The sequence below is a fragment of the Ornithorhynchus anatinus genome, chromosome X5, assembly GCF_004115215.2.
Source record: "Ornithorhynchus anatinus isolate Pmale09 chromosome X5, mOrnAna1.pri.v4, whole genome shotgun sequence".
Classification (NCBI taxonomy): Eukaryota; Metazoa; Chordata; class Mammalia; order Monotremata; family Ornithorhynchidae; genus Ornithorhynchus; species Ornithorhynchus anatinus.
The window spans coordinates 826,571-892,219 of NC_041753.1; the positions used below are offsets into that span (position 1 = coordinate 826,571).

The 65,649-nt window shown below is 64.6% G+C and overlaps 5 protein-coding genes across 9 annotated transcripts in view; 2 read left to right on the forward strand and 3 right to left on the reverse strand.

Moving 5' to 3' along the window:
* Positions 1 to 8,535: 8,535 nt before the first annotated feature.
* On the reverse strand, positions 8,536 to 12,954 carry KRTCAP2 (keratinocyte associated protein 2). Of its 2 annotated transcripts, XM_029054758.2 has the most exons (5): positions 12,848 to 12,954; positions 11,569 to 11,723; positions 10,160 to 10,223; positions 8,860 to 8,926; positions 8,536 to 8,761 (listed from the first exon to the last, which is right to left on the reverse strand). In XM_029054758.2, the coding sequence occupies exons 1-5, from the start codon at positions 12,849 to 12,851 to the stop codon at positions 8,641 to 8,643; spliced, it is 411 nt and encodes a 136-aa protein (XP_028910591.1). In that variant the 5' UTR covers positions 12,852 to 12,954; the 3' UTR covers positions 8,536 to 8,640. The 2 variants fall into 2 exon arrangements, with proteins under 2 accessions (XP_028910591.1, XP_039766878.1); XM_039910944.1 differs by lacking the exon at positions 11,569 to 11,723 and having other exon boundaries at positions 10,160 to 10,321; positions 12,848 to 12,950.
* Positions 12,955 to 16,623: 3,669 nt separating this feature from the next.
* TRIM46 (tripartite motif containing 46) lies at positions 16,624 to 30,972 on the forward strand. Of its 2 annotated transcripts, none has more exons than XM_029054730.2 (10): positions 16,624 to 16,755; positions 18,690 to 18,963; positions 19,782 to 20,152; positions 22,275 to 22,418; positions 22,516 to 22,611; positions 22,927 to 23,180; positions 23,287 to 23,408; positions 26,956 to 27,258; positions 28,628 to 28,922; positions 30,461 to 30,972. In XM_029054730.2, the coding sequence occupies exons 1-10, from the start codon at positions 16,693 to 16,695 to the stop codon at positions 30,879 to 30,881; spliced, it is 2,343 nt and encodes a 780-aa protein (XP_028910563.1). In that variant the 5' UTR covers positions 16,624 to 16,692; the 3' UTR covers positions 30,882 to 30,972. The 2 variants fall into 2 exon arrangements, with proteins under 2 accessions (XP_028910563.1, XP_028910564.1); XM_029054731.1 differs by lacking the exon at positions 16,624 to 16,755 and adding an exon at positions 17,240 to 17,286.
* A 1,345-nt stretch (positions 30,973 to 32,317) lies between these two features.
* MUC1 (mucin 1, cell surface associated) lies at positions 32,318 to 35,231 on the reverse strand (the record flags this gene model as incomplete). Its single annotated transcript, XM_029055465.2, has 6 exons — positions 32,318 to 32,477; positions 32,943 to 33,089; positions 33,270 to 33,391; positions 33,531 to 33,661; positions 34,077 to 34,132; positions 34,248 to 35,231. Coding segments are annotated over 6 exons (1,506 nt in total), but the record flags the coding sequence as incomplete, so codon positions are not given.
* Positions 35,232 to 42,763: 7,532 nt separating this feature from the next.
* Positions 42,764 to 56,097, reverse strand: THBS3 (thrombospondin 3). The gene is made up of 23 exons (XM_029056087.2): positions 55,964 to 56,097; positions 53,744 to 53,950; positions 52,863 to 53,119; positions 52,278 to 52,380; positions 50,379 to 50,405; positions 49,942 to 50,024; positions 49,813 to 49,864; positions 49,566 to 49,714; positions 48,953 to 49,093; positions 48,798 to 48,875; positions 48,547 to 48,699; positions 47,738 to 47,848; positions 47,544 to 47,651; positions 46,713 to 46,872; positions 46,476 to 46,594; positions 45,175 to 45,227; positions 44,802 to 44,995; positions 44,437 to 44,615; positions 44,255 to 44,303; positions 43,937 to 44,133; positions 43,663 to 43,835; positions 43,122 to 43,261; positions 42,764 to 43,020 (listed from the first exon to the last, which is right to left on the reverse strand). Exons 1-23 carry the CDS (start codon positions 56,088 to 56,090, stop codon positions 42,962 to 42,964), a joined length of 2,919 nt encoding a protein of 972 aa, XP_028911920.1. The 5' UTR covers positions 56,091 to 56,097; the 3' UTR covers positions 42,764 to 42,961.
* A 1,652-nt stretch (positions 56,098 to 57,749) lies between these two features.
* The window catches only part of MTX1 (metaxin 1), an 8,744-nt gene continuing 844 nt past the window's right edge, over positions 57,750 to 65,649 (forward strand). The window contains exons 1-7 of one of the 3 annotated variants that reach the window (XM_029056009.2): positions 57,750 to 58,216; positions 60,444 to 60,513; positions 60,606 to 60,685; positions 60,827 to 60,919; positions 62,765 to 62,839; positions 63,600 to 63,676; positions 64,175 to 64,329. In XM_029056009.2, the coding sequence (XP_028911842.1) occupies positions 58,136 to 58,216; positions 60,444 to 60,513; positions 60,606 to 60,685; positions 60,827 to 60,919; positions 62,765 to 62,839; positions 63,600 to 63,676; positions 64,175 to 64,329 (631 nt within the window). In that variant the 5' untranslated portion in view covers positions 57,750 to 58,135. Of the gene's footprint in view, positions 58,217 to 60,443; positions 60,514 to 60,605; positions 60,686 to 60,826; positions 60,920 to 62,656; positions 62,840 to 63,599; positions 63,677 to 64,174; positions 64,330 to 65,649 lie in introns of all 3 variants that reach the window. The other 2 variants (XM_029056008.2, XM_029056011.2) reach the window with 2 other exon arrangements.

Genomic DNA, 65,649 nt, shown 5'->3' on the forward strand with positions numbered 1-65,649 from the left:
TCTGCACACAGTAAGCGCTCAATTCATTCATTCAATCGCATTTATTGAGCGCTTATTGAGTGCAGAGCACTGGACTAAGCGCTTGGAAAGTACAATTTGGCAACGGATATAAATACGATCGAATGAATGAATGAATTCTCGAATCGAATAAATACGAGAAGCAGCGTGGCTCAGTGGAAAGAGCCTGGGCTTTGGAGCCAGAGCTCATGAGTTTGAATCCCGGCTCTGCCACTTGTCAGCTGTGTGACTGTGGGCAAGTCACTTAACTTCTCTGTGCCTCAGTTGCCTCCTCTGTAAAATGGGGATTAAGACTGTGAGCCCCACGTGGGACATCCTGATTCCCCTGTGTCTACCCCAGCACTTAGAACACTGCTCGGCACATAGTAAGCGCTTAACAAATACCAACATTATTATTATTATTATTATTATTATGAGTGAACAAGCTGACAGTCTAGAGGGAGAGACAGACGTGAATAGAGATCAATAAATGAGGGATACGGACAAAAGGTTCAGTGGAAAGAGCCCCGACTTGGGAGTCAGAGGTCATGGGTTCTAATCTCGCCTCTGCCACTTGTCTGCTGTGTGATTTTTGGGCACATCACCTTATTTCTTTGTGCTTCAGTTCCCTCATCTGTAAAATGGGGATTAAGACTGTGAGCGTCACGTGGGACAACCTCATTACTCTGTATCTAGCCCAGTGCTTAGAACAGTGTTCAGCACATAGTAAGTGCTTAACAAATACCAACATTATTATTATTATCATTATTAAGACTGTGAGCCCCACATGGGTCAACGTGATAACCTCGTATCCCCCTCCCCCCCAGCGCTTAGAACAGTGCTTGGCACCTAGTAAGGGCTTCCCAAATGCCATCATCATCATCATCATTATTTTTATTATTATAAGTGCAGCGTGGTACAGGGGAAAGAGCCCGGGGTTGGGAGTCAGAGGTCGTGGGTTCTAATCCCCAGCTCCTCCACTTAGGTGACTTTGGGCAAGTCATTTCACTTCCCCGGGCCTCAGTGACCTCATCTGTAAAATGGGGATGAAGACTGGGAGCCCCACGGGGGACAACCTGATGACCTTGTATCTACCTCAGCGCTTAGAGCAGTGCTTGGCCTATAGTAAACACTTAACAAATGCCATCATTATTATTATTATTATTATTATTAAGTGGTGTGGGGCTGAGAGGGGGGATGAAGGAAGGGAGCCAGTCAGGGCGACGCAGAGGGGAGTGGGAGAAGAGGATCCCGGACACGTCCCCCGCCCTTTTCCCAGGCCCGTCGGGTCCGGCCCCCTCCGCTTCCCCCGCCTCTGGTCTTCGCACCCGCCGCCTTATTTCCTCCCCAGCTCCAGGGAACCGAGGGCCCGGGCGGTGGGAACAGGACAGGCCGCTCGCTTCTCACCGGGGACTGTCGAGGGCCGGAAAGAGCCGGGGCCGGTGCCAGGGGCCGGCGCCACCTCCCAGACCAGCTCTCCTCTCTCCACGCCCCTGGTTTCTGGGGGCTTTGTTTTGAGGTTGTTGTTGTTCTGGTGTTTGTCGAGCGCTTACGATGCGCCAGGGACTGTTTTCAGCGCCGGGGCAGATGCGGAGTCATCAGGTTGGACACGGTCCCTGTCCCACTTGGGGCTCACACTCTTCATCCCCATTTTACAGATGAGGAAACTGAGGCGCAGAGAAGTGACTTACCCAAGGTCCCACAGCAGACAGGTGGCAGGGTCGGGATTAAAAGCCAAGTCCTTCTAAATAATAAGAATAGTTGTGATGTTTAAGTGGTTACTCTGTGCCAGGCCCTGTTCTAAGCGCCGGGGTAAACATAGGATAATCGGGTGGGACGCAGTCCCTGTCCCCCGTGGGGCTCACGGCCTTAATCCCCATTTTGCAGACGAGGAAACTGAGGCACAGAGGAGAGAAGTGACTTACCCAAGGTCCCACAGCAGTCAGGTGGCAGGGTCGGGATTAAAAGCCAAGTCCTTCTAAGTAATAAGAATAGTTGTGATGTTCGTTTAAGCGGTTACTCTGTGCCGGGCCCTGTTCTAAGCGCCGGGGTAGATATAGGATAATCGGGTTGGACGCAGTCCCTGTCCCACATCCATTCATTCAATCGTATTTATTGAGCGCTTACTGCGTGCAAAGCGCTGTACTGAGCACTTGAGAGAGTACAATACAACAATAAACAGACTCATTCCCTGCCCACAGCGAGCTTACAGTCTTTCATGCGGCTCAGTCTTCATCCCCATTGTGCAGCTGAGGTCGCTGAGGCCCAGAGAAGTGAAGCGACTTGTCCGAGGTCACCCAGCAGACGCGTGGCAGAGCCGGGATTAGAACCAGGCCCTTCTGACCCCCAGGTCCGGCCTCTCTCCATTAGGTCATTCATTCAATAGTATTTATTGAGCGCTTACTCTGTGCAGAGCACCGCTCTGGGAATGTACAGGTCGCATTGGAGGTCACGCTGAGACCCCCGTCCTCGACGGTGCCCGACCCTCACCCCCCTTCGTCACCATCCCCGACCCCAAGGCCGGGCAGAGGGAGGAGGGTACGACCCAGCTCCCACCCCCCACCGCCGGTCACTTTATTTACTCCGGTTTCCGGTGGCGGAGGCGTCCGAGCGGGCTGTGAGCGGGAAGGAGAGGAAACAGCTGGTTTCCCATCCGGCCATTGTGGAGGTCGTCTCTCGGGGGAGGAGGGGGCGTCCCCGGGCTCCCCGCCGCCACGCTGGAGCAGTAGGCCAGGGGTGACCGGGCCTCCCGCGCCGCCCCGCCGCTGACCCGGCTCTCCCCGCCTCCCTGTAATGACCCCTCTCGGGGCGGTAATGAGGGGGTTGGGGTCCGGGGGCGGTCAGCGGCCTGGCGACAGTCGCGCTGCCCCTGGGCGGGCGGGGAGCGAGAGCTTGGCGCCGACGGCCTCGGAGCCCGGGGGCCCGCGTGCCCGGCCGGCTCCCCCGCCCCCGCCCGCGAGCCCCGCGGCCTTGGCGTGGCCTAGAGCCCGGGCCTGGGAGTCAGAAGGTTACAGATTCTAATCCCAGCTCGTCCCTGTGATCCTGGGCAAGTCATTTTACTTCTCTGGGCCTCAGTTGCCTCACCTGGAAAATGGGGATGAAGGCCGTGGGCCCCAGGGCGGACAGGGCCTTGTGTCCAACCCCATTTGCTTGTGCTCCTCCCCCAGAGCCTAGCAAATAGTAAGCGCTTAACAAATGCCACAATTATCATTACTCTCCCAGGTGCTTAGTAATAATAATAATAATAATAATGTTGGTATTTGTTAAGCGCTTACTATGTGCCGAGCACTGTTCTAAGCGCTGGGGTAGATACAGGGTCATCAGGTTGTCCCACGTGAGGCTCACAGTTAATCCCCATTTTACAGATGAGGTCACTGAGGCACAGAGAAGTTAAGTGACTTGCTCACAGTCACACAGCTGACAAGTGGCAGAGCCGGGATTCGAACTCATGACCTCTGACTCCCAAGCCCGGGCTCTTTCCACTGAGCCACGCTGCTTCTCTCAGTACTCTGCACACGGTAAGTGCTCAATAAAGAGGTCATGGTTTCGACTCCCGGCTCGGCCCCTTGTCAGCTGTGTGACTGTGGGCAAGTCACTTCACTTCTCTGTGCCTCAGTTCCCTCATCTGTAAAACGGGGATGAAGACTGTGAGCCTCACGTGGGACAACCTCATTCCTCTGGATCTACCCCAGCGCTTAGAACAGTGCTCTGCACGTAGTAAGCGCTTAACAAATACCAGCATTATTAATAAATGAGTGAATGACTGAATGAATAGATGGCATGGTCACCAAGTCCACGCCCCCCTGCCCCCCCCCAGGACCCCCGGAGGTCTCTGTGGGCAGGGAATGTGTCCGTTTATTGTTGTGTTGTGCTCTCCCAAGTGCTCAGTACGGTACTCTGCACGTAGTCAGTCCTCAAATGATTAAATGAATAATAATAATAATGATTGTATCTGTTAAGCACTTACTATGTGCCAAGCACTGGTCTAAGCACTAGGGTAGATACGTGGTAATCGGGTTGTCCCCTCTGGGGCTCCCAGTCTTCATTTTCCAGATGAGGTCACTGGGGACAGAGAAGTGAAGTGACTTGCCCAAAGTCACATAGCTGACCAGTGGCGGATCTGGGATTAGAACCCACAACCTCTGACCCCCAAGCCCGGGCTCTTTCCACCAAGCCACGCTGCTTCTCCAGCCACGTGTCCTCCCCCAAGGGCTTAGCACAGTGCTCTGCGCCCGGAAAGCGCTCAATAAATAGGATTGGATGAATGAATGGGACGGACACTGGGTCCCTGCCCTCCCCGGGACCCTTGGAGGTGTTTGCGGGCAGGGAATGCGACTGTTTATTGTTGTTCTGTCCTCGCCCAAGCGCTTAGTACAGTGCTCTGCACACAGGAAGCGCTCAGTAAATAGGACTGATTGAATGAAAGGGGCTGTGCGGGTGGCGCCCCCTGGTGGCGCCCAGCGCAAGCGCAGGAGGGCCCCACAGCTCCGCACCGCCCCCTGCCGGCCGCATCCGACTCCTGCAGGCTCCCATCCCCCTGATGCCCCTGGCGGGGGAGAGGAGGGGGTTTATTTATTATTATAATAATAATAATAATAACAATAATAATGATAATGTTGGTATTTGTTAAGCGCTTCCTATGTGCAGAGCACTGTTCTAAGCGCTGGGTAGATCCAGGGTCATCAGGTTGTCCCACATGAGGCTCACAGTCCTCATCCCCATTTTACAAATAAGGTAACTGAGGCACAGAGAAGTGAAGTGACTTGCCCAAAGTCACACAGCTGATAAATGGCAGAGCCGGGATTCGAACCCATGACCTCTGACTCCCAAGCCCGGGCTCTTTCCACTGAGCCCCGCCGCCTCTCTTAATGACGACGATGATGGCATTTAAGCGCTTACTATGTGCCAAGCGCTGTACTAAGCTGCTAACCATCATGGTGTTTGTTAAGCGCTTACTATGTGCCAAGCCCTGCTCTAAGCGCTGGGGTAGGTACAGGGTCATCGGGTGGTCCCCCGTGGGGCTCCCAATCTCCATCCCCATTTGACAGATGAGGAAACTGAGGCCCCGAGAAGGGAAGTGACTTCCCCAAGGTCACCCAGCAGACCAGGGACGGAGCAGGGAATAGAACCCACAACCTCTGACTGCCAAGCCCGGGCTCTTGCCGCTAGGCCCTGCGCGTTTTTATGTCTTTCAGTCAGTCGATCGAATAATAATAATAATGAATATGGTACTTGTGAAGCGCTAACTGTGTGCCAAGCGCTGTTCTAAGCGCTGGGGCAGATCCAGGTTAATCAGGTTGGACACGTCCCCTGTCCCACACTGGGCTCACACTCTCAATCCCCATTTTTTTTTTTTACAGATGAGGCAACTGAGGCACAGATAATCAAAGTGTCTTGCCCAAGGTCACACAGCAGACACCCGGCGGAGGCAGGATTTGAACCCACGACCTTCTGACTCCCAGGCCCGTGGATGTATTTCTTCATTCAGTCGTATTGATTGAGCACTTACTGTGTGCAAAACACTGGACTCAGCGATCGGGAGAGGACAACCCAATAATAAAGAGACACATTCCCTGCTTGCGTGCAGAACACTGTACTAAGCGCTTGGGAGAGGACGGCAGGATAATAAACAGACACGTTCCCGGCCCGGAACGAACTTCAAGTCTAGAGAAGCAGCGTGGTTGAGTGGAAAGAGCCCGGGCTTGGGAGTCAGAGGTCCTGGGTTCTAATCCCGCTCCGCCCCGTGTCAGCTGTGTGACCTTGGGCAAGTCACTTAACTTCTCTGTCCCTCGGTTCCCTCACCTGTAAATGGGGATGAAGACTGTGAGCCCCACGTGGGACAATCTGATCACCTTGTATCCACCCCAGCGCTTAGAACAGTGCTTGGCACGGAGTAAGCGTTTAACAAATACCAACATTATTATTATTACTATTATTAGAGGGATTTGTATCTGTTGAACCCGAACTGCTCTGTACTAGATGCAAGATAATGAGGTTGGACACGGTCCGTGTCCCCCAAGGGGCTCACACTCGTAATCCATCAAAACTGTGGGCAGGAAATCGCTCTTATATTGTTATATTATACTCTCCCAAGCGCTTATCAGTCAATCAGTCGTATTTATTGAGCGCTTACTGTGTGCAGAGCACTGTAATAACCTTAGTCCACACCCACCCTATTCCAACCGCTCACTCCCTCGTCTGAGTCCCCACTTGTTCTTCCTCCTGGGTAATTCGCTGATATTTACTGAGCGCTTGCCATGTGCTGAGCGCTGTACTAAGCGCTTGGGAGAGGAGATACAACAATAACCCGACACGCTCCCTGCCCACGAGGCGCTGGCAGTCTAATGTCTTTCCGAGATTCCTCCTCCACCCGTCTGGATGTACGCTGAGCGCAGGGACTGCGTCTCCGAGCCATACTGTGTTCCCCCAGGGGTTCAGTCCAGGCCCTGAGTTCTAATCCTGCCTCCGCCGCTTGTCCGCTGGGGGATCTTGGGCAAATCATTTGACTTCTCTGTGCCTCAGTTCCCTCATCTGTAAAATGGGGATTAAGAGCGTGAGCCCTGTGTGGGACAGGGACCGTGTCCAATCTGATAAGCTTGGATCTACCCCAGCGCTTAGTACAGTGCCTGGCACATCCACTATCCATCAGTGGTATTTAATGACGATAATGTTGATATCTGTTAAGCGCTTACTATGTGCCGAGCACTGTTCTAAGCGCTGGGGTAGATAGAGGGGAATCAGGTTGTCCCACGTGAGGCTCACAGTTAATCCCCATTTTACAGATGAGGTCACTGAGGCACAGAGAAGTGAAGTGATTTACTGAGTGCTTACTGTGTGCAGAGCACTGTGCTGGAGAGGCGGCGTGGCTCAGTGGAAAGAGCCCGGGCTTGGGCGTCAGAGGACGTGGTTTCTAATCCCGGCTCCGCCGCCGGTCAGCTGTGTGACCTTGGGCAAGTCACTTCACTTCCTCTGTGCCTCAGTTCCCTCATCTGTCAAATGGGGATGAAGACCGGGAGCCCCACGCGGGACAACCTGATTATCCTGTACCTACCCCGGCGCTGCTAAGTGCAGCGCGTGGCACGGAGTAAGCGCTTCATGAGTACCAGAACTACGATTGATTCCCGTGGGGGACCGCGTCTGACCCGACTAGGCCGTATCCACGCCCAGCGCTCAGTACAGTGCTTGGCACCGAGAGAGCACTTTGCAGATCCCTCACCTCACCGCTCCCCTCCTCCAGCCCGGCCCGCACGCGTCGCTCCCCTAATGCCAACCCTCTCAGCGGGCCTCCGTCTCCTCTATGTCGCCGCCGGCCCCTCGCCCACGTCCCGCCTCTGGCCTGGACGCCCGCCCTCCCCGCTTCAAAGCCTTACCGGAGGCCCACCACCTCCAGGAGGCCTTCCCTGACTGCGCCCTCCTCTCCTCTTCTCCCGCTCCCTTCGGCGTCGCCCTGACTCGCTCCCTTTCCTCGTCCCTCCTCCCCGCCCCGCTCCCCTTATGATAATAATAACGTTGGTATTCGTTAAGCGCTTACTATGTGCAGAGCACTGTCCTCAGCGCTGGGGGAGATACAGGGTCATCAGGTGGTCCCACGTGAGGCTCACAATTAATCTCCATTTTCCAGATGAGGTCACCGAGGCCCAGAGAAGTGAAGCGACTCGCCCACGGTCACCCAGCTGACAAGGGGCAGAGCCGGGATTCGAACCCAGGACCTCTGACTGCCAAGCCCGGGCTCTTGCCACTGAGCCACGCTGCTATAGCCCTCCTTTATTTATTTCTACAACGGTTTCCCTCCCTCTAGACTCTCACCTCGTTGTGAGCGGGGAACGTGTCTGCTCACTGTTGTACTAACCTCTCCCAAGCGCTCAGTCCAGTGCTCGGCACACGAGAAGCGCTCACTAAATACGAGGGAATGAATGAATGAACGACGTGGGACAGGCACTCTGTCCAATCCGATTAGCATCTAGCTAACCACGGCGCTCAGTACAGTGCCTGGCACATATAGAGTGCTTAACAGCGAAGCAGCGTCTCTCAGAGAAACCGTGTGGCTCAGCGGAAAGAGCCCGGGTTGGGGAGTCAGAGGTCATGGGTTCGAATCCCCACTCCGTGGGCAGGTCACTTCCCTTCTCGGTGCCTCAGTTCCCTCATCTGTAAAATGGGAATGAGGACTGTGAGCCTCACGTGGGACCACCTGATGACCCTGTATCTCCCCAGGGCTCAGAACAGTGCTCTGCGCAGAGTAAGCGCTTAACAGATACCAACGTTATTATTATTATTAAAATGGGGATTAACTGTGAGCCTCACGTAGGACAACCCGATTCCCCCGTTATCTCCCCCAGCGCTCAGAACAGTGCTCTGCACATACTAAGCGCTTAACAGATACCAACATTATTATTATTAAAATGGGGATTAAATGTGACCCTCACGTAGGACAACCCGATTCCCCCGTTATCTCCCCCAGCGCTCAGAACAGCGCTCTGCACAGAGTAAGCGCTTAACAAATACCGACATCATTCTCAACAAAGGCCACTGACAAACACGTTCGTTCGTTCGATCGTATTTACTGAGCGCCCACTGGGTGCAACGAGGCGTCGGCAGACGGGGTCACGAAGGCGGTCGGGCTTTATCTGGGGGCCGGCCGGGTGGTCAGTTCCGCTTCTTGCCCTTGCCCGTGGCCTTGACGGGGGCCGGCGGGGGCGCGGACACCTGGTAGAGCGTCGAGGAGATCTTGTTGATGTAGTAGAGGCTGACCATGGAGAAGATGAAGCTGCAGACGGGGAGGGGGGCGAAGGGGAGAAACGTGGGGCGTCCGGACGCCCGGCTCCCCCCCAGCCCCGGCCCGTCCCCCAGGGTCCCGGGACTCACCAGGTGGTGACGCAGACACGGTGGATGAGGCCCGAAGCGAAGAGAGCCAGCAGGAGGCAGGTGACGACTGACGGGGTGAGCGGGGGTGGACCGGCCGGCGGGCGGAGGGACGGGAAGTCCGGAATCACCCAGGTTGGGGGGGAGAAATCATGATCACGGTCTTCGCTGGGCACTGTACTAAGCGCCGGGGCAAAAGGGGTCGGACACGGTCCCCGTCCCGCGGGACAGGCTTCACCCCCCACCCCCCACCCCCGATTATAGATGAGGTCACCGAAGCCGGGGGCAACCAAGTGACCTATCCAAGGTCACACGGCGGAGCCGGGATGAGAACCCGGGTCCTTCGGACTCCCGGGTCCGGGCTCTAGGCCACGCTAAGAGGGTCGTTTCTTGGGGGGCCGGGGGGGGTCAGAAGGCGTTCTTGTCTGTCTCCCCGGAATTAGACAGTGAGCCCGTCAAAGGGCAGAGACTGTAATAATAATAATGCTGGTATTCGTTAAGCGCTTACTCTGTGCCGAGCACTGTTCTAAGCGCTGGGGGAGACACGGGAATCAGGTTGTCCCACGTGGGGCTCAGGGTCTTAACCCCCGTTTTACAGATGAGGTCACTGAGGCACCGAGAAGTGAAGTGACTCGCCCAAAGTCACACAGCTGACGAGTGGCCGAGCCCGGGCTCCTTCCACTGAGCCACGCCGCTTCTCTGCTGCCGCCCCCCGTCCCCCCGCCCGGCGACCCCGGACTGTCTCTATCTGTGGCCGATTCGTCCATTCCACGCGCTTAGTACAGTGCTCTGCACATAGTGAGCGCTCACTAAATACTATTGAACGAATGAACGGGGGGGGGCTCCCTGGAGGTGGCGGGGCCGGATTCGGGTCAGAGGGCCTGGCATCCTCATCCCGCGTGGCTCAGTGGAAAGAGCACGGGCTTTGGAGTCAGGGCCCATGAGTTCGAATCCCAGCTCTGCCACTTGTCGGCTGTGTGACCGTGGGCGAGTCACTTCACTTCTCCGTGCCTCAGTTCCCTCATCTGTAAAATGGGGATTAAGACTGTGAGCCCCACGTGGGACCGCCTGATTCCCCTCTGTCCACCCCAGCGCTTAGAACGGTGCTCGGCACATAGTAAGCGCTTAACAAATACCAACATTATTATTATCCCGGCTCGGCCGCTCTCCTGCTGGGCGGTGGGTCAATGGTATTTATTGAGCGCTCGCTGCGGGCCCCCGGGCCATTTGCTCGACCTCTCTGGTTTCCCAAGGGGCCCCCGTCCCCCCGCCCGGCGACCCCGGACCCTTGACGGTTACTCACTCTCAGGAAATATCTTGGCCTGGAAGCCTTTGCCGAAAACCAGATTCTCCAGGTTGTTGAAGGCCTGGGGACGGGGGTTAAAGAAGCCAGCGGCCGGCCCTGGGCACCCCCTCGTCTCTACCCGTTGCCGAATCGTCCGTTCCGAGCGCTTAGCCCAGTGCTCTGCACACAGTAAGCGCTCAGTAAATACTATTGAACGCTCTGCCCCCTCCGACCTGTGCCACCCCACCCGTCCCACGTCCCCTCTAGTCTTCTGCACAGAGACCCTTGGGGCCCACATCCTCCAGGAAGCCTTCCTTTCGCCCATTCGACTATATTTACTGAGCGCTTACTATGTGCAGAGCACTGTACTGAGCCCTTGGGAGAGGACATTATTAAGAATAATAATAATAATGGCATTTGTTAAGCGCTTACTATGTGTGAAGCACCGTTTTAAGCGCTGGGGAGGATACAGGGTGATCAGGGTGTCCCACGTGGGGCTCCCAGTCTTCATCCCCATTTACAGATGAGGAAACTGAGGCACAGAGAAGCGAAGCGACCCGCCCACACGCGTAATAATGGCATCGGTCAAGCGCTTACCCTGTGCCAAGCCCTGTCCTAAGCGCTGGGATAGCTACAAGGTAGTCAGGTGGTCCCACGTGGGGCTCAGAGTCTTAATCCCCATTTTCCAGATGAGGGAACCGAGGCACCGTACTAAGCAGTTAGGAAAGGAAAGAGTGACAATCCCTGCGCACAACGAGCTGGCAGTCCCGTTCCACTCCCCTAGGCCTTCCTGCCCGAACGAGGAATCGCCCCCATCGCCCCCGGGGCCCGTCTCCCATCACTCCTTTATTCCCAGCGCGGCCCCCCCCCGCCCCCCCCGGACCCGGGAGTCCGAGGTCGCGGGTTCCGATCCCGCCTCCGCCACTCGTCCGCTGTGTGACCCCGGACAAGTCACTTCCCTGTGCCACCTGTAAAGTGGGGATTGAGACCGTGAGCCCCACGGGGGACGACCTGATGACCCCGGATCTACCCCAGTGCTCGGCACATAGTAAGCGCTCAACCAACGCCATCAACACCGACTGGACTTATTGAGCGCGGCGTGGCTCAGCGGAGAGAGCGCGGGCTTGGGAGGCGGAGGTCACGGGTTCTAATCCCGGCTCCGCCGCTAGTCAGCTGTGTGACCTCGGGCGAGTCACTTGCTTCTCTGTGCCTCAGTTACCTCCTCTGTCAAATGGGGATTAAAAAAACCGTGCGCCCCACGTGGGACGACCTGATCACCTTGTATCCCCCCCCCCCAGCGCTTAGAACAGTGCTTTGCACGGAGTAAGCGCTTCACAAATATCACAATTTTTATCCCGAGTCCCTCCGGGTCCAGGACTCCCGGGTCGCCCCCCACCCAGCCTTCCCCCGGGGCCGTGGCAGGATACGGTGAGGGAGAAGACGAAGAGGCCGGAGCCCAGCAGGCCTCCCTGGACGGTCAGCCACTCGGTGGAGCCCAGGTGGCGGCTAAACACCTGCATCCCGGCGAACAGCAGCAGGGACAGGAGCAAGGACAGCGCCAGGGAGGTGCCTGTGCTCACCGCTGCGGAGAGGGGCGGGAAACAACACCATCGTCATCATCACGGTACGCGTCAGGCGCCTACTACGCGTCGAGCGCTCTTCTCGGGGCCGGGGTCGACCTCGGGACCTCCTAATCCCGGCTGGGCCGCCTGTCTGCGCGGTCACCCTGGGCAGGTCACTTGGGTCCCCTGGGCCTCAAGACCGTGAGCTCGCCGTGGAGGGGGGGGTGTGACTTGCTGACTGGCCTCTCCCCAGCGCTCAGTACGTAGTAAGCGCTCACTAAATACGACTCAATGAACCTCGGTTGTAAAACGAGGGTTGAGACCGGGAGCCCCAGCTGGGACTGGGTCCAACCCCACTTGCTGGTAAGAAGAATAATAATTATGGGGTGCGTTGAGCCCGCGCTATGTGCCAGGGACTGTGCTAAGCGCTAGGGGGGAAACAAGCAAGTCGGATGGGACGCAGTCCCTGTCCCCCCGTGGGGCTCCCGGTCTCCGTCCTCGCTTTCCAGATGAGGCCACTGAGGCCCGGAGAAGTCGAGTGCTTTGCCCAAGGTCCCGCAGTGGACGAGGCGGGATTAGAACCCGTGACCTTCTGACTCCCGGGCCCCGCCCACTACCATCGCAGCGCTTAGTACAGTGCCTGGCACCTAGTAAGCGCTTAACAGACACCAGCATTATTGGAGGGGGGGAGGATGTCTCTTCCCTCCCAGGCCCCCCCCCCCCCACGCCTCCCCAACCCAATCCAGCTCCCCCCCACCCCACATAACCCCTCTTGTGGTTCCCTCATTCATTTAATCGTATTTACTGAGCGCTCCTAGGTGCAGAGCACTGGACTGAGCGCTTGGAATGGACAATCCGGGCAACAGGAAGTCCCCCCTTGCCAGCATCCCCTCCCCCCATCTGAAGATTTCCCCCTTCCATCCCTCCCAGGACCCCCTCCCCCCCCCAAGACTCCCCTCCCCCCCCAAGACTCCCCTCCCCCCAGCCCCCCAATCCAACCCAGTGCCCCCCTCCCCCACCACCCCGTGTCCCCAGGCCTGGGACACGTCAGCTCTGCAGGGGCGCCCCTCCCTCCCCCCCCCCGGGCCCGGTGCCCCCCTCCCCCCGCCCCTCCCCCCGCCGCGCGCCCCTCCCCCGCCCTGACCCATGGCGCTCCGGCTCCGACAGCGACAGCGACAACGACAGCGACAGCGAGCTGAGCGCCCCGCCACCAAGAGGCGGGAACACCCTTCTGCGCAGGCGCAAGGGCAGCTACCGGGCCCCCGCAGCGACCCCTGCCGGCGGAGAGGAGGCGGCGCAGTCGGACGCCCCGCCCCTTGTTCTCGGGGCTCCGCAGCGACCCCTGACGGCGGAGAGGAAGAGGCGCAGTCGGACGCCCCGCCCCTTGTTCTCGGGGCTCCGCAGCGACCCCCGACGGCGGAGAGGAAGAGGCGCAGTCGGACGCCCCGCCCCTTACTCTCGAGGCTCCGCAGCGACCCCCGCCGGCGGAGAGGAGGCGGCGCAGTCGGACGCTCCGCCCCTTGTTCTCGAGGCTCCGCAGCGACCCCCGCCGGCGGAGAGGAGGCGGCGCAGCCGGACGTCTCGAGGCTCCGCAGCGACCCCCGCCGGCGGAGAGGAAGAGGCGCAGTCGGACGCTCCGCCCCTGTTCTCGAAGCTCCACAGCGACTCCTGCCGGCAGAGAGGAGGCGGCGCAGCCGGACCCTCCGCCCCTCGTTCTCGAGGCTCCGCAGCGACCCCCGCCGGCGGAGAGGAGGAGGCGACGCAGCCGGACCCTCGAGGCTCCGCAGCGGCCCCTGTCGGCGAATAGGTGGCAACGCAGCCGGACCCTCCGCCCTTTGCTCTCGAGGCTCCGCAGCGACCCCCGCCGGCGGAGAGGAGGCGGCGCAGTCTGACGCTCCGCCCCCACCGGCTCCCGCTTCCCCACAGCGGCCCCTGCCGGCGGAGAGGAGGAGGCGCAGCGGGGCGCTCGGCCCGGGCCCCAGAGGAATCATCACCATCATCATCATCATCATCACGGCATTTCTTAAGCGCTTAATAATAATAATGTTGGTATTTGTTAAGCTCTTACTATGTGCAGAGCACTGTTCTAAGCGCTGGGGGAGATACAGGGTCATCAGTTTGTCCCACTTGGGGCTCACAGTTAATCCCCATTTGACAGATGAGGTAACTGAGGCCCAGAGAAGTGACTTGCCCACAGTCACACAGCTGACAAGTGGTAGAGCCGGGATCCGAACCCATGACCTCTGACTCCCAAGCCGGGCTCTTTCCACTGAGCCACGCTGCTTCTCAGCAGCCTTTTATTGCCATTGTTCTCGTCTGTCCGTCTCCCCCGATTAGACCGTAAGCCCGGCAAACAGCAGGGACTGTCTCTTACCTGTGGCCGACTTGTTCATTCCAAGCGCTTAGTACAGTGCTCTGCACATAGTAAGCGCTCAATAAATACTATTGAATGAATGAATGAATGAATGAATATGTGCCAGGCACTGTACTAAGCGATGGCAGTGGATACAAAAAGCAGCGTGGCTTAGTGGAAAGAGCCCGGGCTTGGGAGTCAGAGGGCGTGGTTTCTAATCTCGCCTAGTCCACTTCTCTGTACCTCAGTTCCCTCATCCGGAAAATGGGGATTAAGACTGTGAGGCCCACGTGGGACGACCTGATGACCCTGTATCTACCTCAGCGCTTAGAACGGTGCTGGGCACATAGTAAGTGCTTAACAAATACCATCATTATTATTATTACTATTACAAGCAAATCGGGTTGGGCACGGTTCCTGTTGCACGTGGGGCTCAATCCCCATTTTACAGATGATGGAATTGAGGTCCAGAGAAGTGACTTGCCTAAGGTCACACAGCAGACAAGTGGCAGAGGCGGCATTAGAACCCAAGACCTTCTGACTCCCAGGCCCGGGCTCTAACCACTACGCTATTCTGCTTCCCATCGTAGAGCCCCCTATGCCCACTGCCCACCCTGTTCTAATAATGTCGGTATTTGTTAAGCGCTTACTATGTGCAGAGCACTGTTCTAAGCGCTGGGGTAGATACAGGGTCATCACGTTGTCCCCCGTGAGGCTCACAGTTAATCCCCCTTTTACAGATGAGGTCACTGAGGCACAGAGTAGTGAAGTGACTCGCCCACACTCACACAGCTGACAAGTGGCAGAGCCGGGAGTCGAACTCATGACCTCTGACACCAAAACCCAGGCTCTTCTCCACCTGCCTTCGCCCCCAGAAAGACTCCTGCCCCCCTGGCATTCTAGCAGTGTGGCCTAGTGGAAAGAGCCCACGCCTGGAAGTCGGAGGACGTGGGTTCTAATCCCGGATCTCCCGCATGTCTGCTGTGTGGCCTTGGGTAAGTCACATCACTTCTCTGTGTCTCCGTTATCTCATCTGTAAAATGGAGATGAAGACTGTGAGCCCCATGTGGGACAGGGATTGGGTCCAACCTCCTTACCTTGTGTCTTCCCCAGTGCTTAGAACAGTGCTTGGCACACAATAAGCCCTTAACAAATACCACAATTATTATCATTATTATTATTATTCTTCTTCTCTGATGCCAGAATACCTCCTTCCCCAAGGACCCTCTCCGGTCCCCCCTACCAGACCCTCACCTCGCCCTCATTCATTCATTCATTCATTCATTCAATCGTATTTATTGAGCGCTTACTGAGTGCAGAGCACTGGACTAAGCGTTTGGGAGAGGACAATAGAACAATAAACAACAGTCACATTCCCTGCCCACAGTGAGCTTACAGTCTAGAGGGAGAGACAGTCATCAATATAAATAAATCAGAGGTATTTACCTAAATGCTGTGGGGTTGTCAATCAATCAATCAATCAATCAATCACTCTTCTTCCCCCTGCCCCGGGGACCCAACCTCCGGGCCCCATCTTTGGCATCCAGATCATTCATTCCTTCAATCGTGCTTACTGAGCGATTACTGCGTGTGGAGCACTGTACTAAGCGCTTGGGGGAGGTCAATGAAACGATAAACAGCAAGAGGGTAGTGGCTAGAGCCCCGGCCCGGGAGGCGGAAGGTCACGGGTTCCAATCCCAGCTCCGCCCCTTGTCTGCTGGGTGACACTTGGGCAAGTCACTTCACTTCTAGAGAAGCAGCGTGGCTCAGCGGAACGAGGCCGGGCTTGGGAGTCAGAGGTCATGGGATCGAATCCCGGCTCCGCCACTTGTCAGCTGGGTGACTGTGGGCGAGTCGCTTCACTTCTCTGGGCCTCCGTGACCTCATCCGTCGAACGTCGACCGTGAGCCTCACCTGGGACAACCCGATGACCCTGTATCTCCCCCGGCGCTAAGAACGGTGCTCCGCACAGAGTGGGCGCTTAGCGAGTACCAACATTTAATTTGATATTTTTCCTCTGGGCCTCAGTTCCCTCATCTGGAAAATGGGGATGGCGACCGTGAGCCCCACGGGGGACGGGGACCGCGTCCCACCCGATTTGCCTGGATCCACCCCAGCGCTCAGAACAGGGCCCGGCACCTAGTAAGCGTTTGACAGACACCGCGATCATCCGGCTGATTATCCCGGCTCTGCCCCGTGCCGGCCGGGTGACCTTGGGCAAGTCACTCCATTTCTCGGGGGCCTCAGTGTCCTCATCTGGCAAAGGGGGGGGATGGAGAGCGGGAGCCCCACGGGGGGACGGGGACCGCGACCCACCCCATGGGCTCGGGTGCACCCCGGCGCTTAGTAGGGCGCCTGGCACGTAGTGAGCGCCCGCCGAGCCTCATCATCATCATCATCATCATCCGCGCCCTGGCCACAGGGAGCTGACCGTGGAGGGGAGTCACAGAGGGTCCCAGCCCCCCTCCCTTACCCACGGGAGACCACGTTGGCGGGGGGGGGGGGTCCCCCGGAGCATGCGCAGTGCTCCTCCCCGCCCTCCCCGCCCCCCACGCCACGCTCACACCTGCTCCCGCAGCGGGCGAGGCCGGCGGGGCGGACCGGCCGCCCCCCGCCCCCGGGGGTGCGGGGGAGCCATGGCCGAGGGCGAGGACCTGCAGACCTTCACCGCCATCATGGACGCCCTGGTCCGCATCAGCGTGAGTGGCGGGGCCGGCGGGGAGGGGCCGGGACCGCGGTAGAAAGAGAGCCGGGGGCGGCGGAGGAGGGGGCGACGGAACGGCCGGAGGGGAGGAGGGGAGCCCGGCGCCCGGTGCGCTCCTTCGCCCCCCCGTCGGCGCTCAGCGAAGGCGAGCGGAGGAATGGAATGGAGGGATGCGTGAGGCCGGAGGATGCGGGCCGGGAAAACGCAAAGGAGCGGGGGTCCGGGGCAGCGGTCTGGGGAGGGGGGACGCGGGGGCGGGGGGCGGGGGGAGGGGGGAGGGGGTCCCCCGGCTCACGCCCCGGTCCGTCCCCCCCACCCCCGCCGGTCCCCCGTCTTCGCTCCGTCCATCCTGCCGGTCCTCGGTTGCCATGGCAACCCCGGGCCCGGCGCTCCCGGGGATGGGGAGGGATGGGGAGGGATGGGGCGGGATCGGACCTGCCCCCCTCCCTCGTCCCTCCCCCCTCCCCCCGGCCCCTCCTCCTCCTCCTCCGGGTGGGCCGCCATGGCCGCGCGGAGAGGGAGCAAGGTGAGGTGGGAGCGGGGGGGATGGTGGGGGGGGGGGCGGGGGGACCGGCCCGAGACCACCCCCAGCCCCAGCCCCGCCGGGATGGGGGGGGGCGCTTCCGGTGGGGAGGGGGCGGGGGGGGCGGGGCCCTCGTCCCCTCCCACGCGGGCCGGGCCCGACGGGGGAGCGCTTTGTGGGGGGCGGGGGCGGGGGCGGGGAGGGGAGGGAGCCCTATAAGGGGCCGGAGCGGTGGAGGAGGGCGAGGGTCAGCGTCGGCGGCCAGGGGCCGGCAGAGGGAGAAGGAGCCGTACAGGGGGACGGACGGACGGAGGGGCGATGGGGACGAAGAGGAGGGCAGGAACAAGGGCCGGAGAGGGGGGAGCGCTTATAGGGGAGGGGACGGAGAGAAGGAGGACAGGTATGGGGGGTGGAGGAGAGAGGAAGAGCCGTATGGAGGGATGCAGGGAAGGAGGAACCGTATGGGGGGATGGAAGGAAGGAAGAGCAGTATAGGGGAGATGCAGAGAAGGAGGAGCGGTATGGGGGGATGGAGGGAAGGAGAAGCGGTATAGCGGAGATGGAGAGAAGGAGGAGCGGTTTTAAGGGGGATGGAGAGAAGGAGGAGGGAGAGAGAGGGAAGGGAGAGCGGTATGGGGGGGACGGAGGGAAGGAGGAGCGGTAATAATGGGGATGGAGAGAAGGAGGAGCGGTTATAAGGGCGACGGAGAGCAGGAGGAGGGAGATGGAAGGAAGGGAGGGCGGTATCGGGGGGGGACGGAGGGAAGGGAGAGCGGTTATAAGGGGGATGGAGAGAAGGAGGAGGGAGAGAGAGGGAAGGGAGGGCGGTATCGGGGGAGACGGAGGGAAGGAGGAGCGGTTAAAAGGGGGATGGAGAGCAGGAGGAGGGAGATGGAAGGAAGGGAGGGCGGTATCGGGGGGGGGGGGACGGAGGGAAGGGAGAGCGGTATAGGGGGAGATGGAGGGGAGGAGCGGTTATGGGGGGTGGGGAGAAGGAGGAGGGGGATGGAGGGAAGGAAGAGCAGCGTGGGGGGGGGGGGGGGAGGGAAGGAGGAGCGGTACAGGAGGGGGATGGAGAGCCGCAGTGTGATGGGGGCGGGGATGGAGCCGGAGCGGCAGGGGGAAGACGGAGAGCCGAAGACGTTGCGGTAGAGGGCCGCGGAGAGCCGCAGCGGAGGCGGTGGAGTCGGGGGCCGGAGAAGGAGCCGTACGGGGGGGCGGGGGCGGGGGCGGCCACGGTGTTCCCGGAGCTCGGTGCCGGGGGAGGGAGGGGAGGAGCTCTCTTGCTCTCTCCCGAGCGCTCGGTACGGTGCTGCGCCCCAGGAGTGCGACGGAACGAGTGAGGGGAAGCCGCTAGGTCCGCCCAGTGCGAGAGGAGATCGGTGACCCGGTGTCCCCCCTCCCCAGACCAGCGTGAAGAACATGGAGCGGGAGCTTCGGTGCCCGCTGTGCCAGGAGCTGTACCGGCACCCGCTGGTCCTGCCCTGCGCCCACCACGTGTGCCAGGCGTGCGCCAGCGAGGTCCTCGGGCAGCACGGGGCCGGGCTGGCGACCCCCGCCCCCGCCGGAGACCCCAGCTCGGAGCCCACCTCGCCCGCCTCCACCCCGGCCAGCCGCAGCCCGCGGCTCGCCCGCCGGACGCCGCCCAAACCCGAGCGCCTCGACCGGCTCCTCAAGTCAGGTGGGTGGGCCCGGGTGGGCGTCGAGGCCCGCGGGGAGGGCGCCCGTCTGACGGTCGGGGTACCGGGCCCCAGCCAAGCCGGGCGCCCCCTCGTCTCCTTGCCGCCCGGTGACCTCGTCGTCGTGGGCAGGGAGCGGACCCGTCGAGGGTCCCAGCGAGCTCGCCCCGGCGCCCGGTCCGGCGCTGCCCGCGCGGTAGACGCCGCGGCGGAGCGGATGGAGCGCGGGCCCGGGAGGCAGACGGTCGTGGGTTCTAATCCCCGCTCCGCCGCTTGTCTGCCGGGTGGCCCCGGGCCCGGTCGCTTCGCTTCCCTGGGCCTCGGTTCCCTCATCTGTAAAGTGGGCGCGCGGGACAGGGACCGCGCCCGACCCGCTCTGCTTGAATCCACCCCGGTGCCTGGCCCGTAGTCGGCGCTCGGCCGAAACCCCGGTCCTTATTATTCTCTGGGCCTCGGTTCCCTCGTCTGTAAAATGGCGATCGAGACCGTGAGCCCCACGTGGGACGGGGACCGGGTCCGACCCGATTTGCTTCTGTCCGCCTCCGGCGCTCAGTGCGGCGCCTGGCACGGGGTGGGCACTTAAATGCCACCGTTGTCAATCCCCGGGCCTCAGTTCCCTCATCTGTAAAGTGGGGATGAGGCCGGCGAGCCCCATGCGGGACGGCGACCGTGCTCAATCCGCTTTGCTTGACTTGGGCCCGGGGCGCTCGATACAGTGCCCGGCACGCGGCCCCACACTTCTTCTTCTTATTGCCATCACCCGATGGACTGACCGGCCCCTGGTCTTCCCCCACTTCCCTCCCCGCGCTGTGCACCCCAGGTTTCGGCACGTATCCCGGCCGCAAACGTGGAGGGGCCTTACCCCCGCCGCCGCCGCCCCCGCCCGCGACCTTCCCGTGCCCGGCGTGCCAGCGGGACGTGGACCTGGGTGAGCGCGGCCTGGCCGGGCTGTTCCGCAACCTGACCCTGGAGCGGGTGGCCGAGCGCTACCGACAGGGCGCGGGCGCGGCCGGGGCGGGCGGAGCCGTCGTCCCCTGCCAACTGTGCCGCCCGCCCGCCCCCGACGCCACCAAGGGCTGCGCCGAGTGCCAAGCCAGCTTCTGCAACGAGTGCTTCAAGCTGTGCCACCCGTGGGGCACCCAGAAGGCCCAGCACGAGCCCACGCCGCCCGCCCTCAGCTTCCGGCCCAAGGTAAGACACTGGGGCGGAGAGACACTGAGAGACGGGGTGGAAAGCGGGGAGAGACGGGGAGGGACAGAGTTACAGAGAGACAAGGTGGAAAGAGAGAGACAGACACGATGGGAAGCAGAAGGTGAGAGGAGAGACAGGATGGAAGGCAGGGAGAGAGGGACAGAGAGACAAGATGGAAAGAGGAGAGACAGAGAGATGGGATGGAAGACAGAGAGAGAGAGAGAGACAGAGAGATATGGAAAGCAAGGATTGACAGAGAGACAAGACGGAAAGAGGAGAGACAGAGAGGCGGGTTGGAAAGCAGGGTGGGAGACAGAGAGACAGAGAGGGACAGAGTTACAGAGAGACAAGATGGAAAGAGAGAGACAGGGAGACATGATGGAAAGCAGAGGGTGAGAGGAGAGATGGAGAGACAGGATGGAAGGCAGGGAGAGAGAGACAGACAGAGAGATATGATGGAAAGCAGAGAGGGAGAGACAGAGAGATGGGACGGAAGTCAGGGAGAGAGACAGAGATATGATGGAAAGCAGGGAGAGACAGAGAGACAAGATGGAAAGAGGAGAGACAGGATGGAAAGCGGGGGAGAGAGGAGAGGGAGACAGGGTGGAAAGCACGGAGAGAGAGAAGGAGACAGAGTTACAGAGAGACAGGATGGAAAGCGGGGGGGAGAGACAGGATGGAAAGCGGGGGGGAGAGACAGAGAGGCAGGATGGAAGGCTGGGGGAGAGAAGAGAGACAGGGAGAAAGGATGGAAAGCAGGGAGAGAGAGAGAGACAGGGTGGAAAGCACAGGGAGGGAAAGAGACAGAGCCACAGAGAGACAGGATGGTAAGCAGGGGGAGAGAGGAGAGACAGGATGGAAGTCGGGGGAAAAGAGAGACGCGGAGCGACAGAGACAGGATGAAAAAGAGATACGGGGTGGAAAGCGGGGGGAGAGAGGAGAGGCAAAGAGAGATACAGAGACAGGATGGAGAGACAGAGACAGGATGGAAAGCAGGAGGAGAGAAGAGAGTCAGAGAGACAGGATGGAAGGCCGGGGTGGAGGAGAGAGAGAGAGAGAGTGTGTGTGTTTGTGTGTTTGTGTGTGTTTTTGTGAGTAGGGGCAGGGGCGGAGGAAGCAGCACGGCCTAACGGCTGGATCCCGGGCCGGGAGTCAGGAGGGTGTAGATTCTCATTCCAGCTCCGCCACTTCGTTCGTTAGATCGTATTTAACTGATCACTCGCGGTGTGCAAAGCACTGTACTAAGTGCTTACTTGTCTGCGTGTGACCTTAGGCAGGTCACTTCTCTGAGCCTCAGTGACCTCATCTGTAAAAGGGGGATGAAGACTGTGAGCCCAGTGTGGGATGGGGATTCTGTCCCACTCCATTAGCTTGTAGCCACCCCAGCGCTTAGTACAGTGCTTGTCACGTAGTAAGGGCTCAGCGGATACCGTAGCTGTTATCCGTATTCTCTGGGCCTCGGTTCCCTCATCTGTAGAATGGGGATTAAGACTGTGAGCCCCACGTGGGACGGGGACTGTGTCCCACACGATTAGCTTGTGGCAGAGAGGCAGCGTGGCCTGGTGGATAGAGCACTGGACTGGGAATCAGAAGGACCTGGGTTCTAATCCCAGCTCTGCCCCTTGGCTGCCGTGTGACCCTAGGCAAGTTACTTGACTTCTCTGTGCCTCAGTGACCTCATCTGTAAAATACAGCTGTCCCCATATGGGACAGGGCCTGTGGCCAACTCGATTTGCTTGTATCCACCCCAGCGCTTAGTACAGAGCCTGGCCCATCGTAAGCGCTTAACAGTTACCACAGTTGTCATTATAATCCCAGCGCTTAGTACAGAGCCTGGCCCATCGTAAGCGCTTAACAATTACCACAGTTGTCATTATAATCCCAGCGCTTAGTACAGAGCCTGGCCCATAGCAAGCGCTTAACCCATACCGCAATTATTATTATTATTATTATTATCACCCCAGCGCTTAGAACAGTGTTTGATGCATAGTAAGGGCCTACAGATATTATTATTATCATTATTATTGGGACCATCTGCCCCCCAACACCCCAGGTGGGGAGGGTGGGGGCGGGAAAAGGGAGGGCAGGACATGATCACCACCCCTCCGCCCCGGGTCCGCAGGGGTTGATGTGTCCGGAGCACGGAGAGGAAGTCTCCCACTACTGTAAGACGTGCCAGCGCCTCGTGTGCCAATCCTGCCGCGTCCGACGCGCCCACAGCGGGCACAAGATCACCCCCGTGCTCGGTGCTTATCAGGCTCTCAAGGTAAGGGAGTGAGCCGGTCCTTCCTGGGGCCCCGGGCCCCTGCTCCGGCCCCCTGTCCCTCCCGCCGTGCCCACGCCCTCTGTCCTTCCCGCCCCAGGACAAACTGGCAAAGAGCCTCTCCTATATCCTGAGTCACCAGGATACCGTCCAGTCCCAGATCTGCCAGCTGGAAGAGACGGTGAAGCACACTGAGGTGGGGGAAGGGGGCGGGGGCGTCCAGAAACAAGCCAGGGCTGCACGGGGGTGGCGGGGCCCGGGGCTGGGGGTGGAACGGGTTTCCTGGCGCAGGTGGGAGGGCGACTTCTAGATCCGGGAGGACTAGCGCCGTGCCCCCCTCCACCCGTGTGAAGTTGCTGTCGATGCCCCCCAACCCCTGGGTGGTGGAGGGGCGGTGCCCGTGCCAGGCCCAGAAGGGGCTCGGGGGCCTGGAGGAGGGGGAGGCTGATCCTGGAGACTGGGTGACCCTTCCCCTGCCACAGTCACACACGAGCACCCACGTCTCCGGCAGGCGAGCGGGCAGCAGGCGAAGGAAGAGGTGGGGCAGTTGCTGAAGGGCCTGGACGCGGCGCTGGAGGAGAGGCGAGCCAGCCTGCTCCAGGCGGTGGAAGACTGCCAGAGGGACCGCCTGGCCCGGCTGGGTGCCCAGATCCAGGAGCACCGCAGCCTGCTGGAGAACTCGGGCATGGTGGGCTACGCGCAAGAAGTGCTCAAGGAGACCGACCAGCCCTGCTTCGTGCAGGCCGCCAAGCAGCTGCACGGCAGGTGGGCGCACCGGGGAGGGCCGGGGGTCGGCCGGGGGTCGGCCGGGGGTCGGCCGGGGTCAGCCGGGTGACGGCCCCCTCCCTCCTTCCCTCCCTCGCCCGGCCAGGCTGGCCCGCGCCACCGACGCCCTGCAGACGTTCCGCCCGGCCGCCAGCCCTTCCTTCCGCCACTACCAGCTGGACGTCGCCCGCGAGATGAAGCTGCTCACGGACCTCACCTTCCTGCAAGGTACCCGGGCCCCCGACCCCCGCCCGCCCCCCAGCCCCCCGCGGCCCCGGCCCCCCCCAGCCCCGGGCCCCTCCCCAGGGCCCCCTCCCGCAGCTCAGCGCGGGGCCGTGCCCCCCCTGTGCCCTCCCCGTGCCCCCCACCCGCCCCTCTCAGAGGTGCCTTCTCTTTGTTTATAGGCCGTGGCCGCCGCCGCCGCCGCGGATCGGCTTCGGAGTGCCCCAGGCAAGTCCGCCCCCGCCCCCTGCCTCTGCCCCTCTCCCCCCCGCCCCTCTTCCCTCTGCCCCCTCTCTTTGCCCGCTTGGCCTTTCGATCTTCACCCTCTCAGCCTCTGCTCTCTGCCACCCTCGTCTTGGGCTCTCTCCCCCCACCCCGAGCTTCCTCCCTCCCGCTTTCGGAAAACGGTCAGCGGGCAGCCTCTTGTCTGCCGTGTGACCTCGGCCGATTCACTTCCCTCTCCCGGGGCCTCAGCGACCCCATCTGTAAAAGGGGGGTGAAGACCGTGAGCCCCACGTGGGGCCCGGCCTGGGTCGAACAGCCCGATTAGCGCAACTCCTCCGAGGGGCCTTCCCCGACTAAGCCCTCATCTCCTCTTCTCTCGCCCCCCTTCTGCGTCGCCCTGGCGCTTGGAGTTGCGCCCTTTATTCATTCAATAGTATTTATTGAGCGCTTACTATGTGCGGAGCACTGTACTAAGCGCTTAGCGCCGTATTACTCCCGCCCACCCCGCGTCGGCCCCACAGCGCTTATGTCCAGATCGCCGGTGTATTTATTTCTATTCAATGTCCGTCTTCCCCTCTCGACTGTAAACTCACTGTGGGCAGGGAATGCGTCTACCGGCTCTGTTAGAGTCAGTACAGGCTTAGTACGGTCGATTAGCTTGGATCTACACCAGCGCTTAGTACAGCGCCTGGCACGGGGCAAGCGCTTAACCGACACCATAAAGAAGCATCAGTCAATCTAGAGAATATCCTGGGCCGCCTGCCGTCCTTAGCCTTAGCTTAGCTAAGTTGATCCGCAAAAGCCCTGCCCTCAAGGAGATTTTACTTTCTGGCAGGGGAGACCAACCCTGAAATAAACTAAGGGAGCAGGGAGAAGGAAGGTGGATACCTAGGTGAACGAGCGCATAAGTAATAATAACGATGGTGTTTGTTAAGCGCACACTATGTGCCGGGCACCTTTCTAAGCGCCGGGGTGGACACAGGTTCATCAGGGTGGACACAGTCCCTGTCCCCCGTGGGGCTCACAGTCTTCGTCCCCCTTTTACGGATGAGGGTAACGGAGGCGCGGAGGAGTGAAGGGACTTGCCCGAGGTCACACATCAGACAGGTAGCGGAGTCGGGATTAGAACCCGTGTCCTCTGACTCCCAAGCCGTAGGTCTCGCCACTGGGCCAGAGGGTGTGTTAGAGACGTATATAAGCGCGGTGGGAGACGGCGGGGTGGCACAAAGCCCAAGCCGTTGGAATGCTTTAAAATCAGTCGATCCGTGGCATTATCGAGGGCTCCCTTTGTGCCGAGCACCGTACTGAGCGCCGGAAAACAAGAGATGGTAGACGTATTGGCCGCCCACCACCGGCTCTTAGTCAAGAAGGGGGACAGAGAGAGGAAAATAACTTGCGGATCCGTCTGTAACTGCTGAGGGGCTGAGCAAGAAGGGTAGGGGAAATTTCAGGTGGGTTCACACATTCATTCGATCGTATTTATTGAGCGCTCACTGGGTGCAAAGCACTGTGCCGAGCGCTGGGGAGAGGCCAATACGACAACAAACGGACACATCCCCTGCCCGCGGCGAGCTCACAGCTAGAGGGTTAGTCGGAGCAGGCCTTTGGGAGGAGATGTGATTTTAGAAAGGCTTTGACGAGGGGCAGAAGGGCGGTCTGGCGGATATTCATCCATTTAGGGTTGTTCACTCATTCGATCGTATTTATCGAGCGCTTACTGGGTGCAGAGCGCTGTACTGAGCGCTTGGGAGGGGACGAGACACAGACACATTCCCTGCCCACGACAAGCTTATGGGGCGGGGGGGAGTTTCGGGCCAGAGGGGGGACGTGGGCAAAGGGTGGGTGGCGAGATGGCGAGATAGGTGACCAGTAGGTAGGTTTGGAGCGGTCAGCCAGTGGCCAAGGGTTTCCGCTTGAGGCAGAGGGGAAGAGGCAACCGTCTTTGAGGAGCGAGGACAGCAGAGTATGGACTGCGGGGGGAGAGGCCGGAGGCAGGGAGGTCAGCGAGGAGGCCGATGCGGTCGTTACTGGAATACGAGGCGCATCTGCGTGGAGTGTGGGGGCTGGGGGGTGGGGGTCCTGCCTGCAGCTAGAGGAGGGGGCCAATCCTCAAGGTTTTGTGGACTAAACCCCGAGAGCGTTTGGGGCCCGGGAGTCGGGAGGACCTGAGTTCTAATCCCGGCTCCGCCACTTGTCCGCCGGGTGTCCCTGAGCAAGTCACTTCCCTTCTCTGGGACTCGGTTCCCTCATCCGTGAAACGGGGATTAAGATCGGGAAGCCCCATGTGGGCCATGGACTGTGTCCACCCTGATTAGCTTCCTTCTCCCCCCAGCGTTTAGTAAGGTGCCCGGCATTTAGTAAGCGCTTAAGAGGCGCCATTTTTTTTTAAAAAAAAAGGGGGGAGACGGTTTGGAAAGGAAAGATTCATTCAGTCGATCGTATTCGTTGACTGCTCTCTGTGTGCCAAGCACTGTGCTGAGCAAATGGGAGAGGACACTGTAACGGTAAACTGACACAGTCCCTGCCCGAGGGGTTTGGCTCCAGCGCTTAGTACAGTGCCCAGTGCCAGGCACGGAGTAAGCGCTTAGCAAATACCGCAGTCGCTCGTTATTACTTAGACGTTCCAAGCTTCTGATGTCTGCCTCCTGCTTTAATCAGTCGATTAGAGAAGCAGCCTGGCGAAGCGGCCAGACCGCAGGCCCGGAAGCCAGAAGGTCAAGAAGTTCTAATCCCGGCTCTGCCCCTTTTCCGCCGTGTGACCTTGGGCGAGTCACTTCACTTCTCTGGGCCTCAGGCGCCGCCTCGGCGAAACGGGGACCAAGACCGTGAGCCCCGTGTGGGACAGGGACTGCGTCCAGTCCGATTTTCTTGTAGCCACCCCGGGGCTTAGAACGGGGCCTGGCCCGTAGTAAGCGCTTAAGAAAATGCCATCGGGGTGGTTGTGATTATTATTAAGTAGTTTTGGAGGGCTACTTGGTGGCGGCGCACCCTACTAAGCGCTGAGGAGGGGGCACCTTCCCCGCCCCGAGGTAGCTTCCGTTCCTCGTGTCCAGTCTGCTCGGGCTTCTCCGTCTCTGCTTGTCGCGACGCTTCTTCTTTTCCCCGCCCTTTGGCTCTCTCGGCTTCTCTCCTTGGCCCTCTCTCACGTTTCTCTCCTTCTCCCTCCGTCCTGCCCCTCCGCCCCTCCGCCCCCTGGACCTTAGCCCTCTTCCCCCCCGGCCCCGCACCCGCACTCACCTCCCGCCCCCTCCCCCCCGCTCCCACCCCGGCGTCCGGCCCCCGGCGTCCGGCGGGTGCCCTGACCCTCGGCCTCCGTCTCCCCCGGCAGTGCCCGAGGCCCCGGTCATCGACACCCAGCGCACGTTCGCCTACGACCAGATCTTCCTGTGCTGGCGCCTGCCCCCACACTCCCCGCCCGCCTGGCACTTCACGGTGGAGTTCCGTCGCACGGACGCCCCCGGGCCCCCGGGCGCCCCGCGCTGGCAGCGACGCGAGGACGTGAGGGGCACCAGCGCCGTCCTGGAGAACGCCGACACGGGCGCCGTCTACGTCCTGCGCGTCCGCGGCTGCAACCGGGCCGGCCTGGGCGAGTACAGCGAGGATGTCTACTTGCACACGCCGCCCGCCCCGGGTCAGTGCTCCCCCCCCCGCCTCCCGGCCGGTGTCCCCCGTGACTCCCGATCGGGGTCCCCCATACCACCCGGTCGGTGCTCCCCATCCCTCCTGGACGGTGCCCCCCCGTGATTTCCGATCAGTGCCCCCCATTCCTCCTCGTCAGTGCCCCCCACGACTCCTGATCATCGCCCACCGTGCTTCCCGGTCAGTGCTCCCCAGGCCCCCCGGCCAGTGCCACTTCTGCCTCCAAGTCAGCACTGTGCGTGCCTCCCGTGGAGTGTCCCTCACGCCTCCTGGCCAGGGTCCCAAGCCCTCCCGCCCGGTGGCCCCCACACTTCCCGCTCTGGGCCGGGCACTCCCCCTCCCCGCAGCTCCCAGTGAATACCACTGGGCTTCCCGTCCTGTACCCCGTCGTCCCGCTCTGACCCCAGGTGACTCCCCACCCCGTGTCCGCTCCGAGCTCGCCCCCCGCCCCTCCTCTACCATTCGTCCAATCCTATCTATTGAGCGCTTCCTGTGTGCAGGGCATTCATTCATTCACCCGTATTTATTGAGCGCTTACCGTGTGCAGAGCGCTGTCCTAAGCGCGTGGGAGAGGACAACGATAATCATGATGGTATTTGTTAAGCGCTTACTCTGTGCCAGGCACTGTACTGCCGGGGGCGGGGGGGGATCCGAGCAAAGCGGGTCGGCCCCAGTCCCTGTCCCACAAGGGGCTCACGGTCTCGATCCCCATTTTATAGATGAGGTCACTGAGGCCCAGAGAAGTGAAGTGACTTGCCCAAGGTCACACAGCAGACGAGTGGCGGAGCCGGGATTAGAAATCATGACCTGCGGACTCCCGGGCTCTATCCACTAGGCCACACTGCTTCCTATATAGAATAAGAGAATGATGATAGTAGACAGTAGACTAATACTGAATACTGAAGCAGCGTGGCGCAGTGGAAAGAGCACGGGCTTTGGAGTCAGGGCTCATGAGTTCGAATCCCAGCTCTGCCACTTGTCAGCTGTGTGACTGTGGGCAAGTCACTTCACTTCTCTGTGCCTCAGTTCCCTCATCTGTAAAATGGGGATTAAGACTGTGAGCCCCGCGTGGGACAACCTGATTCCCCTGTGTTTACCCCAGCGCTTAGAACGGTGCTCTGCACATAGTAAGCGCTTAACAAATACCAACATTATTATTATTATTAATATAACGTAGTCCCTGCCCACAACGAGCTCCATATGTCTCCCCTTGCCCTCTGGCCGTCTCCAGTGTCCTTTCCCTCGCGATGCCCAGCCCGGGACCCCTCCCCCTTGCCCACCGGGACCCCTCCCCGGCTCCCCCAACCCTCCCCGTCTGACCCGTGTGTGTCTCCGGTCCTCCCGCCCCCCCCCCCCCCCAGTCCTGCACTTCTCCCTGGACGGCCGCGCCGTGGGCAACCGGGAGCGGCTGGCGGTGAGCCGGGACCAGCGGGCCGTACGCAGCCTTCCCGGGCTGCCCCTGCTGCTGGCGGCCGACCGCCTGCTGACCAGCTGCCACCTGAGCGTGGACCTGGTGCTGGGTGACGTGGCCGTGACCCAGGGCCGCAGCTACTGGGCCTGTGCCGTGGACCCGGCCTCCTTCCTCGTGCGCGTCGGCGTCGGGCTGGAGAGCAAGCTGCAGGACACCTTCCGCGGGGCCGACGTGGCCAGTCCCAGGTGCGGGGGGGGGGGCCCCTGCGGCGGGCCTGGGGTCGGGCGGGGGGCTGGGGGTGCGGGTGGGGAGGGGCCCGGGGCCAAGGGGTTAGGGGCAGTGATAACAATGATGGTACTCGTTAAGCGCTTACTACATGCCAAGCACTGTCCTGAGCCCTGGGGAGGAGAATCAGGTTGTCCCACAAGGGGCCTCAGTCTCCATCCTCATTTTTCAGATGAGGTCACTGAGGCACAGAGAAGTTCAGTGGCTTGCCCAAGTTCACACAGCGGACAGGTGGCAGAGCCAGGATCGGAACCCACGTCCTCTGACTCCCAAGCCCGGGTTCTTTCCACTGAGCCACGCAGGGGCCCAGGGGTGGGGGTGGCGAGGGGCCGGGGGACTAGGGGGGTGGGCGACGGGGGGGCCCGGGGCCGGAGGGCTAGGGATGTGGGAGGGGAGGCCAAGGTCGGTGGGATGGATGGCAGCTGAGGGTGAGGGGCCAGGGAGGTGCCCGGGGCTATTGGATTCATTCATTCGATAGTATTTATTGAGCACTTACTATGTGCAGAGCACTGTACTAAGCGCTTGGAATGTACAAGTCGGCAACAGATTGGATGGACGGGGGGGTAGGGGGGTAGAGGACAGGAGGCTTGGCCATGAGGTGGATGGGGGGCTAGGGGTGTGGGGACAGGGCCGGGGGACGGACGGGGGCTAAGAGCGTAGGAGACGGTAGACCCGGGACCACGGGACGAATGGGGCAGGGCGGGAGGTTCCGGGGCCGTAAGATGGAGGTGGGGGCTGGGGAGGTGGAGGACGGGAGGCCCGGGACCACGGCACGGAGGGCTAATGGTAATAATGTTGGTATCTGTTAAGCGCTTACTGTGTGCAGAGCACTCTTCTAAGCGCTGGGGTAGGTACAGGGTCATCGGGTCGTCCCACGGGAGGCTCACGGTGAATCCCCATTTTAAAGACGAGGGAACTGAGGCCCAGAGAAGTGAAGCGACTTGCCCGCAGTCACCCAGCTGACGAGTGGCAGAGCCGGGATTCGAACCCATGACCTCCGACTCCACAGCCCGGGCTCTTTCCACCGAGCCACGCTGCTAGGGGCGTGGGGGCCGCAAGGACCCCGGGGCCACGGGGTGGACCGGAGGGGCGCGGGCGTAGAGGGCGGGAGACCCGGAGCCGTGAGAAGCGGCACGGCGTAAGGGGTAGAGCCCGGGCCCGGGAGTCAGAAGGAGCTGGGTTCTAATCCCAGCCCTGCCACGTCTCCGCTGGGTGACCTTGGGCAAGGGGCTTCACTTCTCTGGGCCTCAGTTCCCTCATTTGTAAAGGGAGGATTGAGGAGGTGAGCCCCACGCGGGACAGGGACCGTGTCCAACCCAATCACCTCCAACCGCCCCCACCGCTTAGGACGGTACTTGGCGCAGACTAGGCGCTTAACGAGCACCATCGTCATCATCATCATCATCAGCACCATCAGCATCATCATCGGGGACACGGGGAGCCGGGGAGCCGCGGCCCCCGGCTCGCCGGCCCACCGCCCCCTCCGTGCCCACCACAGGTACGACCCGGACAGCGGGCACGACAGCGGGGCCGAGGACGCGGCGGTGGAGGCGGCCCCCCCTTTCGCCTTCCTGACCATCGGCATGGGCAAGATCCTGCTGGGCGGCGGCGGGGGCACCGGGGGAGGGGGCGGCGGGGCCGGGCTCACGGGGCGCGAGGCCGGGCAGGCCGGGCAGGCCGGGCAGGCCGGGCCGGGGGTGAGCACGGTGCCCCTGCCCCCGCGCCTGGGCGTCTGCCTGGACTACGAGCGCGGGCGGGTCAGCTTCCTGGACGCGGTGTCCTTCCGGGGGCTGTGGGAGAGCCCCCTGGACTGCTCGGGTCCCGTCTGCCCGGCCTTCGCCTTCATCGGGGGCGGGGCCGTCCAGCTGCAGGAGACGGCCGCCCACCGCCCCGACCGCAAGCTGCCCAAGGGCGACTGAGCCAGGCGGGCACTGGCCCCCCAACTCTGCCCCTCTTCCCCTTCGGGGACCTCCGATCTGCCTGCCCCCCGGGGCCCGGCCTCCCCGGAACCCCCACCCCCCCCGGCCCCTACTCCAGGAGAGGGAGGGAAGGGGGTGTCCCACCCGTGCCCTCCGTCCCCTCCCCTACCCGCATGCTTCGCTCTGCCCCCGTCCTCGCCCCTCCCGCCCCCCCCCCCCCCCGCCTCCCACCGTGCCCGCTCCGGGCACCCCTCCGTTTCGACGTTTCTATCAATAAAGCACCAGGCTCGCCCACGGCCGGCCCGCCCAGACCTACCCACGTTCCCCCTTTTGTGTTTCTGGGTGAGGGGGGCGGTGGGAGCGTGGCGGGAGTGGAAGCGGCGTGGCCGAGTGGCAGGAGGGCGTGGGTTCTAATCCCGGCTCTGCCGCTTGTCTGCTCCGTGACCCCGGGCGCGCCCCTTAACTTCACTTGGTCTCGGAGACCTCATCTGTAAAATGGGGATTAAGACCGCGAGCCCCACGGGGGGGGCGACCCGATGACCCCCGTATCTCCCCCGGTGCTTAGAACGGTGCTCGGCCACGAGGAAGCGCTTAACCAATACCATCGTTATCATTATTATTATCGCGCGTATCCGTGTGCGCCCGCCGCCTGTAGGGAGGGGGACCTGGCCGGGCGCACCCCCCCCCCCCCAAAACCCCCCGACCCCAGCCCCGGCCTCTTCTGCCCGCCAGGCCCAGGGACGGTCTTCGGGCAGAATAATAATGATGATGATGGTATCTGTTAAGGGCTCGCTACAGGCCAGGCCCCGTAGTAAGTGCTGGGGTGGATACCGGGCACGGGGCCTTCCTCCTCCATGCCCACGGGGAAGGGCGCCAGGTCTGGGCGGGAGGCCGGGGCGGCCCGGGGCGGCGGTCACCTGGAACCTCTTCCCCGTTCCTGGAAGGGCCGACTCGGCGTCCCGGCGGGCCCTGCCCGACCGAACGGGCCCGGGGCCAACGCCTTCCCGGCCCTTCCGCCCTCTTATCAGGGCAGAGTTGATTTTTCCTCCCCTAGTGCCCGGCTCTCTCGGCCACTTGCGTGGCTAAGAATAGAAGAGAGCGTGGGCCCTGTGCCAGGGGGCGGCCCACGGGGCGCAGTTTACCTTCTCAGACCTCCCGCCCCCTCCGTGGCCACCGCGGGCCCTTGGATGGGTGCGGGTCCCGCCGTCGGGGGGTGGGCAGCCCTGGGGTCCACGGGGGGCTGCGCCGGGGGAGGGGGGGAGGTCAGGGCACGCGGCCCCGGGGGGCACGGAGGGCGGTTTCCTGCCGCCGGAGCCCAGGGGCGTCGCGTGCGGAGAGGCCGAGACCAGGCAAGGTTGGGGTGGGCGGGTGGGCGGGGGGTGCGGTTTTTATTACGGGAGGGTCCAGCCCGTCCCCGGCCCGCGGTCCTTCATGCGCCAGCACGGGCTCCTCGGGCGGCCGCGGGCACCGGCCCCGCTGCAGTGTGGGCACGGCCTCGGGGAGAGGGGGGTGGGCGCGCCCTGGGGCGCGCTACAGGCCGTCCGAGTTGACTGCCGGGTTGGTGAAGGAGAGGCCGCCGCCGTTGCCCGAAGAGACCTGGGGGGGCGGGGAGGGGTGAGGGGCAGGACGCCCGGGTTCCCTCCCTCGCCCCACGCGCCCCGCCCGGCCCAGTCCTGCCCTCGCACCGGCGTGGCCTTTCCCCCCTTCCTCCTGGCCCTCCTCCCCTCTGACCTCTCCCCCGACGGAGGGCGGAGGGACGGTCCGGGCCGGGCCGGGGAAGGGGGACGGAGGGTTCCCTTCCCTAAGCGGGAGGAGGGAGCTGAATCAATATTGACCGGCGGGGGGTGGCAATGGGCCCAAGGGGCCTGCGGGAGTGGAGGGGGAAGGGGCCTAGCGAGCTCCTCCGCCCGCCCCCGCCCCCACCGAGCCGTCCGAGCCCTCCGGGTCCCACGGGCCCCCGCTGGGCCTGGCACGCAGGCCCTCCCCTTGGCCGCCCCGGGGCCCGGCCCCGCTCCCCACACGCGGCCTCGCCGAGGGCCGGGCCTGGCGCCCTCCACTCACCTCCCCGTGAGGCCGGGGCACGGTGCCCGGGGCCAGGTAGCTCCCGTGGGTGTGATAGGCCGGGTACTCGCTCATCGGGTGGTAAGTGTCCCGGGAGGAGAAGAGGTCAAAATGCCCACCGCGGCGCCGGCGGAACCAGGCCGTCACCTGCGGGGCCGGCGTGAGGGGGGCCGGGGCGCGGCGGCGGGGCGGGGGGCCCGGGGTCGCCGTGGGGGGCCGGGAGGGGCTCGTGGACGCAGCGGGGAGGGACACGGGGGAGAGGGGGTGGGGGCGGGAGGGTCATAGGTACGAGGAAAGGGGGTAGGGGGAAGGGGAGCTGCCACTCACCAGCCACACAAGGTGGAGGAGGGCGAGGAGGACCAGGAAGCTGATCAAGACCAGCAGGGCGATGCCCCACCCGGGCACGGAAGCGCCCGCGGGCCCCGGGCCGTGGATGTTCCAGGCCTGTGCTGGGAGGCGAACGGTGGAGGGGCGTCAGCCCACTTCCCTCTCCTTCCCCCCTTCCCCGACCACGTGGCCCCGGAGAACGAAGCCTCCAGGGGGAAGGGGCGGGAGGGGGGCGGGCCGGGGCCGCGGCCCGTCGCTCACCGTTGACCCGCGAGATCTCCAAGCCGAGGACCGTCCCGTTGTTGTTCTCGGAAAAGATCCTCCGGACCTCTTCGGCCGTGGCCCGGCCCAGGCCGAAGACCAGGTACGTGTCCACCGCCACCGAGCCCGGACTGGGCGCAGGCAGATTGGCACCCGGGCCCGGTCCTCCCCTCCCCCCGGCATCCACCCGCCCACCCTCCCCGCCCCTATCCGTGGGCCCGGCTTTTCTTTAATGGTATCTGTTCGGCCCTTACTATGTGCCAGGCTCTCTAGTAAGCACTGGGGTAGGTACGGAGTAATCGGTTTGGATCTAGTCCGTATCCCAACTGGGGCTCCCGGTCTTCACTCCCATTTTACAGATGAGGAAACTGAGGCCCAGAGAGTGAAGTGACTTGGGCAAGATCACACAGCAGACGGGGGCGGAGCCGGGATTAGAACCCGGGTCCCTCTCCCCGAGGTCCCGGGCCCCCCGCTCCCTCACTTCGTCCCCACGGGTCCAGTGTCTACCCCCCGCCCGAGGTCTCGGAACCGCCCCGCCCCACGTACCTGAATCGGATGTATGTGTACGTCCTATAGCCCATGTCTTCGAAGACTGCCGAGAACTGGAGCAACAGATACGGAGGGCAAGTGAGAGGGAGGGAAGGGGTTGGGGAGGGCCTTAAATTTCGCCCGGGGAATTGGAGGGAGAAGCCTGGGGGACTGGGGGACGCGACTCACCATACTAGAAATTTTCTTCTCCAGCTCCTGGAAGTAGGAAGAGCGGGGGTCCCGCAGCGAATTGTTGAAGGCCAAGTTGGTGATGTGGAAGGAGAGAAAGAAAATGGAGAGTGGGATGGGACCTAATGGGAAGCTGGAAGTGGGGGTGATGGGATGGCTGTCGTTGGCCGTGGCGGCCGAGGTGGGACCGCCGTAGTCGGCCGTGGCGGCCCAGGTGGGACCGCTCTGGTCGGCCGTGGCGGCCCAGGTGGGACCGCTCTGGTCGGCCGTGGCGGCCGAGGTGGGACCGCTCTGGTCGGCCGTGGCGGCCGAGGTGGGACCGCCGTGGTCGGCCGTGGCGGCCGAGGTGGGACCGCCGGGGTCGGCCGTGACGCCCGAGGTGGGACCGCCGTGGTCGGCCGTGGCGGCCGAGGTGGGACCGCTCGGGTCGGCCGTGACGCCCGAGGTGGGACCGCTCGGGTCGGCCGTGGCGGCCGAGGTGGGACCGCTCGGGTCGGCCGTGGCGGCCGAGGTGGGACCGCCGTGGTCGGCCGTGACGCCCGAGGTGGGACCGCCGGGGTCGGCCGTGGCGGCCGAGGTGGGACCGCTCGGGTCGGCCGTGGCGGCCGAGGTGGGACCGCCGTGGTCGGCCGTGACGCCCGAGGTGGGACCGCTCGGGTCGGCCGTGGCGGCCGAGGTGGGACCGCTCGGGTCGGCCGTGGCGGGACCGCTCGGGTCGGCCGTGATGGCCGAGGTGGGACCGCTCGGGTCGGCCGTGGCGGCCGAGGTGGGACCGCTCGGGTCGGCCGTGGCGGGACCGCTCGGGTCGGCCGTGGCGGCCGAGGTGGGACCGCCGTGGTCGACGGTGGCGGCCGAGGTGGGACCGCCGTGGTCGGCCGTGACGGCCGAGGCGGGACCGCTCGGGTCGGCCGTGGCGGCCGAAGCGGGACCGCTCGGGTCGGCCGTGACGGCCGAGGCGGGACCGCCCGGGTCGGCCGTGACGGCCGAGGCGGGACCGCCGTGGTCGGCCGTGGCGGCCGAGGCGGGACCGCCCGGGTCGGCCGTGGCGGGACCGCTCGGGTCGGCCGTGGTAGCCGCGGTGGGACGACCGAGGTCCGCGGTCGGAACCGAGGAAGTCCGGGGGTCGGCAGTCGTAGCCGAGGGGGACCCGGGGGTCGCGGTCGTAGCCGAGGGGACCTCGGGGTCACCGGGGGTAGACGGAGGGGCCCCCGGGCTCCCGGGTGTAGCCGGAGAGGTTTGGGGGGCGGGGGCGGTAGCCGAGGGATCCGTGGGCGCGTCGGTGACGTCCGGGGGGCGTTCGGAGTTCGCGGTTGTAGCCGGGGAGCCTCCGGGGGCCACGGTCGAGGTCGAAGGGGTGCCGGAGGCCGGGGCCGAGACGGAGGAAGCCACGGGCGTCGCATCTGTGCTCGAACCGGGGGTCGCCGTGGCCTCCGAACTGGCGCCTGTCCGGGGACGGGAGGGGTCGGCGAGGTCGGGCCCGTGGCCGCCCGAGCCCCCAAACCCCGGCCCCTCCCAAACCGACCGGGGCAGCCCAGCCGGGAGCCCAAGTACAACAGGGAAATGAATTCCACAGGGTCGGGAAGCCACGGCGACGACGGGCTGGGGGTTGTGGCGGCGACCCGGGAGGGGGAGACACGACGCTCCCCGGGGCCCTCCTCCCCTCCCCGTTCCTTCCAGGGCTGCCCCCCGGTCGATCGGTGGGCCGAGCGCCGGCCCGAGCGCTTGGGAGAGGACGCCACGACCAGAGACGGGCCCATCCGCCGCCCCGGACGGACTTCCAGTCTAGAGGGGAGGACGGACGGGAACGGGAATAAATAAAGGAGGGCCGGGGGCGGGGGGGCAACGAAGGGAGCCAGCCGGGGCGACGCAGAAGGGAGTGGGAGGAGAGGGGGGCCGCATCGGGGAAGGCCTCTGGGAGGAGGCGGGCCTTCCCCAGGGGGGCGAGAGGCGTCGTCTGACCGATGCGAAGACCCCCTAAAGTTGGAAAACGGAGCCCCCGTCCTCAATGCATCCTGGGGGGCCCGCAGGTGGGCAGCACGGCCCTCCCCTCCTCCCCCCGGGTGGAGGTGGCGAAGGAGGGAGGGCGACCCCCTCCCTCCCTCCCTCCCTCCCTCCCGTCACCGGCCGCCCCTGCCCCCCGAGACGAGGACCCGGGGGCGCCCACGGGGCCCGGCCCGCTCCCTCCCGACGCCCCCCACCCGTCGGCGCCCCCTGACCTGCGGACAGCAGCACCAGCAGGGCGGCCAGCGGCAGGGGCGGCGGCGGCCTTTGGGAGGGCATGGCCGGGGGCGGGGGGCGAGGCCCGCCGGAGGGCGGTGGGGGGGGAGAGAAAAAGACAGAGGGGAGAGAGAGAGAGAGAGAGAGAAAGGGCGAGATGGGGGCCGGGGGGCAGCGAGAGGGCGCCGGGCCGGAATCCGGGGCTGGGCAGGGCTCGGCCACCGACCGCTTTATACCGGGCCCTTCCTCCCTCCTTCCTCCTTGCGCCAGCCGGAGCAGGTGGACCCGGCCGGCCCCGCCCCCCACCCACCTGCCCCCTTCCCTCTTCCTCCTCCTCCCCTCCCCCCTCCCCTCTGGGCCCTGACCCGCCCCCTTCCCCCCTTCCCCGCCCCCCCCCCCCCCGTTCTCTGGGAACCCGAATTCCCGGGGAGGCGGGGAGGAAGCGGAGCGGGAAGAGGAAGGCGTCGAAGGACCGGCTCCGCCCTCGCCCCCCGCTGCCCCCCCTCCCCCCCCCATTCGGTCAGCCGGTCACTCGTCCATCCCATCCTATTTACTGAACGCTTAATGCGCGCACACCACCGGACTCGGCGCCTGCAAAGTGCGATTCGGCCACAGAGACGGTCTCTGCCCAAAGCGACCCCCCCCCCCCCCCGACCCCCGCGGGATGCCCACCCTCGGACAGCCGATGCCCCCCACCCGGCCACCCCATCCATCCATCCATTCATTCACTCATCCATCCCATCGTATTGATTGAGCGCTTACCGCGCGCAGGGCACTGGACTAAGCGCCACAGAGTACAATTCGACCACGAGGAGAGACGGTCGCCGCCCACGGCGACCCCCCCCCCCCGACCCCCGCGGGATCCCCGCCCTCGGACACCCGATCTCCCTCCTCTTAGCCCCCCCATTCATTCATTCGATCGTATTTATGGAGCGCTTACCGTGCGCCGAGCACTGTGCTAAGCGCCTGCAGAGTGCGATTCGGCAACGAAGAGACACATCGCCGCCCACGGCGACCCCCCCCCCCAGACCCCCGTGGGATCCCCGCCCTCGGACACCCGACCCTCCCCCCCCCCCCAGAGAAGCAGCGTGGCGCGGTGGAAAGAGCACGGGCTTCGGAGTCGGAGGTCATGAGTTCGAATCCCGGCTCTGCCCCTTGTCAGCTGGGTGACCGTGGGCGAGTCACTTCACTTCTCTGGGCCTCGGTGACCTCATCTGTCAAATGGGGATGAAGACCGTGAGCCCCACGTGGGACAACCTGATTCCCCTCTGTCTACCCCAGCGCTTAGCACAGTGCTCTGCACATAGTAAGCGCTTAACAAATACCAACATTATTATTATTATTACCCCGTTCGTTCATTCATCCCATCGCATTTACTGAGCGCTTACCGTGCGCAGAACACTGTGCTGAGCGCTTGCGAAGTGCGATTCGGCCACAGAGAGAGACAGTCTCTGCCCACAGCGACCCCAGAGACCCCCGTGGGATCCCCGCCCTGGGACACCCGATCCTCCCGCCCCCCCTCCCCCCCCCGGGCAGTGATGATGCTGGTACTGATTAAGCGCTTACTATAATAGTAATAATGATGTTAAGCGCTTACTATGTGCCGAGCGCTGTTCTAAGCGCTGGGGGAGATGCAATATATGTTGGTATTTGGTATTTGGTAAGCGCTTACTATGTGCCAAGCACTGTTCTGAGCGCTGGGGTAGACATAGAGGAATCAGGTTGTCCCACGTGGGGCTCACAGTCTTAATCCCCATTTTACAGATGAGGGAACTGAGGCACAGAGAAGTGAAGTGACTCGCCCACAGTCACCCAGCCGACAAGTGGCAGAGCGGGGATTCGAACTCATGAGCCCTGACTCCAAAGCCCGTGCTCTTTCCGCTGAGCCACGCTGCTTCTCAATAGTAATGATGATAGTGATGACGGTATTTGTTCAGCGCTTGCTTTGTGCTGAGCACTGTTCTGAGCGCCGGGGCAGCTACAAGATAGTTCGGTCGTATTTATTGAGCTCTTACTATTCATTCATTCATTCAACAGTATCTCTTGAGCGCTCACTACGTGCAGAGCGCTGTACTGAGCGCTTGGAACGGACAATTGGACGACAGATAGAGACCATCCCTGCCCAACGACGGGCTTACGGCCTAAACGGGGGAGACGGACGGCGAAACCAAGTAGCGAGGTGTCGCTGTCATCAAGATAAATAGAATCATAGATCTAGACACATCATTAACAAAATAAATAGAGTAATAAATGGTATATAGAAACATGCACAGTGCTGAGGGAAGGGGAAGGGGGAAGAGCAGAGGGTGGGAGAAGGGGGAATGGGGAGGGATCAGGCGTGGCTCAGTGGAAAGAGCCCGGGCCTGGGAGTCGGAGGTCACGGGTTCGAATCCCGGCTCTGCCACCTGTCAGCTGGGTGACTGTGGGCAAGTCACTTCACTTCTCTGGGCCTCAGTGACCTCGTCTGGAAAATGGGGATGAAGACAGTGAGCCTCACGAGGGAAACCTGATTACCCCAGCGCTTAGAACAGTGCTCGGCACAGAGTAAGCGCTTAACAAATGCCAACATTATTATCAGGCTGGGAAGGCCTCCTGGAGGAGATGACCTCTCAGGAAGGTTTTGAAGAGGGGAAGAGAGCTAGTAATCCGGTTGTCCCACGTGGGGATCACAGTTTTAATCCCCATTTGACAGATGAGGTCACCGAGGCCCAGAGAAGTGAAGTGACTCGCCCAACATCACCCGGCTGACAAGTGGTAGAGCTAGGATTAGAACCCACGACCTCTGACTCCCAAGCCTGGGCTCTTTCCACTAAGCCACGCTGCTTCTTTTATTTTGGCTTGTTTATATAAGTTTATATTTTATTCATTTATATTGATTTCTGTCTTCCCCTCTAGAATGTAAGATCACTTTGGGCAGAGAATAATAATAATCATAATAATGTTGGTATTTGTTAAGCGCTTACTATGTGCAAAGCACTGTTCTAAGCGCTGGGGGGACAGAAGGTGATCGGTTTGTCACACATGGGGCTCACAGTCTTCATCCCCATTTTGCAGATGAGGTCACTGAGGCCCAGAGAAGTGAAGCGACTTGCCTAAGGTCACCCAGCTGACAAGTGGCGGAGCCGGGATTCGAACCCATGACCTCTGACTCCCAAGCCCGGGCTCTTTCCACGGAGCCACGCTGCTTCTCTAATGTATATACCACCTCTGTTTTATTGTGCTCTCTCAAGGGCTTATTACAATGTTCTGCACAAAGTAAGCGCTCAGTAAATAATAATAATTATGGTATTTCTTAAGCGTTTACTACGTGCCGGGCACTTATGTCCGAATCTGTCATTTCATTTATTTGCACGGATGTTCATTTATTCATTCGATCGTATTCACTGAGCGCTTAACGTGTGCCGAGCACTGTACTAAGCGCTTGGAAAGTACAATTGGGCAATAAGGAGAGACGATTCCTGCCCACGGCGGGCTCACAGTCTGGGCGGGGGGGGGAGACAGACGTCAAAAAAAGGAAACAGGCATTCATATAAGTAAGTGGGATTATAGATAGATAGATAGATAGATAGATAGATAGATAGATAGATAGATAGATAGATAGATAGATAGATAGATATAGATATAGATACACATTAGAATAAGTAAACTGCTGTCTTCCCCCTCTAGACTGTGAGCTCAGTGTGGGCAGGGATTGTCTCTGTTGCCCAAATTGTCCTCTCCAAGCGCTTAGTACAGTGCTCTGCACACAGAAAGCGCTCAATAATTACGATCGAATGAATGGTCTCTCTTGGTTGCTGAATGGTACTTTCCAAGCGCTTAGTACAGTGCTCTGCATACAGTAAGCGCTCAATCAATCCGACTGGCTGACTGAATGAATGAGCTCGTTGTGGGCAGGGCAAGTCACGGTTTATTGTTGTAGTGGACCTTTCCCAGTGCTCAGTCCAGTGCTCTGCGCGCAGGAAGCGCTCAATAATGATGGCATTTGTTAAGCGCTTACTATGTGCAAAGCACTGCCCTAAGCGCTGGGAGGGGCATACAAGATCATCAGGTTGTCCCACGTGGGACCCACATTTTCCAGATGAGGTCACGGAGCCCCGGCGAAATGACTTGACCAAGGTCACCCGGCTGACCAGCGGCGGAGCCGGGATTAGAACCCGCGGCCTCTGACTCCCCAGCCCGGCCTCTTGCCGCCGAGCCAAGCTGCTACCCCAGAAAAGATCGAAAGAACGAGCGATTAACTCGCATCCAACCCAGGGCTTAGAACAGTGCTTGGCACAGAGTAAGCACCGGACAAGTCCTGCGGTTGTCACTGTTGATGGTGAGCGGGACGGGGCGTCTCCCAGGTGGAAGGCGCTGTGCTAAGCGCCTGCCCCACCCCAAAACATCCTCCTGCCCTCGCCCGGGGTGGGGACGACCGGTTGGGCCTGGGGTGGGGTGGCCTCACCCGCCCCACGCCCCCCCCTTTCCGGCCACGGTTCTGCCCCGAAACCGGCCGCTCCCTCGGGCTGTTCCCGGAAAGGGAGAGAAACCGCTCAGGAAGTTTAGGGTCGGGGTCGGGGTGGGGGGTCAGGGGCGGGGTCAGAGGTCAGGGTCGGGGTCAGAGGCCAGGGTCGGGGTCGGAGTCCCCTCCTCCCGCCTTCTCTGGGGACGGAGCCTGGCTTAGTGGCGAGAGGCCAGGCTGGGGAGTCAGAGGTCGTGGGTTCTAATCCCGGCTCCGCCGCTTGCCAGCTGGGTGACCCGGGGCAAGTCACTTGACTTCTCTGGGCCTCAGTTCCCTCATCTGTAAACGGGGGATGAAGACTGTGAGCCCACGTGGGACAACCTGATCATCTTGTATCCCCCGAGCGCTTAGAAAGGTGCTTTGCATCTAGTAAGCGCTTAACGAATACCTCCATTATTATTTAGAGAAGCAGCATAGCTCAGTGGAAAGAGCCAGAGATCATGGGTTCTAATCCCGGCTCCGCCGCTTGCCAGCTGTGTGACCCGGGGCAAGTCACTTGACTTCTCTGGGCCTCAGTTCCCTCACCTGTAAACAGGGGATTCAGACTGTGAGCCCTACGTGGGACAACCTGATGACCCTGTATCTCCCTCAGCGTTTAGAACAGTGCTTCGCACCTAATCAGCGCTTAACAGATCCCAACATTATGATTTTCCATTGTTTTTATGAGATGTTTTTCCCCTTGACTCTATTTATTGCCATTGTTCTTGTCTGCCTGTCTCCCCCGATTAGACCGTAAGCCCGTCAGAGGGCAGGGACTGTCTCTATCTGTTGCCGATTTGTCCATTCCAAACGCTTAGTCCAGTGCTCTGCACATAGGAAGCGCTCAATGAATACTATTGAATGAATGAACGATTCTTCTCCGCTCCTGGAAGTCCGGCGCCCCGAGCTGACGCCCCCTGGCGGCCACGTGCGGCAGCGCGGGTGGGGAGAGGGCGCCCAGCAGGGGGCGCTGCGGGGAAAATTCCCCACCGCGGCCCCTTTAAGGAGAAAGGGCGGGCGCGCGCGCAGGCGCGCGCTGGCGTGGTGTCCGCGCGGCGGGGAGGGGGGCGTGTCCCCCGGCGTCCGGGGGAGCCAATGGGAAGCGCGGGTGGTGGGGCGGGCCCCGCTGACGTCACGGGGCCGGGTTGAGGGGGGAAAGCGGCCCGACCCCCGGCGGGTCCCCCCGCCCCCGGCGTTGCCTGGCGACGGCCATTCAGGCCCGTTACTGGGAGACGCGTCGCCATGGCGACGGCTCCGCGCCGCGCAGGCCGGCCTACTTAAAGGGGGAGGCGGCCGTCGCGTCCCGGCGTCGGAGCGCCCGGGACCCCCAGGACCCCCGGAACCGGGCATCCCCCCCCCCCCAACACACACACACACACACACACACACACACTCTCTCTCTCTCTCTCTCTCTCATACTCATCCCGGTCCTCCCAGTGGGGGCTGCAGGCGGGGGCTGGTCCCCGGCCCCGGGCGGGCGGGAGGGACGGGACGGGGCGCAGTGTTGTTCTAAGGCCGCCAATATTGCACTCGTCCCGGCCTCCGGCCCCCCCGGCCTGCCGCGACCCGCTCCCGGTCCCCCACCCCCCCACCAAACCGTCCCCCGAGATGCCCGGCCGGGCCTCCCTTTTCACAGTCGCGGTGAGTAACGGGCGGTGGGGGCGCGGAGAGAGGGTGACCCCCCCCCCCAATTCATCCCACTGCCTCCTTAACCCCCCTTCCCCCGTCTTGGAGGTTGACCCTTTTGGGGCTCCCTGTCCACCCTCCTCTTCAAGGACCCCCCCCCCCACGCATCCTCCAAAAGGAGCAGCCACATGGATTAGAAAACGGGAACTTTATAGCCACCGTGTGGCACTACGTGTGTGTGTGTGCGCGCGCGCGTGTGGATGCACGCGCTGGAATTGGGGGGACGGGGTCCTCTTCCCACCCTCTCCCGCCGCCCCCGGGGAGGGGGGTCGGCTGGCGGGGGAGGAGGGGGCACGAGGCCTCGACCCCGGCCCGCCCCGCTTGGGCCGCCTCACGCCCGGCCTTCCAGCAGCTGTCGGCGGAACGGCTCGAAGTCCTCGGGCACCGTGTCTGGGGGAGGGGGGGCGGGGGCCGGGGAGGGTCAGTCGGGGGGCCGGGAGGGCCGCCCCCCCCCCGTCCTCCACGCCCCCTCCCCCTCCCGCCCCCCTCACCGTTGCAGCGGTACCGCAGGTAGGACCAGATGATGTTCTCCTGGGAGAAGCAGAAGACTCCGAGGCGGCCCCCCCGCATGGACGTGTCGATGACCACCCCGGAGTCCGCCACCAGCTGCGGCCCCTCGTACAGCTTGACCCTGCTCGGGGGGGGGGGGGGGGAGGACCCCCGGCACTCTCAGGACCCCCCCCCGCCCCCCCTCCAGCCTGGCACGGCGTCCTCCCCCCGCCCCGGTCCCCGTCCCCTTTGTCCGGCTCCGGGGCGGCGGAAAGCCCGGGCCGTCGCCTTGACGACGGGGACAATGGGCGCGGGGGGCGAGGCGCCAGCTTCCCAGGCTCCGGCCGCCCCCCGCCCCCCACCCCTCCCCGTCCCCGCCCTCCCCCTCCGAGGGATCAGACGCCTCCTCCCGCCTCTTCTTAAAAGGCCTGGCCCTTAGAGGGGCAGCCTCCCCCACGGTGGCCCCCCGACCCTTTTTCAAGGGCCTCCTGGTTTCGGGTAAGGGCACGGCGCTCCTAGCGGGGTCGGGGGTCGCGCCCTCACCGGATGTATCCGACCTGGGGCCGGTGCAGAAGCTGCCAGCGGTAGGAGGTTTTGTCCCGCCAGCCCACGTTGCGCGGGTCCTTCCACAGCAGGCGCACGTGGTCGGGGGTGTGGCCCGTGTGCCACAGCGCGTTGCGGAGGTACTGGCCCGGCCCGGCCTCCGACTTCACCGCCTGCCCCGGGGCGGAGAGCGGGAGAGGGTCGGCCCGGCGGCCGGGGGGGGGGGGGGGAGGGTCCCGGGAGGGGACCGGCGGTCCCCGCGTGGGGCGGCTACCTTGAGCTGCAGGCCGGGCTCCGCCACGGCGCGGAAGGGGGTGGCCTGCCAGTAGATCTGCTCCGTCTGCTTCCACATCACCACGTAGAAGCGGCCGCTGTCCTGGTAGCTGAAGATGAAGCCGGCGTAGTCGTCGTCGGTCACCGTGTTCACGTGGAACGTGCCCTCGAAGTCCACGCCGTTGAAGGCCGTGTACCCTGCGGGGGGACGGGGCAGGAGGTGGAGATGCGGGGGGGGGGGGGATGGGGTCCCTGCCTTTCACTTCCTCGGTCTCCCCCTCCCTTCGCCAAACCCCCCACCTCCCCGCTCCCCACATACCCACAGCCAGGCCGGGGTCACTGTTCATCGTCTGGACAATCTCCATGCCCTAAGGTTGGGGGGAGAGGGGCAGGGTCGGCCTCGGCGGCGGGACCGTCCGTCCCCCGATCCCCCGGGCCGGGTGGAGGAGCCCGTGGTTTGGAGGGGGGCGTCTGTCTGGGCGCGCGCCCCGCCCCCGTTACCTGGTTGAGGACCACCCAGTTGGGGTCGATCTGGGCATCCCCCTCGGGGTCCAGCACGACGGTCTGGTAGGCGCGGAAGTCGGTGAGGGTCACCTCGGCGCTCTCCGGGCAGACGTCCAGCGGGTCGGCCACCGTGTCGTCGTCGAAGTCGTCCTCGCACACGTCGCCCACGCCGTTCCCTGGGGAGGGGGATTCTGCCAATCGAGGCCCCTCCCCCGGCAACCGCGGCCAGACCCGTTCACTCGCTCCGTCGTATTTATCGAGCGCTTACTGTGCGCGGAGCCCCGGGCTCAGCCCTCGGAATAGGTCTGCCCCCTTCCCGCCCCCGCCACGGCCCCTCGTCCCGCCGGCCGCCGGCCCCGCACCGTCCGAGTCCTTCTGATTGGGGTTGGGGACGAGGCGGCAGTTGTCGGGTCCGGGGGCCGCGTAGTCGGGGACCCCGTCGTTGTCGTCGTCGTCGTCGCACTCGTCCCCCAGCCCGTCGTTGTCCGAGTCCAGCTGCGAGCTGTTGGGCAGCCGCGGGCAGTTGTCCTTCGTGTCCTGGTGGCCGTCCCCGTCGCTGCGGCGGGGGAAGGGGGCGCCGACGGGGCGCGGGTCGGGCGGGGGTCGGAGGGAGGGGGCCGCAGCCCACCGGTCCCCCTTGCCCCCATCCCGGGGAGGCGCCGGGCACCGACCGGGGGGGAGGGGGTGGGATCGTCCTCCAACGGGGGCGGGGGTCCCCGCCAGGCGCCCCGTTACCTGTCCTCGTTGGTGTCGCAGGCGTCGCCCACCAGGTCGCTGTCTGCGTCTGTCTGAGGGAGACCCGGCCCGACTCACCGGCCCCCCCCCCGGCCCCCGCCCCCTCTCGGCCCCTCCCCCGGCCGCCCAGGCCCCGCCCCCTGCCGCCCTTGGCTCCGCCCCCTCCCCAATCGATCTTGGCTCCTCCCCCTGCTCTTCCCGGCCCCGCCCCTATCGGCCTTGACCCCGCCCCCTGCTCTCCCAGGCCCCACCCCCTGCTCGTCCGGCTGTTCCCGGCTGCGCCCCCTGCTCGCTCGGCTGGCCTAGGCCCCGCCCCTATCGACCTTGGCTCCGCCCCCTGCTAGCCCGGCTGGTCTCTGCCCCCCCCGTTCCCCCCGGCTGTTCCCTGCTCCTCCCCCTGCTCCCCCCAGCTGTTCCCGACTCCTCCCCCTGCTCCCCCCGGCTGTTCCCCGCTGCTCCTCCTGCTCCCCCCGGCTGTTCCCTGCTCCCCGCCGGCTGTTCCAGGCTCCGCCCCCTGCTCCCCGGCTGTTCCCGACTCCGCCCCCTGCCCCCCGGCTGTTCCCTGCTCCTCACCCTGCTCCCCCGGCTGTTCCAGGCTCCGCCCCCTGCTCCCCGGCTGTTCCCGACTCCGCCCCCTGCCCCCCGGCTGTTCCCTGCTCCTCCCCCTGCTCGCCCCCCTGGCTGTTTCCTGCTTCTCCCCCTGCTCCCCCGGCTGTTCCCGGCTCCTCCCCCTGCTCCCTCGGGCTGTTCCCGGCTCCTCCCCCCGGACTGTTCCCTGTTCCTCCCCCGGCTGTTCCCGGCTCCTCCCCCTGCTCCCCCCCGGCTGTTCCCGGCTCCTCCCCCTGCTCCCCCCCGGCTGTTCCCTGCTCCTCCCCCCGGGCTGTTCCCTGTTCCTCCCCCGGCTGTTCCCTGTTCCTCCCCCGGCTGTTCCCTGCTCCTCCCCCTGCTCCCCCCGGCTGTTCCCGGCTCCTCCCCCTGCTCCCCCCGGCTGTTCCCGGCTCCTCCCCCCGGGCTGTTCCCTGTTCCTCCCCCCGGGCTGTTCCCTGTTCCTCCCCCAGCTGTTCCCTGCTCCTCCCCCGGCTGTTCCCTGCTCCGCCCCCTGCTCGCCCCCCCGGCTGTTCCCGGCTCCTCCCCCTGCTTCCCCCGGGCTGTTCCCTGTTCCTCCCCCCGGCTGTGCCCTGCCCCTCCCCCGGCTGTTTCCTGCTCCGCCCCCTGCTGGCCCAGCAGAGCCATGGCCGGCGGCCCTCCGCTCTGCTCTTGCCCCCCCCGCCCCCGTCCCCCCCCCGCCCCCGCCCGCGTACCTGGGTGGGATTACTGGTCTCGGGGCAGCTGTCGCAGGCGTCCCCGACGCCGTCCTGGTCCCGGTCGCTCTGCAGCGGGTTGGGCACCTGGGGGCAGTTGTCCAGGGTGTTGGGGATGCCTGCGGAGGGGAGGGGAGGGGGGGCGGGGCGAGGAGAGGGCGAGGCGCTGACACCCGGCGCCCTCCCCCCGGGGGGGACCCTCTCCCCCGCCCCCTCCACCCCCGGCCCCGCGGCCACCGTCGCCGTCGATGTCGTTGTCGCAGGCGTCGCCCTCGCCGTTGCCGTCGGCGTCGCGCTGCGCGTTGTTGGGCACGTTGGGGCAGTTGTCGCAGGCGTCGCCGAACGAGTCCGTGTCCGAGTTCTGCTGGTCCTTGTTGGGCAGCAGGCGGCAGTTGTCCTGGGGGGGCGGGGAGGGAGGGCCGTCAGGGCGGCGCGGCGCCCCCGCCCGTCTGCGGTATCCGCCGAGCGCCCGCTGGGCGCCAGGGACCGCTCCGGGCGCCGGGGCGGACGCAGGGTCGTCGAGCCGGACCCGGGCCCTGTCCCCCGCGGGGCCCACCGTCTACCCCAGCGCTCAGGACAGTGCACGGAGTAAGCGCTTAACAAACGCCGACATCATCATCGTCATTATCATTCGGCCCCGTTTTCCGGGTGAGGGCCCGGAGGCCCAGAGAGGCGAGGCGACTCACCCCAGGCCACCCAGCGGAGTGGGACGGCCGGGATCGGAAGCCGGGATTAGAGCTCCTGACACCCGGGCCGGGGCTCCAATAATGATGACGTCGGTATCTGTTAAGCGCTCACTATGTGCACGGCCCCGTTCTAAGCGCTGGGGGAGATCCAGGGTCGTCAGGTGGTCCCACGTGAGGCTCACAGTCCTCATCCCCATTTGAGAGATGAGGTCACCGAGGCCCAGAGAAGCGCAGTGACTTGTCCAAAGTCACCCAGCAGACAGATGGCAGAGTGGGAATTAGACCCCGGGTCCTTCGGACTCCCCGGGCCCGGGCTCCGGCCACTAGGCCAGACTGCCGGCCCCTCGGAGGTGGGGGAGGGAGGGGACCCCGGCCGGGAGACCTCGACATTCTTGATCCCGTCGCCGTCGGCGTCGTCGTCGCACTGGTCTCCGACCCCGTCGTTGTCCGCGTCCTCCTGCCCCGAATTGGGGGTCAACAGGCAGTTATCCTGGGGTGGGGGAAGACGGGGGGTGGGGGGAGGAGTCAGACCGGGCCCCGGCCCACCCCCACCCCAGGACCGGGCCCCGGCCCCACCTGCTTGCAGTGCTTGTTGTTGTCCATGCAGGGCAACGCGGTGTCCGGGTAGCCATCCAGGTCCGTGTCCGGCCCGCACACGTTCCCGTTGCCGGCCCAGCCCACGTCACACTGGGAGAACGGACGGGGTCGGGGGGGGCGGTGGGGAGGGGGTGGGGATAGAGAGAGGATTGAGGGGGGGTTGGGGAGGGGACGGGGGAGATGGGGGGAGGAGGGGAGGGGAGGACGGGAGAGAGACGGGAGAGGAGGGGGAGGGGATGGAGGGGAAATGAGACGATTAAGGGAAGATGGGGGGAAGGCGGTGGGGAGATGGGGAGAGGATTGAGGGGAGTCGGGAAGGGGGTGGAGAGAAGATGGGGAGGGGATGGAGAAGGGAGGGATGGAGGGGAGATGGGGGAGGATGGAAGGGAGAAGGGGAGGGGAGAACGGAAGGATGAGGGGAGAGGGTACAGCGAAGAAGGGGAGGGGATGGAGAAGAGAGGATTAGGGGGCGATGGGGAGAAGGTGAGGAGAGGATTGAGGGGAAATGGGGAGAAGGGAGATGGAGAGGACGGAGGGGAGATGGGGAGAAGATAGAGGGGATGGAGGGGAGACGGGGAGAGGATGGAGGGAGGAGGGAGAGAGGAAATGGAGAGGTGGGGAAGGGAGGAGAGGGGCCAGGAGATGGAGGAAGGAGAGGGAGGATGACCCGGCTCTCCCTCCGCGGCAGCCCCTTCTCTTCCACGTCCTGCCCCGTCCTCCGGGCCCCGCCCCCTCCTCCCCTCCGGTCCCCGGTCCGCCCCGTCCGGTCCCCGGTCCCGGTCCCTCACCGCGCAGGAGACGGCGCCGTTGCGCTCGGAGAGGCAGTGGGCCTGGACGTGGCAGGGGCTGTGGGCCGGACTGCGGCAGGTCCGTGCGGGCAGGCACCCGCCGCTCTGGTTCCGCAGGAAACCCGACCGGCACGGCCCGCACTTGAAGGAGCCCTGTCCGTGGGGAGGAGGAGGAGGAGGAAGGGGAGAGGGGTCCGTCAGTAAGTGCTCATTTGTTAAGCACTTACTACGTGGGTAGGCGGGCTGCTCACCACAGTGTTGGTACAGATGGCGTTGGGGTCACATCCTCCGTTGTTCCCGTCATTGCATTCGTCCACGTCCGTGCAGACCTGGGGAGGAGGCCGAGGGGGTGTGTGACCCCCGACCCTTAGCGTCCCCCCGCCTCCCCCCGGCGCCCCCGGCGCACCTGCTTGCTGGCCCGGGCGTAGTCTACGCCGACGCCGGACACCAGACTGCCGGCGTAGCCGCGGGGGCAGGCCGCGCAGCGGAAGCCGGGGGCCGTGTTGATGCAGCTGGAGCCCGGGAAGCAGGGGTCGGCGTGGGCGCACTGCAGGGGGGAAGAAAGGTCAAGGGGCAAAGGTCGGACCCGTCACCCCCCGGGTCAGTCGATCGTACTCACCGAACGCTTACTGTGTTGGGAGCGCTCCGCTAAGCGCTTGGGAGAGGACAGTACGATAACCGTCGGACGTATTCCCTGCCCCCAAGGAGCTCACGGCGTGCGGGGGCAGAGGGACACGAGTGGAAATCAATACATTAGAGCGGCGGAGATAAGTGGGGTGGAGCCGGGAGCGGGGAAGGAACGAAGGGAGCGAGTCAGGGCGACGCGGAAGGGAGTGGGAGGAGAGCGGGGGCTCGGGCCGGGAAGGCCTCCCGGAGGAGGTGGGCCTTCGATAAGGCTTTGAAGGCAGGGAGGGTCGACGTCGGCGGGGGGGGGGGGTCCGAGGAGGGAGGGCGTTGCGGGCCGGGGTCGCGCGGCGAGAGGGGCGAGACGGAGGCCCGGCGAGCAGGTGGGCACCCACCTCGTCGATGTCGGCGCAGTACGTCCCGTTGCCCTCGGTGCCCGCCGGGCAGGGCCCGCAGCGGTACCCCGGGTACTCGTACACCTCCATGCAGTCGACGCCGCGGTGGCAGGGGTTGGGGCTGCAGTGGGACCGCTGCTCGTGGAAGCCTGCTCGTGGCAGCGGGTGGGCACGCTCAGGAGGGCGTCCTCAGGGCCCGACGGGGGAACGGGGTCGGGGGGTAGGGCGCCCCGGGATCCCCACTCACCGCACACCTGGCACTCCATGATGGTGTTTCGGATCAGAGACATCTCCTTCACCTGGGGGGGCGGGCGGGCGGGCGGGTCAGGTCCCAACCCTCCGTTCCTCCCACCCCCGTGGCCCTTCATCCCCTCACCTGGTCCCGGATGTCCTCCCTCAGCTCCACCAGGATCTGGTTGAACAGGGTCAGCTGGGTGACCAGCGCTTTGGTGTGTTCGCCTGGCAGGCGGGGGACACGGAGACGACAGAAGGGCAACCGTATCCGTTAAGCGCTTCCCGGGTGGCCGGCACCGTGCTAAGCGCTGGGGCGGATCCGAGCAGATCGGGTTGGCCACGGTCCCCGTCCCGCGGGGGGCTCGCGGTCTTCATGGCCATTTTACAGATGCGGGAACCGAGGCTCAGAGAAGGGAAGTGATTCGCCCCAGGTCACCCGGTGGGGGGAGGCGGGAATCGAACCCAGGTCCTTCCGACTCCCAGGCCCGGGCTCCACCCACTAGGCCGTGCCGCTCGGCACAGCGTCGCGGTTATTTCGTCGTCCTCCCCCCGCGCCGACCCCAACCTCTGGACACTCACCGAGGATGGAGTGAATCGCGTTGGTCACTGGAAGGGAGAAGGGGCCACGGTCAGTCAGTCGGCCAGTGGCATTTAGTGAGCGCTTGCCCCGTGCAGAGCACTGTGCCAAGCGATGGGGAGAGGACGGTACAACAAGATAACGGACACATTCCCCGCCCGGGACGAGCTCACGGTCTAGAGGGAGGTCGGGCCCAGGGGGCTGGGGACAGGGGAGGAGCTAGAGAGGCCGTCGGCCTCGTCGGGAAGGGATTTTTACTCGGATTCGTACCTTTTATCGACAGCAATAATTGCGGCATTCGCTAAGCGCTTACTCTGCGCCGGGCACCGCGCTAAGCACAAGCAAATCGGGTCGGAGACCATCCCTATCCCACATAGGGCTCCCAGTCGCCATCCCCATTTTACAGATGAGGGAACTGAGGCCCCGAGAAGTGAAGCCACTGGCCCAAGGTCACTCGGCGGACGAGCGGCGGAGCCGAGATCAGAACCCAGGTCCTTCCGATTCCCAGGCCTGGGCTCCGGCTACTACATTATGCCGCTGCCAGGATCGGGTTTCTAAAACGTGTGCCTGGGCTGCCTCCCCGCTCCTCGAAACCCCCCAACGGTCACCCATTCCGCCCCGCGGAAACCAGAAAATCTTCATCGCTCCACTGTACTCTCCTGAGCGCTTAGTACAGTAATCTGAGCGCTCAATCAATGCGGCTGAATGGATGGATGAGTGACGGCGCTCAATCAGCTCTCTCCCGGCTACCGCCCCTGGCTCCTCTCCCACCGCAATCCAGCCGGCACGATTCATTTCTTTCAAGCCAATTTTATTTTTAATGCTATCTCTTAAGCGCCTTCGAAGGTGCCAGACACCGTACCAAGTCACGGGGCAGATGCAAATTCATCAGATCGGACACGGTTCCCTGTCCCACACAGGGCTCGCAGTCTCCACCCCCATTTTACAGAGGAGGAGACTGAGGCCCAGAGGAGTGAAGTGACTCGCCCCCCCCCCCCCCAAGATCCTGCGGCAGACAGGGGGCCGAGCCGGGATTCGAACCCAGGCCCTCCCGACTCCCAGGCCCGGGCCCTAGCCACTAGGCCACGCCGCTTCTTGCTCATCCTGCAGGCCGCGGTTCTCCCTGTCTACGAAGCTCTTCGAGGGTCACGCCTCCTCCGGGGAGGCCTTCCCCGATCAATCTCTTCTACCTCCGCCCTCTTCTGCCCCAGCCCCCCGACATCACTCCCCCCGCGTTTCTACCCTAACAAACACTTTTGGTTTCTACCAGCTCTGCCACACCGTGCTCTCCCGAGCGCTCAGTACAGTGCTCTGCACATGGAAAGCGCTCAGTAAACGCGAGTGGTCGATGGGCAGCGGAGGCGCGTAGTCGGAGTATTTATCAAACACCTACTGTGCGCGGAGCACCGTACCGAGCGCTGGGAGAGAATACGCAGGGGAGACTCGGACACCGTCCCTGTCCTTCGAGAGGCCCTCAATCTGAGCCGTCTCGCCTCCCCTTACCTGTGACACATCACTCAGTCGTATTTACTGAGCGCTTAAAGTGCGCACGGCGCCGTACTAAACGCTTGGGAGGGGACAACGGAACGATAAGCAGACACATTCTATTGATTTTAATATCATTTTCCCTCGCTAGCACGGAAGCTCTCCGAGGGCAGGGATAGGGTCTACCGAAAAAAACCGGGGACGGAGCCCGTAAGCCCCGGGCGGGACAGGGACTGTGCCCGACCCAATTAGCTCGTCTCTGCCCAGCGCTTAGAACGGAGCTTGCGCTTGACAAATATCATTAGAATTATTATCGTATCCTCCCCAACGCCTCATACGTTGCCTTGCACGGTCAGCGCTCAGAAAACCCGACGGACTGATCGACTGACGGGCGAATGAAGGGGGTGGGCGGTCACCTGCGTGGTGGACGGTCTCTTCGCGCTGGAACGGACACTCGCTCAGGGCGCCCACGCGGGCCATGGACCCGCCCAGGATCAGCTTCATGGACTCCACGAAGCCCTAAGGGGAGGGCGAGGGAAGGGGGTCGTCGCCCCCGGCCCCCGCCCCCTCTTCCCCTTTGGCTCCTCCCCAAGGCTTCCCCTCTCCATCCTTAGGCTCTTTGCCCTCCCCGAGTCTCCTCCCCCTCTCCCGGGCTTCACCTCTCCATCCTTAGGCACCTCCCTCTTTCCAAGACTCCACTTTTCCACCCCCAGGCTGCTCCCCCTCTCCCGGGCTCCCCCCCCCTCCATCCTTAGGCCCCGCTCCTTCTCGCAGGCTCCCCCGTCTCCATCCTTAGGATCTGCCCCCCCGTCGCAGGCTCCCCCTCTCCATCCTTTAGATCTGTCCCCTCACGCGGGCTGCCCCTCTCCATCCTCAGGCTCCTCCCCCCTCTCCAAGTTCTCCTCCTCTCCATCCTTAGGATGATCTGCCCCCTCTCGCAGGCTCCCCCTCTGCACCCCGAGGCTCGGCTCCCCCTCCCCGTGGTTGGGCGACCCGCTCACCTGGACGCGGCCGTAGGCCTTCGCGCCGGTCCGCACCTCGAGCCCGTCGACCTCGGCCGGGGGGATGGGGGCCAGGGCGGGGAGCCCGGTCTGCTCGTCGCCCAGCTTGCAGTCCACGTAGAGCTGGAGGGCGGGACCGGGCCCGGCGGGGCCGCGCAGCCGGAGCAGGGCCGTGTGCGCCCGCCCGTCGGCCAGCCCGGCCGGCTGCAGGCTGACCGCGTGCAGCTTCCCGTCCTCACGCTGGTACCGCACCAACACTGACCACGACGGACAGGGGCACGCCTCGGGCACCCGCACCCCCGCCCACGGGCGCCGCCCCGCCCTTCGCCCCCCGGACCCGTCTCCTCGTTCCCTCAGGCCCTTCCCTTCACCCCCCGACCCGTCCCTCACCCCCAGGCCCGTCCCTTCGCCCCCGGCTCGGTCCCTCACCCCCAGCCCCGTCCTTCATCCGCAGCCCCCGTCCCTTCACCCCCAGCTCGGTCCCTCACCCTCAGCCTCGCCCTTCACAGCCCCAGCCCCGTCCCTTCATTTCCTCAGGTTGCCCCTTCACCCCCAGCCCCGTCCCTTCACCCCCACTTCCCCGTCCCTTCACCCCCAGCCCCCTCCCTTCAACCCCAGCCCCGTCCCTTCGCCCCCCCCCAGCCCCGTCCCTTCACCCCCAGCCCGGTCCCTTCACCCCCAGCCCCGTCCCTTCACCCCCAGCCCCGTCCCTTCATTCCCTCAGATCTGCCCCTTCACCCCAAAGCCCCGTCCCTTCCCCCCCCACCCCCGTCCCTCCCTCCCTGTGCCCCTCCAGCTCCGCGTCCCGTCCCCCTCCCCGCCCCAGCCCCTTCCCCACGAGCGACCCCTCCCACGCGGGGCGGCCGCCGGCGGCCTGGTACCTTTGTTGATCTTGCCCACGACGGACACCTCGAACCAGCGGGTGGCATCCCGGCGGGAGTAGACGCCGAAGAGGGCGCCGCCCTGCTTCGGGGGCAGGCGGAAGGTGGACAGGAGGTAGACGTCGTCCACCGTGAGCAGCGCCGTCCGCAGCCGCTCCGCCACCGCCGCCACGGGCCGCGTCTCCCCCGAGGTCAGCAGGTCAATCACTGCAACGGGGGACCGGGGTCGCGCCCGGGCCTGGCGGAGCCCCCCTCCCCTCGACGCCCACCCCCTTCTGCGTCCCCCTGACCCCTTCCCTTTATCCATCCCCCCCCATCCCAGCCCCGGACCGCTTATGCCCATCCCGGCTCCGCCACTTGTCCGCTGTGTGGCCTCGGGCAAGTCGAGTCACTTCTCTGGGCCTCAGTGACCTCATCTGGAAAACGGGGACGGAGCCCGTGAGCCCCGCGCGGGACAGACGCGATTTGCCCGTATCCACCCCAGCGCTTGGTACGGCGCCTGGCACACGGAAGCAGCGTGGCGCCGTGGAAAGAGCACGGGCTTTGGGGTCAGGGCTCATGAGTTCGAATCCCGGCTCTGCCCCTTGCCGGCTGGGTGACTGTGGGCGAGTCACTCCACTTCTCTGGGCCTCAGTTCCCTCATCTGTAAAATGGGGATGAAGACTGTGAGCCCCACGGGGGACCGCCTGATTCCCTACCCCAGCGCTCAGAACAGTGCTCGGCACATAGTAAGCGCTTAACAGATACCAACATTATTATTATTAACAAATCCCCTCGTCATTATCGTGTCTGTCATTTAAAGATTTCTCTTCATGTCCGTCTCCTCCTCTCTAAGCTCACCGTGGGCAGGGAACGCGTCCACTGCTATACTGTCCTCTCCCAAGTGCTCAGTCCAGTGCTCTGCACACGGTAAGCGCTCAATAAATACGACTGATCGAAAGAGGCCTTCCCTGACTAAGCCCTCCTTTCCTTTTCCCCCACTCCCTTCTGCGTCATCCTGTCTCGCTCCCTTTGGGCCTCCCCCCCGCGTATCGATTCATTCGGTTGCATTTTATCGAGCGCTTGCTGCCTGAGCACTCGGGAGAGGACGACGGAACGAGAAACGGCCACATCCCCTGCCCGCCACCAGCCCACCCCCAGCCCCACCGCATCTATCCGTAATTTATCTCTGTGTGCCCGTCGTATCGTTCTACCGTCCCCTCCCGAGCGCTCGGTACAGTGCTCTGCCCACAGCGAGCGCCCGATCCCTACGGTCGAATGCCTGACTGATGCCCCCTTCCCCCCGGGCACCATCTGGGCACATCCCATATCTGGTATTTAGCGACTTATTAACGTCTCTCTCCCCCCCGCCCCCTTGGACCGTAAGATCACCGTGGGCCGGGAACGCGTCTATTACTACATTGTCTGTCATTCATTCAATCGTATTTATTAAGGGCTTACCGGGTGCGGCGCCCTGTCCCGGGCGCTCCTCTGCCAAGCGCTGAGGACGGTGCTTTGCACCCAGTGAGCGCTCAAAAGAGACGGCCCGCGCCTGCACGAATCCCCGCATCCAGGCCGCCCGCGGGAGGAGGGGATGCCCGGCGGGGTGCCCGGGGCCGGGGAGGGGGGCGTCTCCCTGGCTGCCCCCCAAACCTGGCACCGGCCGGCCCTCCTCCTCCTCCTCCTCCTCCTCCCGCCCCCGGACCACAGAGGCGTCGAGTGGCGGCTCTCGTGTCTGGGTCTGGTCTGTGGTTTTAACCCCGAGCCGTGGAAAGAATTCGCGTCTGTCTCCCGGCCCCGCGCCCCCCGCCCATCCAAATGCCCTCGCCGGCCTCCAGCCCCACGCCCACTTTTCTCCCACCTCCGCCGTGGGCCCCGTGCCCACCTCCCTCCCACCACTTCCAGGGGTCCCGTGCCCCCCCTTCCTCCCACCTCCCTCACGGACCCCGTGCCCACCTCCCCCGTGGACCTCACACCCACCATCCTCGCACCTCCCCCGGTGGGCCCCGTGCCCATCTCCCCCTTGGGCCCGTGCCCCCTTCCTCCCACGTCCCCCGTGGACCTCATCCCCCCCCCCCATCCTCGCACCTCCCCCGTGCCCATCGCCCCGGCTGCCGGTCCTTCCACCCCCTCGCCCCGGGTGGGGGGGGGGGGTCGGTCTCATCCCTCCCCCGTGGCCGGTGCCCCCCGGGCGGGGAGAGGGGGCTGGGGAGATCGAGGGAGGGGGGTGGGTCCGGTTACCCTGCAGGTCCTGCGTGGCGGCGGTGGTGGCGGCGGGGCGGAGGAGGAGGAGGAGGAGGAGGAGGAGGAGGAGGCGGCGGGGATGGCGAGCAGCGAGGACCCCCCGGAGGCCCCGCGTGTCCTCCATCCCGCTGTCGGGCCGCCTGCAAGGGGAGAGGCCGGGGGGGGGGGGGGGGGGGGCCGCCAGGGGGGCGGGGAGCACGGGGACGGGACAGGCCGGGGCAAGACGGGGGCAGGGGGCTAAGGGGAGGGGGCAGGGGGCTGGAGGGGGGGGGCAGGACCGGGGGGCGGACACAAAGAGCCGTCAATCACCGCCGCGGCTCCCCCCGGCCCCGGGGGCCGTGAAGGATTCATTCATTCATTCAATAGTATTTATTGAGCGCTTACTATGTGCAGAGCACTGGACTAAGCGCTTGGGATGAACAAGTCGGCAACGGATAGAGACGGTCCCTGCCGTTTGACGGGCTTACGGTCCGATCGGGGGAGACGGACGGACGAGAACGATGGCACTAAACAGCGTCGAGGGGAAGAACATCTCGTAAAAACGATGGCGACTAAATAGAATCGAGGCGATGTACAATTCGTTAACAAAATAAATAGGGTAACGAAAATATATAGGGACGGCCCCCCCACCCTGAGCCCAAGTGCGGCCTTGGGGGTTTGTCGCCTTTTGTGACCCTCTCTATTTTGCGCGTGGGGCGTCCATCCCCTTCATTGTCTTTATTAACGTGAGGTGGTCTTGTTTTGGTCCGTCTCCCCCGGTTAGACCGGCGGCCCTTCACTGGGCAGGGAGGGTGGGCAGGGAGGGTGTCTCTCTCTCTCTCTCTCTCTGGTGTCCGATTGGCCGTCCCAAGCGCTTAGCACAGCGCTCTGCACGGAGGAAGGGAGGAGGGCTCCATAAGGACGATTGAATGAATGAGTGACACGTGTCCGAGGAGCCCCGCGGGAGGGGGGGAGGGAGGGAGGGAAGGAGGGAGGGAGGGAGGGAAGCCCCCGGCGGGGGAGATTCCCGGCCCCTCCCCCCCGCCCCTGCAGGCCCCGGCGCGAGGACACGGAGTTCCCGTTGCCAAGGCGACGCCGCTCTCTTCCCCCCCCCCCCCCCCCGGGGCCCCCGGCGCGAGCCGCCGCCCCTGTTTTGTTTCCGTGGCAACGGGCGCGCGGGGCCCCCGGCCAAACATCACGCGCTGTGGAAGGCACGCGGCCCCTCCCCCCCCAACGCGCGCGCGCGCGCGCACACACACACACACACACACACATCGGCTCAGCTCTTCCTCCTCCTCCCCGCCGCCCCCCTCCGATCGCGGAGGGGCAGGTAGAGCCCGGCCCCGCCCCCAGATTGGCCCCGCCCCAACGATCACGCCCCTCGACCCCGCCCCCTGATAGCCGCGCCCCATCCCACCGTCCTCCAACGAGAGCCCCCATCCTTTGACCACGCCCCCTTCCACCGCTCTCCAATGATCACTCCCCATCCACCCCGCCCCGCGTAGCCACGCCCCTCCCACCGCCCTCCAATGAGCGCCCTTCCCTTGACCACGCCCCTTCCGCCGCCCTCCAATGATCACTCCCCACCGACCCGGCCCCCGGGTAGCCACGCCCCCTTTCACCGCCCCAATGGTCACGCCTCCCTCGACTCCGCCCCCGCGTGACCACGCCCCTTCAATCGCCCCCAATTATACCCTCCTCGACCCCGCCCCATGTGGCCACGCTCCCTCCCATCGCCCCGCCAATGATCGCTCCCCTTTGACTCCGCCCCCGATAGCCACGCCCCTCCCGTCGCCCCTCCAATGAGCGCTCCCCCTTGGACTCCGCCCCCACGTGGCCACGCCCCTTCTCGTCTCCCCACCAATGAGCCCTCTCCCCTTGGCTCCGCCCCCGCGTGATCACGCCCCATCACCACCCCCTAGTAGCCACGCCCCTCTCGCCTCTCCTCCAATAATCACTCTCCTTTTGACCACGCCCCCACGTGACCACGCCCCTCCCGTCTCTCCACCAATGATCAAACTCCGCTTTGACTCCGCCCCCACGTGACCACGCCCCTCCCGTCTCTCCACCAATGATCACTCTCCCCTTGGACTCCGCCCCCTCAATGATCGCTCCTCTCCCCGGCCCCGCCCCCTCGTGTCCCCGCCCCTTCCGGTCCCGGGGAGGCGCTTCCGGGTGAGAGGGGAGAAGATGTCTGCGCCCATGGAGTTGTACTGCTGGCCCGGGGGCTGGGGGTTGCCCTCTGTGGACCTGGACAGCCTGGCCGTGCTGGTGAGGGGCGGGGCCTCCGGGGAGACCTAGGGCGGAGGGACATGCGGGGAAAGACCTGGGGCGGAGGGAGGTTTGGGGGTGGGGGGAAAGACCTAGGGCGGAGGGAGACCTGGGGGGGAAGACCTGGGGCGGAGAGAGGCCTGGGGGGGAAGACCTGAGGCGGAGGGAGGCCTGGGGGGGGAAGACCTGAGGCGGAGGGAGGCCTGGGGGGGGGGAAGACCTGGGGCGGAGGGAGGCCTGGGGGGGGGAAGACCTGGGGCGGAGGGAGGCCTGGGGGGGAAGACCTGGGGCGGAGAGAGGCCTGGGGGGGGGAAGACCTGGGGCGGAGGGAGGCCTGGGGGGGGGAAGACCTGGGGCGGAGGGAGGCCTGGGGGGGGAAGGCCTGGGGGGGGGAAGACCTGGGGCGGAGGGAGGCCTGGGGGGGGAAGGCCTGGGGGGGGGAAGACCTGGGGCGGAGGGAGGCCTGGGGGGGAAGACCTGGGGCGGAGGGAGGCCTGGGGGGGGAAGACCTGGGGCGGAGGGAGGCCTGGGGGGGGGAAGACCTGGGGCGGAGGGAGGCCTGGGGGGGGAAGACCTGGGGCGGAGGGAGGCCGGGGGGGGGAAGACCTGGGGCGGAGGGAGGTCTGGGGGGGGAGAGACCTGAGGCGGAGGGAGGCCTGGCGGGGGGAGAGACCTGAGGCGGAGGGAGGCCTGGCGGGGGGAGAGACCTGAGGCGGAGGGAGGCCTGTGGGGGGGAGAGACCTGAGGCGGAGGGAGGCCTTGGGGGGGGGGGAAGACCTGAGGCGGAGGGAGGCCTGGGGGGGAAGACCTGGGGCGGAGGGAGGTCTGGGGGGGGAAGACCTGGGGCGGAGGGAGTCATTTTGTGGGGGGGAGACCTGGGGCGGAGGGACTTATTGGGGGAGGACCTGGGGCGGAGGGAGTTCGGTGGGGGGGAGACCTGGGGTGCAGGGAGTCGTAATGATAATAATGCTGGTATCTGTTAAGCGCTTACTCTGTGCAGAGCACCGTTCTAAGCGCTGGGGGAGACACAGGGGAATCGGGTCGTCCCGCGTGGGGCTCCCGGTCTTCATCCCCATTTTCCAGATGAGGGAACCGAGGCCCAGAGAAGCGAAGCGACTGGCCCACGGTCACCCAGCTAAGTGGCAGAGCCGGGGGTCGAACCCACGACCTCCGACTCCGGAGCCCGGGCTCTTTCCGCTGAGCCACGCGAATCCCGGCCCTGCCACTCGTCAGCTGTGTGACCGTGGGCGAGTCACTTCGCTTCTCCGGGCCTCGGTTCCCTCATCCGTCAAATGGGGACGAAGACCGGGAGCCCCACGTGGGACGACCCGATCCCCCCGTGTCTCCCCCAGCGCTTAGAACGGTGCCCGGCACAGAGTAAGCGCTTAACAGATACCGACGTTGTTATTACGCCCTCGTTCGGATGGGAGGAGACCCGGGGCGGAGGGTGTCCTGGGAGGAGGGGAAGACCCGGGGCGGTCGATCAGACCGCGAGCCCGTCAGAGGGCGGGGACCGTCTCTGCCCGTTGCCGGTCTGTCCGTCCCAAGCGCTCAGCACGGCGCTCCGCACACGGTAGGCGCTCGATAAATACCGTCGGATCAGTACCGTCCGACGGGGCGGAGGGAGTCCGAGTCCCGCGGCCGAGGGAGGTCCGGGATGGGGCGAGCCCTGCGGCGGAGGGAGTCGTCCGGCCGGTCGTTTATTGAGCACCTACCGTGTGCGGGGCGCTGCACTAAGCGCTCGGAGAGTAGAATTTAGCAGTAGAGACGGTCCCTGCCCGCACGGGGTTTACGGTCTAGAAGAGCGGGGGGAGACAGACTTCAAATAATAATAATAATGCGGGTACTCGTTAAGCGCTTACCGCGTGCAGAGCACCGTTCTAAGCACGGGGGTAGATATAGGGTAATCGGGCGGTCCCACGTGAGGCTCACGGTTAACCCCCATTTTACAGATGAGGGAACCGAGGCCCAGAGCAGTTAAGTGACCTCCCCACAGTCAGAACAGCCGACATCGATATAAAGAAATAGAACGCTAGGCGTCCGCGTGTCGGAACAAGTAAACGGGCATCGGTATCGATGGATAAAATCATAGGTGGATATATACGGACGGGATGGGGGAAGACCTGTGGCGGAGGGAGGCCCGGGGTGGGGGAGGTCCGGGGGCGGGTCGGCCCCCCCCCCCCCCCCGTCCCGGGTACACGCTCTCACCCGTCCCGTTCCCCCTTAGACCTACGCCCGTTTCACCGGGGCGCCCCTCAAGGTGCACAAGATTGCCAACCCCTGGAGGAGCCCGTCAGGTACCCGCGGCGCCCGCCGCCCTGGGAGGGGTGGGCCCGGAAGGGAGGGGCGCTGGCTTCCCGCGCCCACGCCCCCCTCTCGCCCGTGCCAGGCACCCTGCCCGCCCTGAAGACCGGCGACTCCGGCGTCATCTCCCGGCCGCACGGCATCATCACGCACCTGCGCAGACAGGTGGGCCGGGGCAGGGAGCCCCCACCGGAAATGATAACCATCGTATCCGTGAAGCGCTCGCTCCGTTCTGAGCGCTGGGGGAGATCCGGGGTCATGGGGTCGTCCCGCGTGAGGCTCACGGTCTTCATCCCCATCTGACAGAAATACAACGCCGACTACGACCTGTCGGCCCGGCAGGGAGCGGACACCCTGGCCTTCGTGTCCCTGCTGGAGGAGAAGCTGCTCCCCGTGCTGGTGAGGACCCCCCCCCCCCTTTTGCCCCCCGGTCCCCCCCTTTCCCGCCCCAGGGGACGCAGGGCCTGGAGACGGAGCTTCCGCCCCGGACCTCGGCGGGGGGGCGGCGGGAAGAGCCTGGGCTTCGGAGTTCAGAGGGCGTGGGTTCGAACGCCGGCTCCGCCACTTAAGCGTAACGTCGGTATTCGTCAAGCGCCCGCTACGGGCCGAGCACCGTTCTAAGCGCTGGGGGAGACCCGGGGGGATCGGGTGGTCCCACGTGGGGCTCACGGTCTTCATCCCCTGGGAACTGAGGCCCAGAGGAGTGAAGCGACCCGCCCACGGTCACCCGGCCGCCAAGTGGCGGAGCCGGGGTTCGAACCCACGCCCTCTGACTCCCCGGGCCCTTTCCGCTGAGCCGCGCCGCTCGGCAACCGTGTGACCGTGGACGAGTCGCCTCACTTCCCTGGGCCTCGGTGACCTCATCTGTCAAACGGGGATGAAGACCGTGAGCCTCCCGTGGGACCGCCTGGTGACCCCGTATCTCCCCCGGCGCCTAGAACAGCGCTCTGCACAGAGTAAGCGCTTAGGTACCGACATCATCATTAGCGAAAGGGGAGACCGAGTCCTTCGCCCGCACCGTCCGAGGGGACGGTCCTCAGCCGGAGACGCTCCCAGTGGGAGGTCAGGGTCGGGGCGAGAGCCCCCAGCTAGAGATCGTCATCCGGTTGTGGCATTCGTTAAGTGCCGACTCCAATAATAAATAATGGTGGTATTTGCTAAGCGCTTACTATGTGCCAAGCGCCGTTCTAAGCGCTGCGGGGGGGGGGGGGGATGATAGGAGACGATCGGGTTGTCCCACGTGGGGCTCCCGGCTTCGATTCCCATTTCCCAGGTGAGGTCACCGAGGCACCGAGAGGTTAAGTGACTCGCCCAAAGTCACCCAGCTGGCGGGCGGCGGAGCGGGGATTCGAACCCACGACCTCTGGCTCCCGAGCCCGGGCTCTTCCCACCGAGCCGCGCTGCCTCACTAGTTTGTGACAGGCGCTGCTTTAAGCACTGGGGTAGCTCCAAGCCAGCGGGGTCGGCCGTCGTCCCCGCCCCCCCCCCGTGAGGCTCCCGGGCTTCATCCCCATTTTCCGGATGAGGTCACCGAGGCCCAGAGAAGTGAAGTGACTCGCCCACGGTCGCACAGCTGACAAGGGGCAGAGCCGGGATTCGAACCCGGGTCCTTCCGACTCCCAAGCTCTACCCACTAGGCCCAGTGCTTCCCTAGAGACGCCATTCCCCCCTCCCCACCCCCCACCCCAAGAGGCGGGAGGGGGAGGGCAGAAGGATCCGGGTTCCAATCCCGGCTCCACCACCCGTCTGCTGGGCGACCTCGAGCAAGTCACTCGACCTCTCCGCGCCTCGTGTGTGAAATGGGGTTTGGGACAGGGACGGTGTCCGTCCTGACCAGCTCGTATCTCCCCTAGCGCTTAGCACGGTGCCCGAGCAGCAGCGTGGCTCAGGGGCAAGGGCCCGGGCTCGGGAGCCAGAGGTCCCGGGTTCGAATCCCGGCTCCCCCCCCCCCCCCCCCCCCCCCCCCGAGCTGGGCGACGGAGGGCAAGTCACCTCGCTTCTCTGGGCCTCGGTCCCCTCACCCGTCAAACGGGGCCGGCGACCGGGAGCCCCACGGGGGACGGGGGACCCCAACGCGGCGCCCGGCGCGTAGCGAGCGCCCGCCGGACGCTGCCGTCGCCGTTCCGCCCCGCGCAGCTGCACACGTTCTGGGCGGACGGCCGGAACTACGTGGAGCTGACCCGGCCGTGGTACGCGGGGGCCGCCCCCTTCCCCCTCAACCTCTTCCTGCCCGGGCGGCTGCAGCGACGGAACCTCCGACGGCTCCAGGGGCTCCGCGGGGAGCGGGACGGCCGGGACGAGGAGGAGCCGGAGAAGGAGGTGCGGGCCCGCGGCACGGGGCGGGGGCGGGCGGGCCGGGACCGCCGCGGTCGTATTCATCGCGCCCGGGCGCTTGGGGGAGGACGGCCGCGTCCCCGCCGCCCCCCGGCCCCGCTCCCGTCTCCGTTAACGTCCGTCTTCCCCTCTGATGATGTCGTCGGTATCTGTCGAGCGCTCACCCGGAGCACCGCGCCGAGCGCCGGGGTCAGCAGGTGGTCCCACGGGAGGCCGGCGGTCTTCATCCCCATCTGGCGGACGGGGTCGCTGAGGCCCAGAGCAGCCCGGTGACGGGCCCCACGGTCGCACGGCGGTGGGATTCGAACCCACGACCTCTGACTCCCCAGCCCGGGGCCCCCGCCACCGGGCCGCGCCGCCCCTCCGCCGCCGGTACCGGTTAGGCGCCCGTTGGGCGCCGGGCACCGTCGTGGATCCAAGCCGATCGGGGCGGACGCGGTCCCCCGTCCCCAGTGGGGCTCGCAGACCTAATCCCCGTTTGGCGGACGGGGGGAACTGAGGCACAGAGACGGGAAGCGACTTGCCCTAGACCGTCGGCTCGACGGGGGGGCGGGGAACGTGTCCGTTCACTGGGGGATCGTCCTCTCCCGAGCGCTCAGTCCGGGGTCGCGCACGCGGTCGGCGCTCAGTAAATACGGCAGAGCCGAACCCACGCGTCCGGCGTAGCGGCGAACGGACACGTGCCCCGCCCGCGCCGGGCTCGCCGGGTGCCGCGCCGGCGACCCCTGACCTCCGCCCCCTCCAGCTGTACCGGGAAGCCCGCGAGTGTCTGACGCTCCTGTCCCAGAGGCTCGGCCGCCGGCAGTTCTTCTTTGGAGACTCGTGAGTGTCTGCGGGGGTTTGGCCACGCGGCCTCCCCCGGGGGGAAGAGACGCCGGGGCCGGGCACGGGGGCTCTGCCCCGCGGCGGAGCTGAGCGACGACGATCGGGCTGTTGGCCAAGCGCTTCCCACGTGCCCGGCGCCGGGGCGGCGACGCGCCCGTCGGGGTCGGACCCGGTCGCCGTCGCGCGCTCTTAACCCCCGTTCTACGGAGGAGGGAAACCGAGGCGGAGAGAAGGGAAGGGACTTCTCCGGGGTCGCCCAGCGGACGAGGGACCGGAACCCGGGCCCGGGCTCCACCCCCTGGGCCACGCCGCTTCCCCCGGTGCCCTCCCCACAGCGGGGTCCCGGATGGGGTGGGCGGCCCGCCCCCGCCCATCTGCAGCGGGGTCGGTGTGCGTTCGCGTCCCGAAGCCGCCCGTCCAGTGGCGCGTCGCCCGCGTCCCCTCCCCCGGGGCCTCACGTTGGGCGGGCGCGTCCCCCGTCCCCCGTCCCCTCAGGCCGGCCTCCCTGGACGCCTTCGTGTTCAGCCACGTGGCGCTGCTGCTGCACGTCCAGCTGCCCAGCGGGAAACTGCAGGCCCACGTGAGGACCCTGACCAACCTGACCGCCTTCTGCACCCGCATCCTGCGCCTCTACTTCGCCCGGGACCCAGGTTAGCGGCGGGGTTGGGGGGAACCTCGGGGGCCAAAGCCGGGGGGCGGCCCGCGCCTCCGCCTCCCCCACGGCGAGCGATAACCGTCGTGACGGGGCCGAGCGCCGTTCTAAGCGCCGGGGGTACAGGGCGATGAGGCTGTCCCCCGTGGGGCTCCCGGTCTTCGTCCCCATTTTCCGGATGAGGGAACTGAGGCCCAGGGAAGTGACCCCCCCCCCCCCCCCCGCCCAGAGTCACCCAAGCTGACGTGACCCCCGACTCCCAAGCCCGGCCTCGTTCCGCCGACGCCGCTTCCCCGAGGTCGTCGTCAATAACGATGACGCCGGTACTCGTTAAGCGCTCACTACGGGCCGGGAACTGTTCCGAGCGCCGGGGGAGATCGGAGGAAGTCAGGTTGGACACGGTGCCCGTCCCACCCGGGGCCCCCGGTCTCGTCCCCCTTGTACGGATGAGGGAACCGAGGCCCGGAGGAGGGAAGGGGCCGGCCCGAGGGCGCACGGCGGACGCGGGGGCTGAGCCGGGATTAGAACCCAGGCCCTGCTGCCCGCCACGCCCGAGCCCTAGCCCCTAGACCGCGCCGCCTGAGGTCGGCCCCGCCTCTCCTCCCCCCCACCCCCCCGGGATGTAGGTTAGGGATCGGTGGCGCCTCTAATAGTAATGACGATTGCGGTGTTTAATAATTGATTGTCATTACCGTGGTATTTGCGAAGCACCTATTACGTGCCGGGAGCTGTTCTGAGCGAGGCGGTAAATAAGGAGGAGGTCGGGCTGGACGGAATCCCGGTCCCACGTGGCGCTCGCTGATTTAATCCCCATTTTGCAAATGAGGTAACTCATCCCCAGAGGACCCAAGTGATTCGCCCGAGGCCGCACAGCAGACACGCACTAATAACGTCGCTATTTGTTAAGCGCTGACTCTGTGCAGAGCACTGTTCTGAGCGCCGGGGGAGAGACGGGCTGTCCCCCGCGAGGCTCCCCGCCTTCATCCCCGTCTGACAGACGAGGCAGGTGAGGCCCGGTGAAGCGACTCGCCCACGGTCACACAGCCGACGCGCGGCAGAGCCGGGATTCGGACCCGTGACCTCCCGACTCCCGGGCTCTCTCCGCTCCGAAGCGCCGACCGTGGGCCGGGCACCGTGCCAAGCGCCGGGGCGCATCCCAGCCGACCGGGTTGGACGCGGTCCCCGGTCCCACGCGGGGCTCACGCTCTCGCTCCCCGTTTTACGGACGAGGGAACCGAGGCCCAGAGAAGGGAAGCGACCCGTCCGAGGTCACCCGGCGGCCACGTGGCGGAGCCGGGATTAGAACCCGTGACCCGCC

Coding starts and splice junctions, on each gene's coding strand:
- KRTCAP2 (XM_029054758.2), bottom strand. Junction 10,224..11,568: donor TCTTCGTCTTCTCCCTCACC/GTATCCTGCCAC, acceptor CCCCGTCCCCAG/GCCTTCAACAACCTGGAGAA. Junction 8,762..8,859: donor CGTGTCTGCGTCACCACCTG/GTGAGTCCCGGG, acceptor CCCCGTCTGCAG/CTTCATCTTCTCCATGGTCA.
- TRIM46 (XM_029054730.2), top strand. CDS start 16,693: ATGGCCGAGGGCGAGGACCTGCAGACCTTCACCGCCATCATGGACGCC. Junction 20,153..22,274: donor CCCTCAGCTTCCGGCCCAAG/GTAAGACACTGG, acceptor CCGGGTCCGCAG/GGGTTGATGTGTCCGGAGCA. Junction 27,259..28,627: donor GCACACGCCGCCCGCCCCGG/GTCAGTGCTCCC, acceptor CCCCCCCCCCAG/TCCTGCACTTCTCCCTGGAC.
- THBS3 (XM_029056087.2), bottom strand. CDS start 56,090: ATGGAGGACACGCGGGGCCTCCGGGGGGTCCTCGCTGCTCGCCATCCC. Junction 48,700..48,797: donor CCATCTGTACCAACACTGTG/GTGAGCAGCCCG, acceptor CCCCACGGACAG/GGCTCCTTCAAGTGCGGGCC. Junction 43,262..43,662: donor CCCCAGGTCGGATACATCCG/GTGAGGGCGCGA, acceptor CCCCCCGAGCAG/GGTCAAGCTGTACGAGGGGC.